Here is a 66948-nt window from a genome sequence, read left to right on the forward strand (position 1 = left end):
GGAACTATTGCTTCCTCATGTTCTGAACGGACACCCTGTGCTGGTTGCTACCGGCCTAAAATCCAGCACCTAAGTTTTTTCCATCCCATTTTATTGGTCCTTCGAATTCATAAATAACCCATAGTTTGTGAATCAACACAAGCAAGCACACACACATGCAACAATTTCAGCGATTTTACTGAGTTACTGTTCATATAAGGAAATCAGTCAATTGAAAGAAATATATTTGGCCCTAATCTATGGATTTCACATGACTGTGTAGTGGCACAACCATGGGTGGGCCTGGCTCCCAAGTGGGTGGGCCTATGGGCCTGGGAGGTCCATTCAGAATGGGGTTTTCCCCACAAAAGGGCTTTATTACCAACATATATACTCCTCAGTTTCATCAGCTGTCCTGGTGGCTGGTCTCAGATGATCCCAGAGAAGAAGAAGCCAGATGTGGAGCTACCGGGCTCGTGTGGTTACACGTGGACTGGGGATGTGATGCCGGTTGGACGTACTGCTAAATTCTCTAAAATGACGTTTGAGGCGGCTTATGGTAGAGAAATTACATTCATTCCTCATGCCCATTGCACGGTCCCTCAAAACTTGAGACATCTGTGGCATTGTGTTGTGTAACAAAACTGCACATTTTCGAGTGGCCTTTTATTGGCTCCAGCACAAGGTGCACATGTGTAAGGATCATGCTGTCGTGTTGTCAACTTTTTGATATTCCACACCTGTCAGGTGAATTAATTATCTTGGCAAAGTAAAAATGCACACTATCGGGGATGGAAACAAATTTGTGCACTAATTTGAGAGAAATCTGCTTTTTTTGTGAGTTTGGAAAATTTCGGGGTACTTTTATTTCAGTTCATGAAATATGGGACAGGTTGCGTTGATGATTTTGTTCAGTATAAAATCAAATGTATGTGCCTTTATCTGTATAAAACTAGTTTTATTATTTTGACTGAAGTTTACTGTAAAGGGCTCTATTCGATCTGTTTTGCTGAAGCGCTATGTGCTTGCCGTTCATGGGCTGGACCCAGTGTGACAGTAGGGGTGGACCACTTTGCAGTTCTAATTTTGGGCCTATTTCTGGGTCCGGGAAGGGCCTGGGGATTGGAATGTTTGGAATGAAAACTGAGGACTGGTATGGATGAAGTTGTGGCAAAAATACACCAAAGACAAGGGATACAGAAAGAGTGAAAAAATTAAAGGCAAGAGCTCGGTCATTGCTCATTCATGGATTTATATGTACATATTCTTATTCCATCCCTTTAGAATCAAATCAAAATCTAATTTGATTAGTCACATGCGTCGAATACAACAAGTGTAGACCTTGCAGAAAAATGCGTACTTACGAGCCCCTAACCAACAATGCAGTTAAAAAAAATATGGATAAGAATAAGAAATAAAAGTAACAAGTAATTAAAGAGCAGCAGTAAAATAACAATAGCGAGATTATTGTTTAACTTGGGTCAAACGTTTCGGGTAGCCTTCCACAAGCTTCCCACAATAGGTTGGGTGAATTTTGGCTCATTCCTCCAGACAGAGCTGGTGTAATTGAGTTAAGTTTGTAGGCCTCCTTGCTCGCACATGCTTTTTCCCACAAATGTTCTATAGGATTGCGGTCAGGGCTTTGTGATGTCCACTCCAATACCTTAACTTTGTTATCCTTATGCCATTTTGCCACATGTTTGGAAGTATGCTTGGGGTCATTGTTCATTTGGAAGACCCATTTATGACCAAGCTTTAACTTCCTGACTGATGTCTTGAGATGTTGCTTCAATATATCCAAATAATTTTCCTACCTCATGATGCACTCTATTTTGTGAAGTGCACCAATCCCTCCTGCAGCAACGCACCCCCACAACATGATGCTGCCACCCGTGCTTCACGGTTAGGATGGTGTTCTTCGGCTTGCAAGTGTAGCAGTGTGATGTTGTTCCCCTAGATTATGTACCAAGTTGCACACAATGACCAGTTCAAATAGGCCATGTCAAGAGGGGATGTTAATAATTTGATAATAATAATAGTGTTTTTTTGTGTGTTTTTTTTACAACTGCATAGGTAATGTTATTTTTTTGAGTACAAACACTTTTTCAGTTTGTATATTTTGGTTTGGTCAATTGTGGGTTTTTATTTCTGTACCCCCCTATTGTTCTCTCATGCCTGGCCTTCAGCTAGCGAGTTATGTTGTCCTTGGCTCCGCAATTCTTCAATATAAAACTGTGATGTTGCTACATACATTTGCAACCATAAGTTTTGTTACAATGTGGACAATATAAATATTTATGTTAACAAGTTTTACCGAGCTCACTAACTAGGGTACCTATTGTAACTTGTGGGTACTTGGGACAGTGTTTGAGTGTGTTTCCATATACTCGCACAGGTGCCTGAGAGCTGTGACTGCACCAAGGGCTAACGTATTGTGAAGTGTATCTTTGTGCGCAGTATTTTTTTTTATTTTGGCTGAATTATGTTGTATATCATTTTACTTGTATTGTGTGCTGTTGTGCACTGAATGTGTGCACGCAGCACCTGTCATTTTTGGTTCTTTCTTGCCTGACCTTCAGCTAGCGACGTTCCTGAGAGCTGTGACTGCACCAAGGGCTAACATATTGTGTATTGTCTCTTCATATGCAGGGCAAATAAAAATCCAATAAGCAGACCTCCAGTTGTGGCAGTGTCCTCATTAAATTACACAATGCGGAACGAAACAAGCTACACAAGCCTCCCCCTTTTTCCTCCAAACATAACAATGGTCATTATGGCCAAACAGTTCTATTTTTGTTTCATCAGACCAGAGGACATTTCTCCAAAAAGTACGATCTTTGTCCCCATGTGCAGTTGCAAACCGTAGTCTGGCTTTTTTTATGGTGGTTTTGGAGCAGTGGCTTCTTCCTTCCTGAACAGCCTTTCAGGTTATGTCGATATAGGACTCGTTTTTACTGTGGATATGGATACCTTTGTACCTGTTTCCTGTAGCATCTTCACAAGGTCTTTTGCTGTACATTCATCTCTAGGAGACAGAATGCATCTCCTTCCTGAGCGGTATAACAGCTGCATGGTCCCATGGTGTTTATACTTGCATACTATTGTTTCTACAGATGAACGTGGTACCTTCAGGCGTTTGGAAATTGCTCCCAAGGATGAACCAGACTTGGCTGATTTCTTGGCTGATTTCATTTGATTTTCCCATGATGTCAAGCATAGAGGCACTGAGTTTTAAGGTAGGCCTTGAAATACATCCACAGGTACACCTCCAATTGACTCAAATGATGTCAATTAGCCTATCAGAAGCTTCTAAAGCCATGACATCATTTTCTAGAATTGTCCAAGCTGTTTGAAGGCACAGTTCACTTAGTGTATGTAAACTTCCGACTCATTGGAATTGTGATACAGTGAATTATAAGTGAAATATAAGTGAAACAAAGGAATTTGTGGAGTGGTTGAAAAACGAGTTTTAATGAATCCAACCTAAGTGTATGTAAACTTCAACTGTATATACAGGGGGTACTGGTACAGAGTCAATGTGCACTGGTTAGTTGAGGTAATATGTACATGTAGGTAGAGTTATTAAAATGACTATGCATTGATGATAACAACAGAGAGTAGCAGCGGTGGAAAAGAGAGGGAGCGGGGGCAATGCAAATAGTCTGGGTAGCCATTTGATTAGGTGTTCAAGAGTCTTATGACTTGGGAGTAGAAGCTGTTTAGAAGCCTCTTGGACCTAGACTTGGCTCTCCGGTACCGCTTGCTGTGCGGTAACTAAGAGAACAGTCTATGACTAGGGTGGCTGGAATCTTTGACAATTAATAGGGCCTTCTTCTGACACCGCCTGGTATAGAAGTCCTGGAAGGCAGGAAGCTTGGCCCCAGTGATGTACTGGTCCGTTCGCACTACCCTCTGTTGTGCCTTACTGTCGGAGGCTGAGCAGTTGCCATACCAGGCAGTGATGCAACCAGTCAGGATGCTCTCGATGGTGCAGCTCTAGAACCTTTTGAGGATCTGAGGACCCATGCCAAATATTTTCAGTCTCCTGAGGAGGAATAGGTTTTGTCATGCCCTATTCATGACTGGTGTGCTTGGACCATGTTAGTTTGTTGGTGATGTGGACACCAATGAACTTGAAGCTCTCAACCTGCTCCACTGCAGCCCCGTCTTGCCTTTGCTTAGATTTGTGTGTATTAGGTAGTTGTTGTGGAATTGTTAGATTACTTGTTGATATTGCTGCACTGTCGGAAAAAGAAGCACAAGCATTTCAATACACTCGCAACAACATCTGCTAACCATGTGTATGTGACCAATAACATTTGATTTGATTAGAGTATTACATTTACTGTTGTTTTTTCCCCATTCACTGCCCTTACTGATCAATCCCCTTTCTCGCTCTATTGATATCTCTTGAGTAGCCAGGCAGCAGAGTAGAAATGCCAGGGGCGATGCATCTTATCCAAAATCAGAATGTGAATGAATAAATGCATAAACCATGTGCATATTGTTCGTGGTTGTCCCTCATGTTAATACAAGGCAGATTAAGCTGCTTAAATGCCTTATTGACATCCTGGCCAATCAATGTGAGTGTAATTAAACAGTGAGTCTGAGCCAGTGACAGGGCCAGTGATGCCCTCTCTATGGATCTGCCGCTGGGGAAACAGAATGGCTATGCATTTATTTAAAGCCCCCTTTAAAGCCCCGCTTTTCTGGCACAGGGGTTTGACCCCTTCTGACAATCGATTTTGCCAGTGAGGATGGGCCAGAGAAGATAGTTCCCGGTGTGATGTCATAATGCAAACAGGTGTGTGAAGAAAAGCATGTTTGTTTCACAATCACGGTGTACAGTCTCAGAATTGGTTTTACGGCAGTCATTCCCTTAGGGGCCGATTCCGACCACAGCAAGCATAATTGGAACGCAATTCCCTTTTCATGCACTTTCCTCTCTGTGAATTCTGACCTGAAATAGAATGACAATGAAGTATCCTATTCACCCGCTATTCGTTCAGGGTGGAGATCAAATAAATGAAGGTGTGGTGGTGTGTCGACACATACACCGTATTCTGACGCTGACTTAATTCCATTGCCTTCACGCATAAGGAAACCATGAATAAGGCCTAGCAAACCTACCAGTTCCAAGTGGAAAAAAGATGTACTTCCAATAGAAATAACACCATTCTCCATGCACTATAATTTACAACTTGATAAGACCTAGTAATCCGTTTGGATAAGGGAATTGTAAATATAAATATACTTGCTTTAGATCTATTTTACCTTATAATAATTGGAGACAAATTTAAAACCAGGCATATGGCAGCAAACTGAAGCATATATCATGTACAGTGCCTTTGGAAAGTATTCAGACCCCTTGACTTTTTCTGCATTTTGTTACGTTAAAGCCTTATTCAAATGGATTTAAAAAAAAAAATCCTCAGCAACCTACCCCCAATACCCCATAATGACAAAGTGAAAACAGATTTTTAGAATTTTGTTAAAATGTATTATAAATAAAAAACAGAAATACCTTATTTACATAATTATTCAGAGCATTTGCTATGAGACTCGAAATTGAGCTCAGGTGCATCATGTTTCCATTGATCATCCTTGAAATGTTTCGACAACTTGATTTGGAGTCCACCGGTGGAAAATTCAATTGATTGGACATGATTTGGAAAGGCACACACCTGTCTAGATAAGGTCCCACAGTTGACAGTGCATGTCAGAGCAAAAACCAAGCCATGAGGTCAAAGGAATTGTCCGTAGAGACCCCAAGACAGGATTGTGTTGAGGTACAGATCTGGGGAAGTGTACCAAAAAATGTCTGCAGCATTGAAGGTCCCAAAAGAACACAGTGACCTCCATCATTCTTAAATGGAAGAAGTTTGGAACCACGAAGACTCTTCTGAGAGCTGGCCACCTGGCCAAACTGAGCAATTGGGAGAGAAGAGCCTTTGTCAGGGACGTGACCAAGAACCTGATGGTCACACTGTCAGGGCTCTAGAGTTCCTCTGTGGAGATGGGAGAAGGTTCCAGAAGGACAACCATCTCCGCAGCACTACACCATTCAGGCCTTTATGGTAAGCGGCCAGATGGAAGCCACTGCTCAGTAAAAGGCATATGACAGCCGGCTTGGACATGCCAAAAGGCACCTTAAGACTCTCAGACCATGAGAAACAATGCCAAGTGTCATGCCTGAATGCCAAGCGTCATGTCTGGAGGATTCCTGGCACCATCAATACGGTGAAGCATGGTGGTGGCAGCATGTTTTTCAGCGGCAGGGACTGGGAGACTTGTCAGAATCAAGGGAAAGATGAACGGAGCAAAGTACAGAGAGATCCTTGATGAAAGCTAGCTCCAGATTGCTCATGACCTCAGATTGGGGCCAAGGTTCACCTTCCACCAGGACAATGACCCTAAGCACAAGACAACACAGGAGTGGCTTCGGGACAAGTCTCTGTATGTCCTTGAGTGGCCCAGCCAGAGCCCGGACTTGAACCCAATCGATCATCTCTGGAGAGACCTGAAAATAGTTGTGCAGCGATGCTCCCCATTCAACCTGATAGAGCTTGAGAGAATCTGTCGAGAATAATGGGAGAAACTCCCCAAATACAGGTGTGCAAAGCTTGTAGCATCATACCCAAGAAGATTCAAGGCTGTAATCACTGCCAAAGGTGCTTCAACAAAGTACTGAATAAAGGGTCTGAATACTTATGTAGATGTGATATTTCAGTTTTTTTATTAACCTGTTTTTGCTTTGTCATCATTGGGTATTGTGTTTAGATTGATGAGGTGGAAAAAACGATTGAAAACATTTTAGAACAAGGCTGTAACGTAACAATGTGGAAAACGTCAAATGGTCTGAATACTTTCCAAATGCTCTGTAAATAGATTCACCCATTTTATTTTTTATCATGCAGATATGTCAGGACATTGTAACTTATTAAACTCATTCTAAAATACAGACATTATTTTCTGTCCCAGGGGATTGCACTGTGGATAAGTCTTCAATTTAGACCACAGTTAATTGAAATGAGGTGTTAGTGTAGGGCTCGAACAAAAACTTGTAAACTCCTGTCCTGTGTATAAAAAAAGCTGTGGTGGTCATGACAAAATGTGCCCTCATGTACTGAACAAGCTTATGAATGTTGGAGGTTAATCTCCTTGATGTCCCTCACTTGGGAATTACTTATTTTGTGTTTTAAGGACTCAAGCACATATTTGTATTTATTATGCATCCCCAATGATGAGAAGGCAGTTACAGTGGGGCAAACAAGTATTTAGTCAGCCACCAATTGTGCAAGTTCTCTCACTTAAAAAGATGAAAGAGACCTGTAATTTTCATCATAGGTACACTTCAACTATGACAGACAAAATGAGAAAAAAAATCCCGAAAATCACATTGTAGGATTTTTAATGAATTTATTAGCAAAATTATGGTGGAAAAAAAGTATTTGGTCACCTACAAACAAGCAAGATTTCTGGCTCTCACAGACCTGTAACTTCTTCTTTAAGAGGCTCCTCTGTCCTTAATGGCACCTGTTTGAACATGTTATCAGTATAAAAGACACCTGTCCACAACCTCAAACAGTCACACTCCAAACTTCACTATGGCCAAGACCAAAGAGCTGTCAAAGGACACCAGAAACAAAATTGTAGACCTGCACCAGGCTGGGAAGACTGAATCTGCAATAGGTAAGCAGCTTGGTTTGAAGAAATCAATTGTGGGGAGCAATTATTAGGAAATGGAAGACATACAAGACCACTGATAATCTCCCTCGATCTGGGGCTCCATGCAAGATCTCACCCCGTGGGGTCAAAATGATCACAAGAACGGTGAGCAAAAATACCAGAACCCACACGGGGGGACCTAGTGAATGACCTGCAGAGAGCTGGGACCAAAGTAACAAACGCCTACCATCAGTAACATACTACGCCGCCAGGGACTCAAATCCTGCAGTGCCAGACGTGTCCCCCTGCTTAAGCCAGTACATGTCCAGGCCCGTCTGAAGTTTGCTAGAGAGCATTTGGATGATCCAGAAGAAGATTGGGAGAATGTCATATGGTCAGATGAAACGAAAATATAACTTTTTGGTAAAAACTCAACTCGTCGTGTTTGGAGGACAAAGAATGCTGAGTTGCATCCAAAGAACACCATACCTACTGTGAAGCATGGGGGTGGAAACATCATGCTTTGGGGCTGTTTTTCTGCAAAGGGACCAGGACGACTGATCCGTGTAAAGGAAAGAATGAATGGGGCCATGTATCGTGAGATTTTGAGTGAAAACCTCCTTCCATCAGCAAGGGCATTGAAGATGAAACGTGGCTGGGTCTTTCAGCATGACAATGATCTCAAACACACCGCCCGGGCAACAAAGGAGTGGCTTCGTAAGAAGCATTTCAAGGTCCTGGAGTGGCATAGCCAGTCTCCAGATCTCAACCCCCTAGAAAATCTTTGGAGGAGTTGAAAGTCCGTGTTGCCCAGCAACAGCCCCAAAACATCACTGCATGGAGGAATGGGCCAAAATACCAGCAACAGTGTGTGAAAACCTTGTGAAGACTTACAGAAAACGTTTGACCTCTGTCATTGCCAACAAAGGGTATATAACAAAGTATTGAGATAAACTTTTGTTATTCACCAAATACTTATTTTCCACCATAATTTGCAAATAAATTCATATAAAATGTGATTTTCTGGATTTTTTTTCGCATTTTGTCTGTCATAGTTGAAGTGTACGTATGATGAAAATTACAGGCCTCTCTCATCTTTTTAAGTGGGAGAACTTGCACAATTGGTGGCTGACTAAATACTTTTTTGCCCCACTGTATATACCAAACTCTTGGTTAACAATGCGCCTCCATTTAAAAGTAATTTCTCGGATTAAGTCCGGCTTTCAATCGGATCGCCCCTTTTCAGCTATGCACCTTTAAAGGCAATGTTCTCGCATTGGGTCAGTCCTTGTATCTATAGCTCCAACTTTGAAGTTGATAATGCTTACATTTCTCCAGCCATCCCTCAGCTGTTTACCAAAACAGATGCATCGTTGCCTATGTGCGAGGCACATTCACAATATGCATTCACAATATCAAAATATATTGTGTTCAGAATGAGAAGATCAGAAGAAATAAGTATTATACAATCTTTATTAAGAGCTATCAGTTTATTGTGAATAACTGCAGTTTTATCAGTGTCATGCCCTGACCTTAGTTATCTTTGTTTTCTTTATTATTTGGTTAGGTCAGAGTGTGACAAGGGTGGTTTGTGTAGTTTTGTATTGTCTAGGGGGTTTTGTATGTTTATGGGGTTTAACTAGTCTAGGTGTTTATATGTCCATGGTTGCCAAGATTGGTTCTCAGTCAGAGGCAGCTGTTTATCGTTGTCTCTGATTGGGGACCATATTTAGGTAGCCATATTCCTTGGATAGTTTGTGGGTTGTTATTCTATGTTTAGTTGCCTGTTCTGCACTAGCCATATTGCGTCCCGGTTCATTTTGTTGTATTGTTTAGTTCTGTTCAGTGTTCTCTCTTTAATTAAAGAGTTATGTTTGCCTACCACGCTGCGCCTTGGTCTTCTCACTATGACGACCGTGACAATAAAGGTGTAATATATTTTTTTTTAAAGTTATATTGTGTATGGCTCAATTTGTTGAAATGCTGTGATCACTCATCGTCTTTAATGTTGTGATTCACATGCACACAATGACCATGATATGAATACTGCAACTGACAGAACAACCCACCAAGAAAGGACCAAGCAGCGTGCTAAAAAGGACTGGACATCTTGGACATGGGAGAAAGAGGAGTGGAGGACATCCTGGACCTGGGAGGAGGTAATGGCAGGGGACAAGACCCTGCTTGATAGCACAGGAGGAACGGCGTCGATATGAGGGTACACGGCTGGCACGGAAGTCTGAGAGGCAGCCCCAACATTATTTTGGGGGAGGGTACACGAGGAGATTGCATGAGTCAGGTCGGAGACCTGAGCCAACTCCTCGTGCTTACTGTGGGGAGCATGTTACTGGTCAGGCACCGTGTTATGCGGTGGAGCGCACAGTGTCTCCGGTGTGCTATGGGCATCCAGCCAGGAAGGAGGGTGCCGGCTCAGCGCTCCTGGTTTCCAGTGTACCTCCTTGGACCAGGATAACCTGCGCCATCCGATGAGTCTACACAGACCAGTACGTCCTGTGCCAGCGCCGGGTGAAAATAAACATCCAGCCAGGACGGGTTGTGTCAGCTCTACACTCCAGACATCCAGTACGCCTCCACAGTCCAGTACATCCTGTTCCTCCTCCCAGCACTCGCCCTGAGGTGTGTGTCACCAGCCCAGTACCGACAACACGCAACAGGCTTCCAGTGCGCCTCCAGGGTCCAGTACGCCCTGTTCTTCCAACCCGCACTCGCCCTGAGGTGCGTGTCCCCAGCCCGGTACCATCAGTTCCAGCACCACGCACCAGGCCTCCAGCGTCCAGTACAACCTGTTCCTGCTCCCCGCACTCGCCCTGAGGTGCGTGTCCTCAGCCCGTTACCACCAGTTCCCGAACCACGCACCAGGCCTACAGTGCGCCTCGGCAGTACAGAGTATCCGGCGACAGTACCCAGTCCAGAGCGTCCGGCGACAGTACCCAGTCCAGAGCTTCCGGCGACAGTTCACAGACCGGAACCTCCAACGACGGGCCGCAGTCCGGAGCCTCAAACGACGGGCCACAGTCCGGAACCTCAAACAACGGGCCACAGTCCGGAACTTCAAACGACGGGCCACAGTCCGGAACCTCAAACGACGGGCCACAGTCCAGAACCTCCAGCAACGGGCCACAGTCCGGGTTTCCAGCGACAGGCCACAGTCCGGGGTCTCCAGCGACGGTCCCCAGTCCAGGGTCTTCAGCGACGGTCCCCAGTCAGGAGTCTCCAGCGACGGTCCCCATTCCGGAGTTTCCAGCGGCGGTCCTCAGTCCGGGGTCTCCAGCGACGGTCCCCAGTCCAGAACATCCGGCGATGATCCACGCAGCGAGGGTCCCCAGCCCGGGGCCTACGGCGAGGTCAGCGATACAAAAGCGGACTCAGAGTAAAGAAGGGGGGACGGCGTCCAGAACCAAAGCCGCCACCAAGGTTAGATGCCCACCCTGACCCTCCCATATAGGTTTAGGTTTCGCAACCTTTGGGGGGGGGGGGGGGGGGGGTACTGTCACGCCCTGACCTTATGACCTTAGTTATCTTAGTTTTTTTATGATTTAGTTAGGTCAGGGTGTGACAAGGGTGGTTTGTGTAGTTTTTGAATTGTCTAGGGGGTTTTGTACGTTGGTGTTTATATGTCTAGGTGTTTATATGTCTATGGTTGCCTAGATTGGTTCTCAATCAGAGGCAGCTGTTTATCGTTGTCTCTGATTGGGGACCATATTTAGGTAGCCATAATCCTTGGATAGTTTGTGGGTTGTTATTTTATGTTTAGTTGCCTGTTCTGCACTAGCCATATTGCTTCATGGTTAGTTTTGTTGTTTTGTTTTGTTCTGTTCAGCGTTCTCCCTTTAATTAAAGAGTTATGTTCGCTTACCATGCTGCGTCTTGGTCTCCTCACTATGACGACTGTGACAATCAGAATATTTTTCTGTTTTGTCCTCGTATGAGAGTGATCCATCAAGCACTTTCTAATTATATAGAAATAATTACTCTCAAATTGAAAAATCATTACACTACAGTACCAGTCAAAACACCTACTCATTCAAGGGTTTTTCTTTAATTTCACTATTTTCTACATTGTAGAATAATAGTGAAGACATCAAAACTATTAAATAACACATATGGACTCATGTAGTAGTGTTAAACAAATAAAACATATTTGAGATTTTTCAAAGTAGCCACCCTTTGCCTTGATGACATCTTTGCACACTCTTGGCATTCTCTCAACCAGCTTCACCTGGAATTCTTCTGGCTGCTTTTCCTTCACTTCACTTTAGGTACAATGCCAGTAGCCGCTTGTGGATTTGACAGCTCTAACGCAGTTCCATCTCCGACACCATCAAAACATCAGCTATGCGGATGTCGGCTAATGCAGATGGGCTTGAATTGGGCCCTAAGAGTATACAGTGTTTGTTTACATATACTTTGTTTACAAACATGGGAGTGAAACAAGCTTATATGTCAGGTTCTGATGGGGTAAGACTTATGAGGTATTTATAAGTTATATTCTTCAAGAATCAATGGGTACATATTATTCATTTACAAGTCCAAAAAGGGATCTACCGTAGCAACTGATAATTGGCCCTTTAATGCAAATGAACAGAATGATGAACTTAAATATAATCCACCTCAAATTCCAATTGGGCTTGATAAGATATTCAATATAAAATTGATTTAAATGTATTCCTATCAGGAGTAAAATGTAGGGAGAGAGTTCACAATGTGCTAAATTCATCAATATTGCTAGTAGGCCGGCTATATACATTTTGTGAGCGAAGGTGGATGTTCTTCAAGGTCTGTTTATCTTCTAAACTCATAAGATTAAGAATGAAGGATTTCCTTGTCAAAAGTGCAGGCCTACTGGCAGTGACGTGCATAGTATGGCCCACGTGTCTTCACTCACTGACATCCCAGAGAACGGTAAAACAAACAGGCAGGCAGTCAGGGCAAGAGAGCAGGGTAGACTGCTGCGGTTAGAATGTTAAAGCTAGAATGACACTGAAAGCATAGAGAATACAAGCGCTGTTCAGAAACATCAAAGAGTCAAGCCTTCTAGACTGCACCCTTGATGAGATCCGACATTATGAGTTTGGTGAAAGCAAATGGGTGGAAATTGGGCTTTCATCCATCCAGGCTTGTGAGACTGGTGATTGCTTCAAGGAAGTAAGGATGCATGCTGAACTAGTTATAGTACAATATGCAATATTTACAGGTGATCATTTTCAAATAATAATAGGCCTCATACCATTGATTCTTGAATAATATCATTTATAGATGCTTCATGAGTTTAGTACAGCCACAACGTAGCCCATTGTCGCACCCGGATAAATTTCAATGCTGCCACCTCAATGGTGCCACCTGCCAATGATTCTAGAAGGTGGGATAATTATGATTATCCGTCTACACTTGTAAAATATCCTGAATTACTCTTGCAGCCCATACACTTGGTTTACCATGAAGACAGTACTAAACTTATTAATGGAGTGTTTTTCTTGGGTAGATAAAACTACCTAAGAGACCTGTGGTATAGGTAGAAAAAAGATTATTACCTGTGCACGTGTTCATAAATGACTAATCCACAGATTAAAGGGGTAATCTGGGATTGCAATCTGGGATTGTTAACAAAATTGAACACTGGAATGTGAGATGTAATCTACACCTCGATTAGGCTGATAGAAGTCCTTATAATTGTGTTTAATGATTTCAATTTAAGGGTCATTATTTCTATATAGCCTACACTTTCTCGTTCTGAACTTCTAACGTGAGTGGGACGGGTGTGCCTTCATGGCAATGATGAAGAGCAGCTGCTCACCGATTTGACAGCTTCAACACAGTTACACCTCAGAGACACAGCCAAAACATCAGCTATGCATGCAGGTGTCAGCCATCGCCGGTTAACGTTTGACCTGATTGAGAGCTCTATACAATCCGCTTTAGTGGAGACTGCATTCACAGTAAGTGCTGCATATTTCAATCTGAAATGACCTTCACATTTTCTATTAAGAAATCTGTAACGCTTCAGATTTACAGATTGAATAGAGCCCCTAATCTAGGCCTAACTGTTTTACCCCAACAGAACCCAAAATAGAAGCTTGTTTCACACCATTGTTTGAAACTGTACAGATTTACATCCATTACTCCATCTATACATTTGAGAGGTTATGTTTCTCCAGCCTTATCTCTCAGCCAAAAAGAGTGGAGGGGTGCTGCTTTGCTGTTGTTGAATCCCAGATTGCCCCATTTAAGAAGACATGAGGATTTCAGTGATCCATATTCTCTGCAATTTGGAGAATGTAGTATTAATATCAGTAACATAAATTGTAATTATTTGCCTACCTCCTCATGCCTTTTGCACACATTGTATATAGACCCCCCTTCGTTTTCTACTGTGTTATTGACTTGTTAATTGTTTACTCCATGTGTAACTCTTTGTTGTATGCTCACACTGCTATGCTTTATCTTGGCCAGGTCGCAGTTGCAAATGAGAACTTGTTCTCAACTAGCCTACCTGGTTAAATAAAGGTGAAATAAATAAAAAATAAATAAAAACATCACCACAGATGTTTTCCTTGCTTTTGAATACAAACAACTCCTTAAACTGATTTTTTAACAGTGACATTGAGGATAAAAAAACATCTGCAGCATTTCTGCTTCCCCGATTTTCAAAACAAGTCACTTCTTTGCTGCTGACTGAAGCTTGAAGCGTTACAGATTCTGGTACGGTCATTTCCGATAGAGCTGATATGCAGGGTTTACCGTGAATGCAGTCTCTACTAAAGGGGAAACATTGCCTTTCAATTATGAAGCACGCTGTAAAGCTTAACTTCAGTGATGCGGATTGAAGAGAGCCCCTAATTTCCTCACCTTTGATCATGTATTTATTTACATGCCTTGGCACAGTCACGCTCAAATGAGATATTTAGAATTTTTAAGCGTGAAAGTTGGAGAGATAGCTGTGGAGAGGAAGGACAGAGAAAGAGATACAAACTTGTCCACTGTCTATAGCGCCACCATGTGGCCAGCAGTACATGCAGCAGGTGAACGCTGGTAGCTAGAGTTCCATTACTGAAATCTGCATGCCAGCTTCATTGATAGTTTCACTTGAAATACAAATTATAATTCATGGCTGTTCTTGTCTGTGGAATTTAAACAACAGATGTTGGCAGTTATAAAAGTGAATTTGAGCAATTAAACATAATGATTTTTGGATACTGGTGAATGTCATGTCTCCCAAAAAAGCCACACAACACTTCAAGTTGAAAACAATAACATTTATAGATTTATAGGTTATACATTTCATGATATAATAGCGATATATTATTATTATTGGCAAAGATACTGTACTCCAACTGCATTTCTATACATAAATACAAAATGTGAGGTAGGGCCTCAATGATTGATGATTTTCAAAATAAATAATTAATTTCACATATATTTGTATATGCTAAATATATATTTTTTTTATATCTGTCACAGAATTTAAAAACATATATTTATATCTATTCTCTATTTTCAAACCAAAGGATGGCATGGGCTGTTGGAGGCACATATCTATATCCATAGGCAGCAGTACCTCACATAGAACACACAGAAATAAATTACATTACCCAAGTAATTAGACATTTAACCTATGCATTCATAGGTCCACAATAAAGTGCCAAAAAGACACAACATACATAACAATAGGGATATACCGGTACCATATGAGACAGACAATAGGTCTTGAGTTACATACAATATTTTACTATTAGAGGTCAATGGTTACCTGAAGATGTTTTGTAACATATTGGCAAACATTAAGGATCACTAGGTGGGATATGAATGGCAGTATCTCAATCTCCTAAACACAAATAGCAAATTTTTTTATTTTTTTTTGTGTGTATTTTTTCAGAACCCTATGTTCTGATAAAAAAAAGTTGTTCTCCCTCTTTGGTTACCTACTGCCCAAAGTTGACCCACAGCAGAATAGCAATGGAAAGTTTATTATTTTATATTGTTCTTTGTGAAGGAAAATACCGGGGTAAACTATAACCCTGGTTTGTCAGTGCTTTGAGGAACATAAAAGCACGTAAGGAGACATGCGAGGGGGAGAAGGGAGGAGAGGAGGAAGCAGAAGGAAGAGAGCATACATAGACACGGAAGCACAGGAACACAAACAGCACAAGCTAGCTTTCTAACGTTTATTTTCCTGTTCAATCCTGTTGAAAACAGAAAGCTAATCCCCATGTCCTCAACGAAAGCATCAAATTGGCTACACAAGGACAGAGCTATTCCAAGCAGCGCTTAGATTTACATTTGACATTTTAGCCACTTAGTAGACGCTTTTATCCAGAGCGAATTACAGGAGCAATTCGGGTTAAGTGCCTTGCTTAAGGGCACAGCAACAGATTTTTACCTAGCCCGGGGATTCGAAGCAGCGACCTTTCGGTTACTGGCCCAACACTCTTAACCTCTAACTGCCGCCCCTACATGAATTGTTAGATGTTGGCCCAGCGCAAACGTTACAATCTATCACAGCGCAAAAATTTTCTCTTTATCTCTCTCTGTCATTGGAAGATAATGGATAATGTGTATACAGGAGTGTACATAGTCGTGATGCACACAAGGGTTCACTCTGAGACATAAATAATTTAAAAAACCTGACCTTCTTGTTTATTCATCCTTGCCTTCAAGTGAGTGGCTGTCAAACAAACACATTATTGGACCTGTTCTTTTTTTCACCCGCAACAGAACCATCCCTAGTCTTTAGGGGGGCCTTAAGCTGAATTTTTGTTGGGGGACCCCCACCTCAAGGGCAAAACATTTTAGTGGCCCCGATGTTGATGATGGGGATAACTTAATTTGATTTATAGTACATTTCCTGCAATTCTACAAATTCTGCAAAGGGGCGTAGAGAAAATGTTGCAGTTTTAGAGTAAGTTTGCTGCAATTCTACAGATTTTGACCCAATTTAAAAATAAAGAAAAACCCTTCAGTAAGTAGGTGTGTCCAAACTTTTGATGGGTACTATATATATATATATATATATATATGTCAGTACACACTGCATAATTTCTAGGCAGTTAGTTTAATTTACATGTATTGCCTATTTTATAAAAGCCCAAAAATTATATATATCATAATGTGCCATAGGTCAGAGTCTGATGAATACCAATGTTTCTCAGTCTGTCAATTGTATTTTTTGTGCCTTTTTGTTTGTGGAGAAGTTTTCATTATCACTATACACAAAGATAGAAGAATAAAACAATCACACACACACACACGCACATGCACACACACACACCTCCATAAGGAGTAGTCCAGATGTAGTGGAGATTTCGAGAGCTTCAAGTTCCTCTGTGTACACATCACTAAGGAATTAACATGGTCCACAAACACCCACACAGTTGTGAAGAGGGCACGACAATGCCTCTTCCCCATCAGGAGGCTGAGAAGATTTGGCATGGGCTCTCAGATCCTCAAAAAGTTCCACAGCTGCACCTCGACTGGCTGCTTCACTGCTTGGTACGGCATCTGCAAGGCGCCCGACCCCAAGGCGCTACAGAGGGTGGTGAGTACTGCCCAGTACTTCACTGGGGCCGAGCTCTCTGCCATCCAGGACCATTGCACCAGGCGGTGTCAGTGGAAGGATAACAAAATTGTCAAAGACTTTACACAAGCCATAGACTGTTCTCTCTGCTTCCACACGGAAAGCAGTAACAGTGCACTGTTACCGTCTGGAATCAACAAGACTCTGAACAGCTTCTACCCCCGAGCCATAAGACTGATGAACAAGACTGCTAAATGGCTACCCGGACTATCTGCATTGACCCTTTTTTGCACTAACTCTCTTGCAGTGACTCTTGCACTGGCTATGCACACACACTGGACTCTACCCACACTCACACATACTTACACTGGCACCCCAACACACAAACACACACACACTACATATGCACACACACACACATAACACACGCACACATGCATACTGATGCCACAGTCACTTTACCCCTACCTATATATACAAATCTACCTCAATTACCTCGTACCCATCGACTTGGTACAGTTCCTCCATAGCCATTTTACTTTATCTCGTTACTGTTATACGTTAATCCCTGTGTATTTATTCCTTGTCACTATTTCTATAACATTTTTTTATCTTTAATTCTGCATTGTTGGAAAAGGACCCGTAAGCATTTCACTGTTAGTCTACACCTGTTGTCTATGAAGCATGTGACACATACAATTTGATTATATTTTTTTTGCCATGTGCAGTCGAATATTGCCATTGCAACATTGTGACACAGTACACATTTTTCTTTTGGAATAGAGATCCCCTCAGAAAGAAAGGGTTCTGGAGTAATGGCTGTGCATGGGCAGGAGGCAGAGGACAGACCATTCTCAGGTCAGGGGTTAGGGAGAGAAAGGGCAGGGTATGGTATGGGTGCCTGCCAGAGAAAGCAATGTTGGAGAGGAGGGCAGCCCCACTTTGCTATAGAGTGGAGGAGAAAGAAGAAGGGAGCAGGAGAGGTGGACAGCAGAACCGGGAAATAAAGTGGAGGATGTGTTGGCTTGCTTTTCTCGCACCCACATTGAATGGAAAGAGGAAGGAAAGGAGAGATGAAGTGAAGTGGAGAATAGGCAAAAGAGAAGGAATAGGTGGAGGAGAGGGCAGTGGTAGGCTGCTGCTCTCTCTCTCCCCCGGTGCCCCTGCTAATGTGGTGGTGGTGGTAGTAGTGGAGGCTGCTACTGGTAGGTGCCCAGCTGGAAATCTTTCGGGGGCAGTTTGAGGCCCAGGGAGTTGGATCCATGGGGATCCATCATGTTCTTGTAGCGCTCCCCTCTGTGCTTTGCCAGGAAGGGACCCCAGTCGGGCTGAGGGGAGCACACCAGCTTCAGACGCTGTGGAGGGGAGCGGGGGTGGGGGGGGTGGAGTCACACACTTGTTTCAAAATATAACATAATAGAATCAATGAAGTTGCGGAAGGTCAAGGGTAGAGTTGGGTGGAAGAAATTACACTAGGACCGTGCTGAGAGATATGAAAATGTTGGGAATGGCAGTTGTTCGTAACACTGAAATGTCTAAACGCATCAAACCTTTATAGAAAATAATGATTGAACATACAGGAGATTTTGCTCAGACTTACTGTATGTGAGTACAGTTGCGTACACATGCACGCACACACAGCTCAAACACTTTGATTAATGTGTGATGTAGGGAACTTCAACAAGCACAGCATGGGACTGCTAAGTGTCTGTGTGTCCTGTGCCGATCCGCCACCAGTTATCAGTGGACCAGGGCTGATATTTCACTTTACTGCACATTAGAAAATGTATCGCTGACATCAAACACTTCTGTGTGCATGCCAAATGCCACCCTATTCCCTATTTAGTGCACTACTTTTGACAAGGGCCCATAGGGAGACAGGGAGGTCATATTGCAGAGGGATAGTGTGGACCGTTTGTTTATGTAACCTGTGTGAAATGTGCAAAGAAATATTATTATACTACAGTAGAACCCCAAAGATACAAACCTCAGAGTTGTCAACAGAACAGGCAATATCAAACTGAGACGTGTATTAAATACCACAAAAAAACTTCTGTAAGCTACAGACAAAATGTAAATGTTGCTTACATCTGCTAAAAACACGTAAGTATTTACAGTTCAAAAAACCATTTCTTTACCCCAGGACATTTAAATGGGTGACTATCCAGGAAAATAAAGAAAAAGTAGCAGATCCGCATAGGTCTGAAGTGTATTTATGGGACATTCAAACAGGCTTACAGTACATGTGTGCATGTGTGTGGTATTGTGTCCCATACATACCTCCATGAAGCTGCCTGGGGCCAAGTACATTTTGATGACAAACATGATTGGGATCCAGATGACAGAACACACCACCATCAGCCAGCCCATCACCATGGACCAGGGGGGGTAGGTGTAGTCCTCATAGGTCATCACCTTCCACTGGTACAGACTCAGCCCCAGGATACCCTGCAAGGAGAGAGAGGAGAAAAAGGAGAGGAGAGGAGGGTTAGGAAAGAGAGTAGAATCAAGAAGGAGTGGAGGGGAGATTGAGAAGTGAATGAGGCGGAGGAGGACTGAAGAGAGTGAATTAGTGAGCTGAGGAAGTGAAGGAGGAGGTGGAAGAAAGAGGGTGATCAAAAACAAGAATGGTCCAGCACCCAAAGGACATCCAGCAAACTTGACACAACTGTGGGAAGCCTTGGAGTCAACATGGGCCATCATCCCTCCTCTGGTTACATTTACTTTAATACAAAACCTAGGAGGCTCCTCAGCCCCATCCATAGACCTAAAGAAAGGGTAATTATGGCGACTTCCAGAGGATGTCCTGCAACCAATCAAAGCTTTTGCAGTATGAACTAACTTGTTGTCCATCCAATCAAAGGATCAGAGAATGAACTTAGTACTACTTATGTGTGATTTAGAAGCTTGGTGAGTTGGTGACATCGTTGGATAGATTGAGATTGAGGTTGTAATAGTTGAGCATTTTTCTGATATTATTAGGGATGTAGCAATTCCAACTACCTCTCATAGTCTCACGTCAGAATTAAACGTTCATCCATGTTTCTCAAACTTAAAATGTTGAAGTTGTTACAAACGTCAAAGTTAAAAGTGTTTAAGGTTAAGTTTAGTCATTCACTCCAAAATCTTAACTCTGTGGGATAGGCTTAAAACAAAAATCGCAAAAACAACTTCCCATCACTGAATTCGAACTTGCAACCTTCGGAATCCGAGGCAGAGGCTTCTGCTCATCCCCCATCCATCGACAACGCCCTAGCAAAAGGTAGCAGCGCTCACTGTTGCCCCTAGTGGCCGGTTTTCACGTTATCTCCTGATGTCCTCAGCCATGGATGGACGTCGAATACTTACTTGTATCAGGGGATACCTGGTTGAGCGATTCACTAATATGCAACGGCCCCAGTTCAAATGTTTAAGATATGAGTGCATTGGTCCGCAGGAACCCAAACCGATCCGGCCTATTCTGCGTATTTCTGATCTTGCACATTCAAATGCTTGTGAAATGGCTTGTGCAATATAAGGCTTTATTAGTCGAGTGACAACAAATTTGGTAGGCGCTGTTGAAAAATGTGTTTTACCGGAATAAAAGTAGCCTAACTCATCTGGCTATAGCCTACCTGCTGATCAGGGCTAACATTGGATTTTATTTTTATTTTTACAAAATAAATAAATAGTTGTAGTAGTTGTGCTTTAAACAACCAGTATTTAGATATATACCGGGTCAAGTTGATCATTTCATAACTAAGACAGGAATCACTACATGGTCGAAGTGGGAGGAGAAGCACTCTGTAAAATGGTCTAAATTATGAAATTTTGAGACAGGGGTGAAATCTAAAATGGTGCTATTTATTCATTGGCTATGTCATTGCTAATTTTTTAAGATGAATATTGATACATTACTAGCTCAAACTCTTTTAATCTGGTAAAATGAGATGGTGATTTCAGATCAAAAGTGGTCTGATAGTGGGGTGGTAGATGCACCATCTTTACACACAAGTAAGCTCAGACAGATCCTGCTCAGAGAGGCCCAGATCATGAGCTCCATCAGCAGAAGATTTTAATTTAGAAAACAGAAAATGAATGTGTCAATGCAAACGATGCCCCAAACGATCGAAAAAATGTTTTACTTTACCCCAGTCCTCAGCAGTCCAATCCCTGTACCTTTTGCAGAATATCAGTTTGTCCCTGATGTTTTTCCTGGAGAGAAGTGGCTTCTTTGCTGCCCTTCTTGACACCAGGCCATCCTCCAAAAGTCTTCACCTCACTGTGCGTGCAAATGCACTCACACCTGCCTGCTGCCATTCCTGAGAAAGCTCTGTACTGGTGGTGCCCCGATCCCGCAGCTGAATCAACTTTAGGAGACGGTCCTGGCGCTTGCTGGACTTTCTTGGGCGCCCTGAAGCCTTTTTCACAATATTTGATCCGCTCTCCTTGAAGTTCTTGATGATCCGATAAATGGTTGATTTAGGTGCAATCTTACTGGCAGCAATATCCTTGCCTGTGAAGCCCTTTTTGTGCAAAGCAATGATGACAACACGTGTTTCCTTGCAGGTAACCATGGTTGACAGAGGAAGAACAATGATTCCAAGCACCACCCTCCTTTTGAAGCTTCCAGTCTGTTATTCGAACTCAATCAGCATGACAGGGTGACCTCCAGCCTTGTCCTCGTCAACACTCACACCTGTGTTAATGAGAGAATCACTGACATGATGTCAGCTGGTCCTTTTGTGGCGGGGCTGAAATGCAGTGGAAATGTTTTTGGGGGATTCAGTTCATTTGCATGGCAAATAGGAACTTTGAAATTAATTGCAATTCATCTGATAACTCTTCATAACATTCTGGAGTATATGCAAATTGCCATCATACAAACTGAGGCAGCAGACTTTGTGAACATTAATATTTGTGTCATTCTCAAAACTTATGGCCACGACTGTAATGTATTTACATTTGCATTGCTAATTTCAATAGCAAATAGTTAGCTACCAGAGTGCAGTTTTCTCCACCAGAATGACTAACGCTAACAACAATATAGTGGATTTCCACTAAAGTTCCACTAAAAAGGGCAACTACAAGGAGCTTGCAGAGATAATTGCATGTTACATTGCTTTATTTGCTGAGCATATGGGAATTTCTTCTGTCTGAATAAACTTCCATCGCATCATCCTCCGGTATTTAATTAGCAAACGTGATAACACATAACTCCCGACAGACACAAGCAAAAACTCTTTATATAAATGTTGCTGCAGCCTAGGAAAAACAAGATGATTTTTCAGTAGGCTCATTTTTAAAAAGCAAGTGCATACAGCCTGTGAACCTTGTCTATCTGTTCAGGGCAAACAAATTGGTAACGTTATGTATACTATGTTATAGTCAATGTTTTGGTGTCAAGAGAAAATCTGAATGTGATCAATTTTGATATTCCAAGTTGGGCTGGCTAGGTTAAGTTACCAGATAAGTAAAAACTCTGTGCACCAGGGATTGTTTTGGCCCCATATCCTAATTTTATAACTGCTGTGATCCCTTCCCAACACTGTGTAAGTAGCCCTCATGTTTGGATAAATACCATTGTAGAATGATTTTACTCCCTGCTTGGACTAACTCATTCTTAGCTCTTTTGTCTAAATGTGTTATGCTTTTGTTTTTTTGTTTTCCCAGTCAAATCCTGTCCTGCCCTCAGTGGATGAGTTGAGCTCTTCTCCAACATGCATCCATGATGAGCCTGTCCTGCACTGAAGCCTCTGAACACCTCAACTCATGCCTCATACCCTGATTCAATCACTGCTGTGATCCCTTCCAAACACTGTTCAAGTAGCCCTCTCATTCCCATTCCCCATAATATTTTACTACAAATGTCTTTATTAAAAGTTTTAGGTTAAAATAATTCGTCTTTGACGATAGTTTAAACACGCTTTGTCGTCTCTATGAAGTACGTGCCTACACCATGGGTCTCCCAACCTCCTCAACTTTTCAAGCCACCAACCTTCACTGCATCTGTTTTGTCACAGTTATGACAACATTATGTAGGCTATAGGAGTGGAGCATTTCGATTAGCACAAACAACCTTTGTTATAATGGTGAAAAGTGAGGAAAACAATTTCCGTTTCAGTTGGGGAAAACTATTTTCGCTTGGTTCCCTTTCTTGGAAAACACTCGCTTCTGTAAATTGATGTTGGCCGCTAAATTTGAAAAGGCTGCAGTGAAAAGGGAAACACTTTAGTATGTGTGTTGTGTTTGTATGTGTGTATGTACACATCTGTGTGTCTGTACCTGTGAGTGAGTGAGTGAGTGAGTGAGTGAGTGAGTGAGTGAGTGAGTGAGTGAGTGAGTGAGTGAGTGAGTGAGTGAGTGAGTGAGTGAGTGAGTGAGTGAGTGAGTGAGTGAGTGAGTGAGCGAGCTAGTGCGCCTGTGAATATCTAAAACCTATTCCGTATAGATCGGACACAAACACATACAGTCAGAATGGTTGGAGTCACAAAGGCCCAGCAGATTCTCCAGAAGCGGTTTGGTTGGAAGCCAATCATCATTTCAATGTCCTCACAGAACCTCTGCAGGCCTAGGAAAAGGGGAATAGAGGGGAAAGAGGGAGAGTCAGTTAAATTGAATGCTCGATTGAGGGGTTGAGGGGAGTAGAGTCAATCTGACACACAGAACCTCCATCCAAAATGGCACCCTATTCCCTATCTGTATAAGCATCTGGTCAAAAGTAGTGCACTATATAGGGAATAGGGTGCCATTTGGGACGTGCCCAGAGAGTGAACCAGTTTCACCCAGAGCTCCAGACAAGAGAGCTCCACACAGGCCCCCTACAAGGCACATCCCTTCCCAGGGAGAACCTGGGACATGTATTATCCTCCAAAACAATGTGGCTTGACAATTGTCAAAATTGTTGTCAGTGTATTGACCGACAAACTTGGCGAGACGCGAGTCACAAGCAACACAATAATTTCACTGGAACCACCTCTGCTGATGCTGTGACTGATTGGAGAACAGTATGTACAGGTCTGCTTCAGACCTGATCATGGTCCACTAGAATGGTAACAAAGACATCTAGTGGTCAGAATGAGAAGTGCTCAAGCCCCCTGTCAGAGAGGGATAAAGTTGGCCCTAGACACTGATCTAAGGTCTGTTTGGTGTTTTTACTCATAACAGATTTAAAGGAATAAAGGATTTAAAGCTTAAGTTGAACCTAGATCTGTGCTTAAGGGCAACCTAGGCACCGGGTCTGGAGCCTCTTATTGCCAATTTACACTGAGACAAAACCTGTATTTTTTTCTCTCTCTTTTTTGACAGTCTTATTTTATATGTGAAATGGATAGTGGGTAAAAACACTGTACATTTTCACCATAGAAAACCCAGCTCGAGACCTACTCATGAATCCTGTTTTTTCATAGACCATATAACTAAAAATCAGGTATCAGGTCTGTGATAATGGAGACGTGTTTATTTGCAGATAAATACACTACAACATCCATTGTTTATTAACACCTCCCTCATTTGAATTGCAAACAGCCACCATGGTTTAACAACCTAAGCACCACACACTATAAGTCCTGTTTCATTCTTGTACATGTGCTTTCTGTGTTTATGTTGTTTAGCCAAGACAAAATGGCAATCAATATTGATGAATGGCTTTGAGGCTTATCTGATTCTGATGTTGATAAAGTGAGGTAAGAGTGGAATGAATTTGCAGAGACAACGATCTGAAGTTTTGCAATATTTTTCCCAATGTTTATAAAAATAATAATTTATGCCATTTAGCAGACACTTTTATCTAAAGCGACAGTAGTCATGAGTGCATCCATTTTTCGTATGGGTGGCCCCAGCAGGAATCAAACCCACATCACTTGGCGTTGCAAGTGCCATGCTATACCAACTGAGCCACACAGGACCACAGTTAGGATTTAGGGAGGGTAAGCTGATCGTAGATCTGCACCGAAGAGCAACTTCAACTGGAGCTACCAGAGAGCAAGTTTATTATGGTCAGGTAAACAAAAGGTCAAAAGTAATGTACTTATAATTATTCCACTACTCACCATAGAAGTAGGAGATTCCGATTAGCTCACAGATGGCAATGATGACCAGAGAGTAAGAGGCAGCATACGTGTCCACCAACTGGAGCATGTACATCCCATTCTGTTAAACACACACGCACGAATCGTACACACACACATACACACACAACGTAAGCCAGTGATGCAGATCCAGTGATGGGTGGGGGGGGGGATCTCTCAGGTGCATCCGAAATAGCACCCTATCCGTTAAATAGTGCAATACTGCATTATATAGGGAATCGGGTGATATTTGGGACGCATCATCAAGAATGAGGCGGCAGGTAGCCTAGAGGTTAGAGCATTGGACTTGTAACCAAAAGGTTGCAAGATCGAGTCCCCAAGCTGACAAGGTAAAAATCTGTCGTTCTGCCCTGAACAAGGCAGTTAACCCACTGCTTGTAGGCCGTCATTGAAAATAAGAATTTGTTCTTAACTGACTTACCTAGTTTAAAATACAATGTGTGTGTGTGTGGCCACACATACAGTGCCTCGTCAAAGTTTACACACCCCTTGCAGTTTTCACCTTCTTCTGCCCTAAAATTAAATTATAATTTTTATCCAACTTACCTAGCTACGCAACCTGCTCCATATATTCTAGCATTCTCCAAATGATAAAACATCTTCTCAGCTAATAATGCATTTTTAAAAACATGTCTTGATTGCGTATGTCTTCACACCCCCTTGGTGGATGCGGCTTTGGCAGCAATAACAACAGTGAATCATTTTGAATAAGATTGAACCAACTCTTAGGGCAACATACAGTGCATTCGGAAAGTATTCAGACCCCTTGACTTTTTCCATATTTTGTTAAGTTACCAGCCTTATTCTAAAATGGATTAAAAAAAATGTTTTATCAACAATCTACACACAATATCACACAATGAAAAAGCAAAAACACATTGAGCTCAGGTGCATCCTGTTTCCATTGATCATCATCGAGATGCTTCTACAACTTGATTGGAGTCCACCTGTGGTAAATGCAATTGATTGGACATGATTTGAAATGGCACACACCTGTCTATATAAGGTACCACAGTTGACAGTGCATGTCAGAGCAAAAACCAAGCATGAGGTCGAAGTAATTGTCTGTAGAGCTCAGAGACAGGATTGTGTCGAGGCACAGATCTGGGGAAGGATAGCAAAAAATGTCTCTGCAGCATTGAAGGTCCCCAAGAACACAGTAGCCTCCATCATTCTTAAATGGAAGAGGTTTGGAACTGGCCGAGACTGGCCGCCAGGCCAAACTGAGCAATCGGGGAAGAAAGGCCTTAGTCAAGGAGGTGACCAAGAACCCGATGGTCACTCTGACAGAATTCCTCTGTGGAGATGGGAGAACCTTCCAGAAAGACAACCATCGTTGTAGCACTCCACCAATTAGGCCTTTATGGTAGAGTTTCCAGACGGAAGCCACTCCTCAGTAAAATGCACATGACAGCCAGTGGAGGCTCCTCAGAGGAGGAAGGGGAGGACCATCCTCCTCAGTGAATTTCATTTAAAAAATGTAACGTTTAGATAAAACTATACTAAATATAATCACTTCACCAAATAATTGATAAAAAAACTATATTTTGCAAAGAAGGTCTACAGTAGCCTCAACTGCACTCTGTAAGGTAGCACCATGGTGTAGCTGGAAGACAGCTAGCTTCCATCCTCCTCTGAATACATTGACTTCAATACAAAACCTAGGAGGCTCATGGTTCTCACCCCCTTCCATAGACTTACACAGTAATTATGACTATAACTTCCGGAGGACATCCTCCAACCTATCAGAGCTCTTGTAGCATGAACTGAATGGACATGTTGTCCATCTAATCAAAGGATGGGAGAATGAATCTAGTACTGAAAGCATAAGCTACAGCTAGCTAGCACTGCAGTGCATAAAATGTGATGAGTAGTTGACTCAGAGAGAGAAAGACAATAGTTGAACAATTCTCAGCAAATTAATTTCTTCCTAAATGAAGGAGAAGTAAGAGAGAAATAGAGAGATTTAGATATGTTTTTGCACTTTCAGTTTCACTTACTTAGCTAACAAAAGCAGCTAACTTGAGCTATTTTAGCCTACTGAAACACCCTGCTCAAACAGAGGAATGCTATGTTAGCTAGCTGGCTATGACTATCCAACACAACACTGGACCTCTTCCAAGTCAAGGTAAGCTTTTGGTTTTACTAATTTATTGCCATCGGGGTTCCGCCGGTGTAACTGCTTACTGAAATGTTACTGCATGATTGTAGCGGGTTTACTAAAAGATTAGTTATATTAGGTATGCTGACTATGATGTTACTTTAGCTAATATGATGACAACGATGTAGGCTGTGTGTAGCAGTTTGGCTTGGAAAGTTTTTTTCGCCTGGTCATACAGCTGATGTGTTGTGCATTGAAGTCCACAACCAAAGGGAAAGGTGAAAGGTGGAGAGCACACAACGTAGATGCGAGAAGGAAAACAATGTGGCTGCTATGAAACTGAACTGTATTTACCCATGATTATTCATTCAGCCGATTCTGTTGAAAAATGTTTCTTAAACAGAAGCAAACAGAACAAAACGGGGATAAACATACCTGAATCTGTCCAAAAGAAACTCTCGTTTGCAACTGTTGGACTAATGATCACACCCACCATCAGCTCGATGCAGGCAAGAGTGTGCAAGGCGGTATTGAATGCCACTGTCTGTTCATGTGTCACTCTCTGTCACATCAAATTATTTTCTCGACTACGTTGTACATTTTCGTTCATAGGCTAGGTTGTAGCAACCTCATGATGGGTATAGGGACAATTTGAGTATCATGTAGTAGCCTAAACCTATCACTGTTACATTTAACTGGGTGAATGGAATATGAATCACAGTCATCCAACATGCTGCAATAGAAATAAGGCCATGCTCATGAAAAATAAATCGCCTTCCCTCATCTTAAATGGCCCTGACTGCCACTGATGACAGGCTGCTTGGAGTTTGCCAAAAGCCACTTAAAGGACTCTCAGACCATAAGAAACCAGATTCTCTAGTCTGATGAAACCATTTGGTCTGAATGCCAAGCATCACGTTTGGAGGAAACCTGACACCATCCCTACGGTGAAGCATGGTGGTGGCAGCATCATGCTGTGTGGATGTTTTTCAGGGGCAGGGACTGGGAGACAAGTCAGGATCGAGGGAAAAATGAACGGAGCAAAGAAAAGAGAGATCATTGATAAAACCTGCTCCAGAGCGCTCAGGACCTTAGAATGGGCCAACGGTTCACCTTCTAACAGGACAACGACCCTTAGCACACAGCCAAAGCAAAGCAGGACTGGCTTCGGGACAAGTCTCTGAATGTCTTTCAGAGGCCCAGCCAGAGCCCGGACTTGAACCCGATCGAACATATCTGGAGAGACCTGAAAATAGCTGTGCAGCAACGCTCCGCATCAAACCTGACAGAGCTCGATAGGATCAGGTGTGCCAAGCTTGTAGCGTCATACCCAAGAAGACTCGAGGCTGTAATTGCTGCCAAAGGTGCTTCAACAAAATACTGAGTAAACGCTTTGAATACTTCTTTTTAAAAAAAAGTTTGCTTTGTCATATTGTGTGTAGATTGATGAGGGAAAAAAACAATTTCATCAATTTTAGAATAAGGCTGAAACGTTTTTTAATACTTTCCGAATGCACTGTATATCCATTATCTTTCTAAGAATTGCTCAAAGTCAATACATTCGGTTAGGAATCATTGAAGGACAGCAATATAACAACCTTTGTTGCCAAAGGTGCCTCCACCAAGTATTAACTCTGTGGTGTGAAGACATAAGCCATCAAGAAATCTTTGTTAAAATAAAATAATAATTAAGAAACAAATCATACTGTATGTTTCTTTCACTTTAAACATGTCGAGCAGGTTGTGTAGTTAAGTAGGGAAAGAAATAAAATATGATCCCTTTTTTAAATGCAATTTTAAGGCAGCACATGTGAAAACTGTGCAATGGGTGTGTAGACTTTCACAAGGCACTATGGGTGCATGTATGGATGCGTGTGCCCGCCTGTGTGTGTGGTAGCATGTATGTCCGTGTGCATGTGTGTGTGTTTGTGTAGGTGTGTTTGTGTGCGTGGTGCTCTGTACCTCTGTGACCATAGGGAATCCCAGGAAGAAGAAACAGGCACAGCAGATGAGCGTGAACAGAGGCTTGTTCTTTCTCAGATACTGGGGGAACTCATCTGACACAGACGTCACTATGGTCTCAATGGTGGCAAACTGGGACATAAGAGAAAGGAGGGGAGACAGCATAGAGAGGGAGGAGAGGTGAGATGGAAGAGAGGAGAGACCAGGCAAACGGGGGAGACAGTAGGGAGACAGCAGGGGAGGGAGGCGAGATGGAGGGAAGAAAAAAAGGAGGAAGAGGGCAGAGGAGCGATAGGGGAAAGAGAAATGAAAGAGAGGGACAATAAGTGAGGAAAGTCAAGGAAGAGAGGCGAGACAACAGTAAAAGTCAATGACAGTGAGGGAGAGAGTCATTACAATCACACAACAGATATCTATGGACAAAGGGACCAGAGAGAGGAAAAATATAGCAGAGATAGAGAATGAACACCTGCATAAAAGAGACACAGACGAGAGAGGAGGGGAGCAGAAGGAAATGACAAGAGCGGCCGAGGGGCCAGAGGACAAACGCAGAGGAAAAAAGAAGGATGAATACACAGATCGAGCAAAGAAAGAGATAAAGAGTGGAGCCCAATGGAACTGAGCTTTCTGCCACTTGACTGCTTCTCTACATCCACCCGAGCTCCCCCAAAACATTCTCATCAATACAGTATCCCCAGCCTATTACCGCCAAGCACTAACACGCACACACACACACAAACAATACAACAAAGCCTCTTCCCTGCTTCAACAGACCCACAGCTGCGAAGGCAAACCAACATCATAATTGACTGTTTACTGTCGTCTTAATAGATAACTTTTAATACACTGACCGAAGGTCGTTTTAGGGTGTAAACATGACAGATTGACTGAATTTGTTTGACTTAGAAATGTACCTCCAGTGTTTTCCATGGTCTTAAATGGTCTTGAGACTTTAATGCTTTAAAGAAAAGGTCTCAGCGATCTTAAAATGTTAGCTCTGTAAAGACAGAGAGAGAGAGAGAGAGACAGCACAAGAGCTGATTTTTCTCTGCTGCTTTACAATAGACACTGCAGATGCTAGCGACGGTTACCACAACTCATACTAAAATACTGTGTCTAACAGACAGCAAAGAAGGCATCCTACTGAAATAGGGCCCAATGCACATTAAGTAATTCAATAGTGTGTCATTCAAATTGTGTGGTTTCATTTGTGGTTGATTGGATGAGTGCAGTAAATACAGAGGGCTACTCTTCTGCAGTTCCACGGAGGGCAAACAGCTCATTTCCATGAAGCCCTATGAGTTGTTCAGTGGCAGCGGAGTGCTGTGTAAAAAGAAACCACCACAATCGCACACAAAGTGAAACCACATGTGCCATTGATCCCACCAATTAGAGCGTTCACACCCCGCAGAGGCAGTTGTTGATGAGGGCAGAAGTGGTTCCCCTTCTCCTTTCTCTTCTACAATCATTATTTCTCTCTCTATTCACCTCCCTACTCCCTAGGCGGGGCAGTCCCCCAACTAGCTCTGTTGTCCCTCCACCCAAAAAAGTATTCTATTGGTTTCAATTGACCATGTTGGTGCCAGAGTGCCTGGATGTTGCTTTGTGGACCTTTGTGGCCCACATGGAAATCAAACTTGGGAGAAGACTGAAAAACACAACTACACACACAAGGTGCTGTAAAATCCGCGATGCAGAGAATGAAGACTGGATCATGGAATCCAGACATCAAAACTGAATTCAACAATAATTTAAAACATCTTCATCTTAGGAGGAAATCAACTAAAGGTATTGAACTTGTTTGAAAATAAATACATTTTCCCAAGATTATCATGAACATGAACAAAATGCATCAGTGATTCGTATTTTCCTTCAACTTTCTGAAGAGGCAACGCTGGAATGCTCATGTTTGTGTGTGCGTGTTTATCTAACACTTTGTTAAGCCATTAGCGATGATGCTAATAATGATAATCGTCTTCTGGGTAGATGCAAAGGCTTTCCCAAAAACCTGCTCAATTAAATGTTAACTACAAAGGCAGAATGATATCATAATTATTTGCATCAATCCAGTGGTGATTTGTTTAGCTAACGCGTGCTACAGAAACACTGCTAACCAAACAAGCCTCTTGCTTTGCACACTTGTATCTACACCCAAAAATATCAATTTCTTAGATATATTCCAGACCTCAAAAGTGGTCGCCTGATGTGGTTTATAAGCATTCTTTTGTATAAAAAAATGCAAATGTTGTTGTTTTTCTATGACAATTTTTTTTGCTTAGAGTGACAACCTGGAAAAAAATGCGGGAAAAAACTGAAACCTTCAAAAACAACACAGAGAAAATGACATTTTGGGGGGGGGGATGAACAGAAGGCAACAAAATTAGGCAACAAAATACAACAGACTTGAAAGGGCCCTACACACACAAAAACACACACACAGTGAAGGTTGGTTACCATGGTATCCAAGCCGAGGGTCAGCAGCATGAGGAAGAATATGATGGCCCAGAACGGAGAGAGTGGAAGTCTGGTCAGAGCCTCCGGGTACACCACAAATGCTATGCCTGGACCTGAGAGTGTTAAATCAGATTGATAATCAGAGGCAAAAATCGAAGAGTACTATTAACTGGTCAATCCACTCTCTATCTCTGTAGATATCTTTCTATCTGTCTATCTGTCTATGGTCATACACTATCTGATCCTACCATACCAGGGCTTCAAATCAAATCTAATTGTATTTGTAATGTTCGCCGAATACAACAGGTTTAGACCTTACAGGGAAATGCTTACTTACAAGCCCTGAACCAACAATGCAGTTTTAAGAAAAACAAGTGATAGATAAAAAATAATTAACGATTAATTAAAGAGCAGCAGTAAAATAACAGTAGCAAGGCTACATACAGGGAGTACCGGTTCAGAGTCAATGTGCGGGGGCACAGGTTCGTCGAGGTAATTAAGGTAATATGTACATGTAGGTAGAGTTAAAGTGGCTATGCATAGATAATTAACAGAGAGTTAACAGAGAGCAGGAGCATAAAAGAGGGGGCAATGCAAATAGTCTGGATAGCCATTTGATTAGCTGTTCAGGAGCCTTATGTCTTGGGGGTAGAAGCTGTTAAGAAGTCTTTTGGACCTAGACTTGGCACTCCGGTATCGCTTGCCATGCAATAGCAGAGAGAACAGTCTATGACTAGGGTGGCTGGAGTCTTTGACCATTTTTAGGGCCTTCCTCTGACTCTGCCTGGTACAGAGGTCCTGGATGGCAGGATGCTTGGCCCCTGTGATGTACTGGGCCATTCGCACTACCCTCTGTAGTGTCTTGCGGCAGGAGGCCGAGCAGTTGCAATATCACGCAGTGATGCTCTCGATGGTGCAGCTGTAGAATGTTTGAGGGTCTGAGGACTCATGCCAAATCTTTTCAGTCTCCTGATGTGTAATACGTGTTGTCCTGCCCTCTTCACAACTATCTTGGTGTGTTTGGACCATGTTAATTTGTTGGTGATGTGGACACCAAGGAACTTGAAGCTCTCAACCTGCTCCACTACAGCCCAGTCGATGAGAATGGGGGCGTACTCGGTCATCCTTTTCCTGTAGTCCACAATCATCTCCTTTGTCTTGATCACATTGAAGGAGAGGTTGTTGTCCTTGCACCACACGGCCAGGTCTCTGACCCCCCTATAGGCTGCCTCGTTGTTGTCGGTCATCAGGCCTACCACTGTTGTGTCATCTGCAAATTTAATGATGGTGTTGGAGTCGTGCCTGGCCGTGCAGTCATGAGTGAACAGGGAGTACAGGAGATGGTTGAGAACACACCCCTGAGGGGCCCCCATGTTCAGGATCAGCGTGGTGGATGTGTTGTTACCTACCCTTACCACCTGGGTGCAGCCCGTCAGGAAGTCCAGGATCCAGTTGCAGAGTGTTTAGTCCTAGGGTCCTTAGCTTAGTGTTGAATGATGAGCTATAGTTAATGAATAGCATTCTCACGTAGGTGTTCATTTTGTCCAAGTGGGAAAGGGCTGTGTGGAGTGCAATAGAGATTGCATCATCTGTGGATCTGTTGAGGCGGTATGCAAATTGGAGTGGGTCTAGGGTTTCTGAGATAATGGTGTTGATGTGAGCCAAGACCAGCCTTTCAAAGCACTTCGAAGCACTTCATGGCTACAAATGTGAGTGCTATGGGTCAGTAGTCATTTAGGCAGGTTACCTTAGTGTTCTTGGGCACAGGGACTATAGTGGCCTACCAACATGTTGGTATTACAGACTCAGTTAGGGACAGGTTGAAAATGTCAGTGAAGTTGGTCAGGGCATGCTCAGAGTACACGTCCTGGTAATCCGTCTGGCCCTGCGGCCTTGTGAATGTTGACCTTTTTAAAGGTCTTACTCACATCGGCTATGTAGAGCGTGATCACACAGTCGTCCGGAACAGCTGATGCTCTCATGCATGCTTCAGCGTTGCTTGCCTCAAAGCATGCATAGAAGTAATTTAGCTTATTTTAGCCTAATGCTGTATTGACGCTTTGCATGTTTGATGGTTCGTCGGAGAGCATAGTGGGATTTCTTATAAGCATCCAGGTTAGAGTCCCACTCTTTGAAAGTGGCAGCTCTACCATTTAGTTGAGTGCAGATGTTGCCTGTAATACATGGCTTCTGGTTGGGGTATGTACGTACGGGCACTGTGGGGAAGATGTCATCGATTCACTTATTGACGAAGCCAGTGACTGATGTGGTGTACTCCTCAATGCCACCGGAAGAATCCCGGAACATATTCCAGTCTGTGCTAGCAAAACAGTCCTGTAGCTTAGCATCTGCGTCATCTGGGGGTGGAGCTAGGAGAGAGTGGTGGATGTGGCAGCTCATTGAGTGCAATCTTACTGCCAGCATCGGTTTGTGGTGGTAAATAGACAGCTACGATAAATATAGATGAAAACTATCTTGGTAAAGAGTGTGGTCTACAGCTTATCATGAGATACTCTACCTCAGGTGAGAAAAACCTTGAGACTTCCTTAATATTAGATTTTGTGCATCAGCTGTTGTTTACAAACATACACAGTCAACCACCCCTTGTCATAGCAGAGGCGGCTGTTCTATCTTGCCGATGCAGCGTTAACTCCGACCAGTTGTATGTTGTCTATGTCGTCATTCAGCCACGACTTGGTGAAACATAAGATATTACAGTTTTTAATGTCCCATTGGTAGGATATTCGTGATCATAGCTCGTATATTTTTCTTATCCAATAATTGTACGTTGGCTAATAGGACTGATGGTAGGAGGCAGATAACCCACTCGCTGTCGGATCCTTACAAGGCACCCCGACCTGTGTCCCTGATATCTCTGTCTCTTTCTCATGCGAATCACATGATTTGGACCTTGTCAGGTATCTGAAGTAAATCCTTTGCGTCCAACTCGTTAAAGAAAAAATCTTCATCCAGTACGAGGTGAGTAATCGCTGTCCTGATATCTAGAAGCTCTTTTTGGTCATAAGAGAAGGTGGCAGAAATATTATGTACAAAATAAGTTACAAATAACGCGAAAAAAACACACACAATAACACAATAGGTTATGAGATGGTAAAACGGCAGCCATCTCCTCCGGCGCCAAATACTTCATCTGTATTTTGATTTTTCAAGGATTTTACCTATATAAATGTTTAATTTACCTTCATCTGCCACCTTCTCAATGGGCACCTTCAGTTCATGGGCCATGAATCCAATGACGGAGAAGATGACGAACCCAGCGAATATACTGGTGGCACTGTTAACTATGCACACGATGATGGTGTCCCTAAACAAGAGTAGAGGGACAAGAAAGGGACGTAAATGTTACAGGGCTGTGACACATACAGTATTGGAGAACTTGGAATGTTTTTGGAGTATTATCACACACAAGTGAGTGGCTATGTGTTGGTAATTGTTATTATGTGTAAAAATGTCAAAATATTTGAAAAACAGAACCTAAGGATGTTCCAAGTGTTTTACAGGAGTTGATAGCTGGTTTTGTTCAAATAATGCCTTCTTTTACATATCTATTTAATTTCACCTTTATTTAACCAGGCAAGTCAGTTAAAAACAAATTCTTATTTTCAATGACGGCCTAGGAACAGTGGGTTAACTGCCTGTTCAGGGGCAGAACGACAGAGTTGTACCATGTCGGCTTATAGCAGTTTTACTTCTTGTTTATATGTTGTGTTATTGTCACGGTACTCAGTATCACAACACTCAAGTTATCATGGCAAGAAACAAAACATGAAGCAGACAGATTTTCATGATGACAATCATATATTGGAAATAAACACGTAGCAAAGTGCATGCCCCGCCCACCTCAGGATTCCCCCTTTTCCAGCCATCATTTCCCTGTTTTTGTGAGGTGTAAATTCACTTGTCACAGAATTGTTGCTGGATAGATTTATTTCAAAAGAAATCAATGTACATTTCAACTCTTGCTTGTACAATCATTGATTTTACAATCGTGCAAACGTCTGTTCTGACCGCTGAAACTAGTTTCAAGTAAGGTGTCATATGTAAGGGATAGGCATGGTATAGACCTTCCAATGAAATGCTTATTTGCAGGTTCCTTCTCGACAATGCAACAACAATAAGAAATAATAAAAGATACGGATACAAACATAAAGTAAATGGCTCAGTAAAATAAACATTTTAGCATTAGTATAATACAAGAAGGGACAATTAATAATCAAATATTTAAAAGTATTCGGGGAAAGGGGATTGGGGGCAAGGAATTCAATTGCGCAATATTTAGCAATCATAATCAGAGTCTGGTGGTAGCAGTCGTGATGTTTGTGTAGTCCCCACAAGAAAAGTAAAATAACAACAATGGGGGGGTTAGGATTAAGGTTAGAATGAGTGTGTGTGTGTGTGTGTGTGTGTGTGTGTGTGTGTGTGTGTGTGTGTGTGTGTGTGTGTGTGTGTGTGTGTGTGTGTGTGTGTGTGTGTGTGTGTGTGTGTGTGTGTGTGGACTTCCTGACGGGCTGCACCCAGGTGGTAAGGGTAGGTAACAACACATCCACCAGGTGTGGAGAGTCAGTGCAGGTGGTCGGTCCAATTCAAGTGTTCAAGAGTCTTGTTCAACAGGCCTGTAAATATATATATATTTAAAAAAATATATTCTTCAAATTTTCAAATAGTCCATTTATATTTTCCAACGGGGCTATACATTTGGGTGAGAGTTTTTTGTCACCTGAGTATGCTTGTTTCACTGCCAAAAATAAAATGAAACCATCAAGTGTTCAGCTAAATAACAACACAATGTCGAATACAGGTAGCCTAGACAAATAATTAACATCCAATCACATTAACCGTTACTCTCTCACGGGAATTCCACTAATGGTCCGTATGTAGCCAAACGTAGCTGCTGCTCATGTTGGTATCTGTACAGATGGCGCAAAAGCCAAGACAGGGAGACATAGTGGAGTGGTAACGCGCTTGCAAGCAGTTGCTCCAGACAGCCAATTGGGTACACTGCAGCATCTACCGAGAGGCTCATGTTGCCTGACGGCTTGAAATTGTTAACTTTGTTAAAGCAAGGCCCCTGAACTCTCGTGTATTTTCTGCACTAGGCAATGATATTGGGAGCGACCATGTAACGCTTTTACAACACACAGAAGTGCGCTGGCTATCAAGGGGCAAAGTATTGACACGGTTTTTTTTAATTGAAAGAAGAGCTTAAAGTTTTCTTTACTGGCCATCATTTTTACTTGTCTGATCGCTTGCATGATGACAAGTTTCTCACTGTCACGACTTCCGCCGAGGTTGGCTCTCCTGCCCGTTCAGGCGGTGCTCGGCGGTCGTCGTCACCGTCCTACTAGCCACTACCGATCCCTTTTCGTGTATCTGTTGGTTTTGTCTGATTGGTTTCACCTGTGTGTTGTTTAGTTAATTAGTGTCTGTATATAATGTAGGTTGTCCCACCCTTGTTTTGTGCGGGATTGTTTATTTTGTCATTCGTTTTCGTCTGTCGTGGTTATCGTGTTTTCTTATTCTCCGGTTAGTCTGTTATCCTGTGTTGGATAATTTCACCCTGTGTGTGTTTGGGTTGACCGTGTTTGTTTGTTCACCGGAGAATAAACTTTATTATCGCATTCTGCTCTCTGCGCCTGATTCCACCTACCTTGATTAGACGTGACAGAATCCCGCACCACCATGGAATCAGCAGGAGCAGCAGCGTCTCCTCTCCCATCGATGGAGGAGAGGGTCCTCCATCATACCAGCGTGATTCACCGGATTGGTTCTGCTATGGACCAAATGATGGAGAGAATGGATCGATGGGAGAGGAGTGGCCTCCCCACCTCATCTTTAGCAACCCCTTCTCCAGCACCTCCTGTTTCTGCGACCACATCTGGCTCTGGGGCTCTTCGGCTGACACTCCCATGGGAGTTTGACGGATCGGCGGCTGGGTGCCAGGGTTTCCTCCTTCAGCTGGAACTATACCTGGCAACCGTGCGTCCTGCTCCCTCTGGAGAGGAGAGCGTGTGCGCCCTCGTCTCCTGATTGACTGGGCGAGCCCTCGAGTGGGCCAACGCAGTGTGGAATGGTCCGGACTCTGCTAAGGATAATTACCCAGAGTTCACCCGCCGATTCCGAGCTGTTTTTGAACGGCTGTTTCACCTGCGTCAGGAGACGAGGAGCATACAGGATTTTGCCCTAGAGTTTAGGACTTTGGCAGCAGGAGCAGGATGGAACGACAGGGCCTTGATTGATCATTTTAGATGGAGTCTCAGTGAGGACGTCCGCAGGGAGCTGGCATGTCGGGACACCACATTCACACTGGATGGACTTATCGATCTGGCTATCCGTCTCGACAACCTGCTGGCTGCTCGCGGGCGTTCGGATCAGGTCCTGTCGTTTCCAATCCCCAGCCCCCCTGTTCCTATCCCTATGGAATTAGGAGGTACGGCTTCAAGGGGGACCGGATGAGGAGTGTCCTCCTGCACCAGTTGTGGTCGACGAGGGCACACGTCTGACCGGTGCTGGAGGAACTCGTCTAGGAGTCGGGAGGACAGGCGGAACACTGCTCGATCACCCCAGGTGAGTAAGCACCAAACTCATTCAGAGCTTCCTGTCGGTCATGTGTTTGTATTGATTTCTTTCCCTGGTTTTTCCCCCTCTCTACAGCATAAGGCGCTAGTCGATTCAGGCGTAGCTGGGAATTTTATGGATCGTGGGCTTGAGTTAAGGCTAGGGATTCCCCTGGTGTCGTTAGATCGACCTTTCCCCGTGCACTCCTTAGATAGCCGACCATTAGGGTCAGGAGTAATTAGGGAGGCTACGGTGCCGCTGGACATGGTAACGCAGGGTGATCATAAGGAGCAGATTAGCCTGTTCCTTATAGATTCACCTGCGTTTCCAGTGGTGTTGGGGGTTCCCTGGTTAGCTCAACACAACCCGGTGATTTTCTGGCGACAGGGGGCTCTTGAGGGGTGGTCAGAGGAGTGTTCAGGTAGGTGTATAGGAGTTGCCGTTGGTGCGACTACGGTGGGGAGTCCAGACCAAGTTTCCACCGTGCGCATTCCCTCTGAATATGCCGATTTGGCTATCGCCTTCAGTAAAGGGAAGGCGATCCAATTACCACCTCATCGTCGAGAGGACTGCGCGATAAACCTTCTGGAAAACGCTGCACTTCCTAGGAGTCATGTGTATCCATTGTCCCAGGAGGAGACAGTTGCGATGGAAACATATGTTTCCGAATCGCTGGGACAGGGGTACATTCAGCCCTCCATATCACCCGTCTCCTCAAGCTTCTTTTTTGTGAAGAAGAAGGATGGAGGTCTGCATCCGTGTATTGATTATAGAGGTCTAAATTCCATCACAGTGGGGTTTAGTTACCCACTACCTCTCATCGCTACGGCAATGGAATCATTTCACGGGGCGCGATTCTTCACAAAACTGGACCTGAGGAGCGCGTATAATCTGGTACGTATCCGGGGAGGAGATGAGTGGAAGACCGCATTTAGTACTACTTCTGGTCATTATGAGTACTGCGTCATGCCATACGGGTTGAAGAATGCTCCAGACGTTTTCCAATCCTTCGTAGATGAGATTCTCAGAGACCTGCTCGGGCAGGGAGTGGTAGTGTACATTGATGACATCTTGATCTATTCTGCCACACGCGCGGAGCATGTGTCTCTGGTGCGTAAGGTACTTGGGCGACTACTGGAGCATGACCTGTATTGCAAGGCGGAGAAATGTGAGTTTTTCAAACAGTCAGTTTCCTTCCTGGGGTATCGTATTTCCACCTACGGGGTGGTGATGGAGGATGATCGCGTTACAGCCGTGCGTAATTGGCCGACCACGGTGAAAGAAGTTCAGCGGTTTTTAGGGTTTGCCAATTACTACCGGAGGTTTATCCGGGGTTTTGGTCAGGTGGCTGCTCCCATCACCTCACTGCTGAAGGGAGGACCGGTGCGCTTGCGCTGGTCAGCAGAGGCGGGCAGAACTTTCAGTCGTCTGAAAGAGCTGTTCACCAATGCGCCCGTGTTGGCGCATCCGGACCCCTCTTTAGCGTTCATAGTGGAGGTGGATGCGTCCGAGGCTGGGGTTGGAGCCGTGCTGTCCCAACGCTCGGGCGTGCCATCCAAACTCTGCCCGTGTGCTTTCTTTTCGAGCAAGCTCAGCCCAGCGGAGCGAAACTATGATGTGGGGGACCGGGAGTTGTTAGCTGTAGTCAAGGCTCTGAAGGTGTGGAGACATTGGCTTGAGGGGGCTAAACACGCTTTTCTCATCTGGACTGACCATCGTAATCTCGAGTACATCCGCGCAGCTAAGAGACTAAATCCACGTCAGGCTAGATGGGCCATGTTTTTTACTAGGTTCCAGTTTACCCTCACATATCGGCCAGGCTCCCAAAACACTAAAGCTGACGCACTGTCTCGCCTCTATGATACCGAGGAACGGTCAGTAGAGCCAACTCCCATCATTCCACCGTCATGTCTCGTGGCACCGGTGGTATGGGAGGTGGATACTGAGATAGAGAGAGCCTCACGGTCAGAGCCGGCTCCTCCTAACTCCTAACTGTCCAGTAGGGACCAAGTACGTGCCGAGGGTGGTCCGGGACAAGCTGATTAGGTGGGCTCATACTCTTCCCTCCTCGGGTCATCCTGGTATCAAGAGGACAGTGCAGAGTCTGAGAGGGAGATACTGGTGGCCCACACTGGCTAAAGACGTGAGATTTTATGTCTCCTCCTGCTCAGTGTGTGCTCAGAGCAAGGCACCTCGGCACCTACCTAGAGGGAAATTACAACCCCTCCCCGTTCCACAACGGCCGTGGACACATTTATCGGTGGATTTTCTCACCGACCTTCCCCCGTCCCTGGTCGTTGTGGATCGGTTTTCTAAGTGCTGTCATCTCATTCCGTTGCCCGGTCTTCCTACGGCCCTGCAGACTGCTGAAGCTTTGTTTACCCATGTCTTCCGGCACTATGGGGTGCCTGAGGACATCGTCTCTGATCTGGGTCCCCAATTCACGTCCAGAGTGTGGAGGGCGTTTATGGAGAGACTGGGGGTCTCGGTTAGCTTAACCTCAGGTTTTCACCCCGAGAGTAATGGGCAGGTGGAACGCCTTAACCAGGATGTGGGCAGGTTTCTGCGGTCCTATTGTCGGGACCGGCCTGGTGAGTGGGCTAGGTATGTTCCATGGGCCGAACTAGCCCAGAACTCCTTACGCAACTCCTCTACTAACTTGTCTCCTTTTGAGTGTGTGTTAGGCTACCAGCCGGTCCTGGCTCCATGGCATCAGAGTCAGACCGAGGCTCCTGTGGTGGAGGAATGGGTACAGCGCTCCAAGGACACCTGGAAAGCCGTTCAGGACTCATTACGGTTAGCGGGAGAACGGCAGAAGAGGAGCGCTGACCAACACCGCAGTGAGACCCCCGTGTTTGCACCGGGGGACAGGGTCTGGCTCCTGACCCGAAACCTGTCTCTCCGCCTGCCCTGTCGGAAGCTGGGGCCGCAGTGTGTGGGGCCGTTCAAAGTCCTGAGGAGAATAAACGAGGTGTGTTATGGGTTACAACTTCCTAGGTATTACCGTATTAACCCCTCGTTTCATGTGTCTCTCCTCAGGCCGGTGGTGGCTGGTCCCCTGCAAGAAGGTGAGGTGTCTGAGGTCCCTCCGCCCCCTCTGGACATCGAGGGGCCCCCGGCGTATACAGTTCGAGGCATTCTGGATTCGAGACGCAGGGTGGGGGGCCTACAGTACCTCGTGGACTGGGAGGGGTACGGCCCGGAGGAGAGATGCTGGGTTCCGGTGAGGGACATTTTGGACCCTTCTCTCCTGATAGAATTTCACCGCCTCCACCCGGATCGCCCAGCACCTCGTCCTCCGGGTCGTCCTCGAGGACGGTGGCGGCGCGCTGCGGGAGCCGCGCGTCAGGGGGGGTACTGTCACGACTTCCGCCGAGGTTGGCTCTCCTGCCCGTTCAGGCGGTGATCGGCGTTCGTCGTCACCGTCCTACTAGCCACTACCGATCCCTTTTCGTGTATCTGTTGGTTTTGTCTGATTGGTTTCACCTGTGTGTTGTTTAGTTAATTAGTGTCTGTATATAATGTAGGTTGTCCCACCCTTGTTTTGTGCGGGATTGTTTATTTTGTCATTCGTTTTCGTCTGTCGTGGTTATCGTGTTTTCTTATTCTCCGGTTAGTCTGTTATCCTGTGTTGGATAATTTCACCCTGTGTGTGTTTGGGTTGACCGTGTTTGTTTGTTCACCGGAGAATAAACTTTATTATCGCATTCTGCTCTCTGCGCCTGATTCCACCTACCTTGATTAGACGTGACACTCACACGACTGGTTTATCTGGGTGATGTTTTTTCTTGCCTGAATGATCTGAATCTCGGATTACAGGGACTCTCCGCAACTATATTCAATATGCGGGACAAAATTGAGGCTATGATTAAGAAGTTGGAGCTCTTCTCTGTCTGCATTAACAAGGACAACACACAAGTCTTTCTATCATTGTACGATATTTTTGTGTGCAAATTAACTCAAGCTTATGGACAATGTCAAATGTGATATAGCGAAGCACCTGAGTGAGTTGGGTGCACAATTACACAGGTACTTTCCCAAAACGGATGACACAAACAACTGGATTCATTATCCCTTTCATGCCCTGCCTCCAGTCCACTTACCGATATCTGAACAAGAGAGCCTCATCGAAATTGCAACATGCGGTTTTGTGCAAATTTAATTGAATCAGAAGCCACTGCCAGATTTCTGGATTGGGCTGTGCTCAGAGTATCCTGCCTTGGCAAATCGAGCTGTTAAGACACTGATGCCCTTTGTAACCACGTACCTATGTGAGAGTGGATTCTGAGAAAATTATTTAAGACGGAGACTCTCTCCCAATACAACCCAACATTGCAGAGTTATGTATATCCTTTCAAGCACACCCTTCTCATTAATCTGTAGTGAGTTATTCACCATATTCTATGAACAAATAAGGGTTTATATGTAAGATGGTTAAATAAAGAGCAAAATGATTGATTATTATTATATGTACCCTGGTCCTATAAGAGCTCTTTGTCACTTCCCACTAGCAGGGTTGTGACAAAAACTCACACTCATTCTTATGTTCAATAAATGCATTGTATAGTGTGTGCGTGGCAGGCTTACAATGATGGCAAAAAACTATATTTGAGAGTGCACCGACCCTGGTGCTAGAGGGGGTATGCAGCTGGAGTTTGAATGTTTGAAGGGGTATGGGCCCATGAAAAGTTTGGGAACCACTGCATTAGATATACCAAATTGAAAAACTCTGACCGTCAGATTTTTAAATCTAGTTTGTTCATGATCTACAGTATATTATTCAGAGCTTTTTTCTACTAGTTGTATTCCAGATTCTGTTGTGGCACTTACATTTTTCACATCTATTTGTAGCTCTCTGGCTGATAAACATGCCCCTTTCAAGCAACTCAGAGTCAAAAAGTGAACTAACCCATGGTACTCTCCTGTACCATCAGACCTTCTCTTGATAAGAAATCAAGCCTGGGCCAATGCTAGACAAACTGTCTCGCTAGCTGATTGCCAGCTACTTAGGCAATTGAGAAATAGGTGCACTGCCTCTGTTATTTGACGTGTGTACTAGTGTTATTGTCAAATAGTGTTATTTGACGTGTATCTTTTTGGACACACAAAGACCCAAACGGCATTCCATAGTATGTTGTGAAGCTAATACCAGTGACACTATTACTGTGTAACTCCGGTAGGGCAACATCTGATCAATAGCACACTTTTTAACATTAGTGTGTACTAGTGCTAGACCAGTCGCGAAAGCCAAAATCACACAAGACAGAGAACGGTTGAATGAATTCCGTTACCTTGGCGTTGATGGATTTCGCTTTTAAGTTGTCTCGCTGAAATTGTCTTACTCTTTCAAATGACTGTTCGACTTGTTGACTGCTCGATCCACACAGCAGACATTGTGGGCTAGGTTAGGAATGCTGTGTTGCAGGTGTACCGCAAATCTTACGTGCCGTCATTACGTCATGTACCTACTGTGCGTTATATAGATATGCACGTCAGCTTTGACATCGTTTTTTCACATCGGCGTTAAACTAGACATCTGTCCGATTCCGATGTTGCCATTTTTAGCTAATATAGTCTGATTCCGATATGTTCACCGATGTATCGTGCATCTCTAGAAGAAAGATATTTGTTTCTGCCCATTTTGAGCCTATAATCGAACCCACAAATGCTGATGCTCCAGATACTCAACTAGTCTAAAGAAGGCCAGGTTTATTGCTTCTTTAATTAGGACAACAGTTTTCAGCTTTGCTAATATAATTTAAAAAAGGGTTTTCTAATGATCAAATAGCCTTTTAAAACAATAAACTTGGATTAGATAACACAATGTGCCATTGGAACACAGGAGTGATGGTTGCTGATAATGGGCCTCTGTACGCCTATGTAGATATTCCATAAAGAATCTGCCATTTCCAGCTACAATAGTCATTTACAACAATAACAATGTCTACACTGTATTTCTGATCAATTTGATGTTATTTTAATGGACAAAAATGTGCTTTCCTTTCAAAAACAAGGACATTTCTAAGTGACCCCAAACTTTCGCAGGAATTTTAAGTGAAATTATGTACAGTTAAATTTGTCCATAGGAACAATAATCAAAGAAAGAGGTATTTTCAACGTCTGTAAAATTTATTTTCAACATCATGTATTTTCACTTAGACCCGAAAGACGTCTTTCAACGTCCGTAAAATATGCATTTTCAACATCCTTAAAATACGTACATTCAAAGTATTTTTGTCGATGTTCAATTTGAGTCCTGGTTGCTGCCAACATTTCTCAAGATATTTTTTCCCTTTAAGTCTTATCATCAGTAACAAAAAAATCTATTCTTTGAACAGACTATGGCCAAGTTATCTATTTCACAATCATTTTGGAAAGTATTTTCACGTTACTATTGCAGTCATTTACAGGTAACTGCCAGAGGAAATACTTGCGTAAATAAGGGATGCAAACAGGGCTCTGAAGTGCATATGCTCCTACATATTCTGCTAAGCGATCTGACAATTTATTTTGGAAGCACCAGTGAGACCAGGAAAAAAAAATCGCCCAAATAATAATTATTGTAATGATAGGCTGCACTGTGCAGTTGTTTCCGAGTGCCCTAGAGAAAAAGCGTGTGCAGATTCGTTCAATCCAAAGCCTACATGTAAAGAATATTAAAGAATGCATCAGAGATTTGTATTTCTTGCAACTTTCTGAAGACGTAACGGCATGGGAATGCCTGTGTCTACCATTTTGTGTAGCCAGTTAGCGATGCTGAAACAGTCTTTTCCCATAAAACCTTCCAAAATTAAATATTAATAACTGCACAAAATAGGCAACTCATGATGATTTGTATCACTCAGGGGGTCTTTTATTTAGCAAACTCTGCTATTGCGCCTGCAGTAAAGAAACACCTCCAGACTCTTGAGGTGTACAATCAGGGACGTCATGCACCCCAAAAATCTAAGGGGGCATAGAGAATCTCGTATTTTCAAACACCCAAAACAGCTTTTTCCTGCAATCAAGAGCCATAATCAGTACGCTTGATTCTATGTGAAAAATATGTATATTTTTCTGCATATCTAAGCATACCTCTTGAGCTGTCTGTATCCTCCTGACAGGTGGTTATTTTTTTTTTATAAATGTAATATGCTTCTCTGCATCTCTGCTAAAAATCTGGGGAAAAGATTGAAAGGAATGAGTCTTATTCAGTACATTTAGTTATTCCTTGCTTTTCTAAAGTCTACCAACCTTGCCAGCAGGATAAGACACAGGTAACTGCCAAAATAATGGAAACACTTGAGTAAATTAGGGATACAAAGTATATTCAAAGCAGGTGCTTCCACACATGGTTCCTGAGTTAATTACGCAAATAACATCCCATCATGCTTAGGGTCATGTATAAAAATGCTTGGCAGACCATTATTTTGGCTACCATAGCTATGCCCCCATAGAATGACAAATTGCTCCATTCATTTTTTTTTTTTACCTTTATTTCACTAGGCAAGTCAGTAAAGAACAAATTCTTATTTTCAATGACGGCCTAGGAACAGTGGGTTAACTGCCTGTTCAGGGGCAGAACAACAGATTTGTACCTTGTCAGCTCTGGGATTCAAACTTGCAACCTTTCGGTTACTAGTCCAACACTCTAACCACTAGTCTACCCTGCCACCCCTCCATAGGGCACGAGTGGTCAGTGAATGGCTTGATGAACATGAAAACATGCCATGGTGGTCTGTCACCATTATCTGAACCAAATTGAACACTTATGGGTGATTCTGGAGCAGTGCCTGAGACAGCGTTTTCCAGCACCATCAACAAAACCCCAAATTATGGAAATGTCTCATGAAAAATCCCTCCAATAGAGTTCCAGACACTTGTAGAATCTATGCCAAGGAGCATTGAGATCATTTATGTCTAGTAAATAGTAAAAATAAAGAAAAACCCTTGAATGTGTAGGTGTATCGAAACCTTTGACTGGTACTGTATATATAGTAGTTTCCTACATTGTAGGATATTAGTGAAGACATCAACACTATGAAATAGCACATATGGAAACATGTAGTAATCAAAGAAGTGTTAAACAAATACAAATATATGTTATATTTGATATTCTTCAAAGTAGCCACCCCTTGCCTTGATGACAGCTTTGCACACTCTTTGCATTCTCTCAAACAGCTTCATGAGGTAGTCACCTGGAATGCATTTCAATTGACAGGTGTGCCTTGTTAAAAGTTAATTTGTGGAATTTCTTTCCTTCTTAATGCGTTTGAGCCAATCACTGATTAGGGATATGTGTTATGACAAGGTAGGGTTGGTAAACAGAAGATAGCCATATTTGGTAAAAGTCCAAGTACGTGTAATTTAATATGTTTATTGTTTGTCTATCTTTTTATGTATTTGTCTACAACAAGTTTATATATGTTTACAACAAGCAAGGGGAAGATATCAGAATAGGGGCATTGGGGAATAATAACATATTGTACGGAATACATTTGTACTGTAGTGAAGCCGTCTCTAGAGTAATGCAAGGTCTCTTTCATGATCATGTGAAACGTCAATTGCTATGGAAATGCTGGGATGTGTTTTTCAATGATGTTAAAGGTAATTATGATGCAATGATGACGGTGATACGATATGGATTACAATTATCATCATGAAAATTAAGGCTATACGCACTACATGTTACACACATAGACACTCAACCATGCAAATTGGCAGAGTTATTATTTACACATTATAGTCTTACTCTTATACAGGCATCGTACACACTCTCACTAAATCACATCCAATTTCATACATATCAACCTACTCAGATTTACTACACACATAATATCTTATAGTATCTGTGGCATTGGCTCACAGGCAAACAGGCAAGGGAATAAAACAAATATTGCTAGAACCTATTTCTTGAATTCAAAATATCAGACATTTGAAATCTCTAATTTTGACCGTCATATAACTCTGATGGTAGTAACTTTCCAAGCACTAATTATGGTCAGACTGAGAATAGTATCTAGTTATGGTAAGGGGTGAAATAAGTATAGCCAGTTATAATTGTAACGGTTTAGCAGATTATAAAAAAGAAGATCAGTCTTTACATGGCTAAAAGAAAAGGAATGTAACATATACTGTTTACAGGAAACTCACTCTATATCCTTAGATGAAGATGAGTGGAAAAAGGAATGGGGTGGTGAAATAATTTTCTGTCATGGACAAAGGAACTCAAAAGGTGTGATGATATTAATTAACAAAAATGTAAATCTGAATCTGCAAATAGTTAGAAATGATTCGCAAGGAAGGTGGATCTTTTTGAATACGAAAGTGGGCGAAAAAGAGATTTGGCTCGCAATCTGTGGATTCTATTCGATTAGATAAAAATGGTATGTTAAACATCACAGCAGAGTTGAAAGATATGTGTTGCGTAGAAACCCGACGAGGGTGGCAAGCAGAGATAGATGGGATGGGCTGAGGGAAGCTGAGGGTTGGTATGTGGAACTGGAGACAAGTGGGAGTGGAGTTTCTGTGTGGGAGATAGAATGATGGACAAAGATTAAAGTTGTTTTTTTTAAGTCCAAATAAAACATAATAAAAAGTATGTTTGAATGACACTTGAGGGGCAGTGTTTTTACAACTAATGCCGGTTTGCCTGAGGCTGATGCCGTGCAAGTGTTTGTACACATGCATATACACACACTCTCATGCAAATAAATGCATACAAGAACACACACATACATGTAATAGTGGCAGACATGCACACAAACATATACAGTTGGCATTGCTGTTATGATTTCAGATGTCCTTGATGTCCTTTGTTTTTGTTTTTATTTTTTTGTTTTGTTGTTTGCTGTTTTCTTCTGTATTTTTCTTGTATCTCTTTAGTTAATTCTCTTGGTTGTTGGTGCATTGGGGGGGTTCTTGGGGGTGGGGAATTGAATTAATTAAAAATGTAAAAAAAATATTGTTGGGGGGGGGGGGTGTGGGAGGGGTCTCAGATGGTTGAGGGGCAGCTATTGGGGAACTGTGTGGGGATCTTGGAGGGTTTGGGTTCACATTTTTTGTCCTGATGGGAGATCTGTCAACGTGCCCTTGAGCAAAGCATTGACCCTGTACGCTTCTGTGGGTCACTCTGAATGGGAGTCTGTTGGATGACTGGTATGATGATGTAGTTGTTGAGCGGCTTAACTGTAGGTATATTGTAAGTTGAGTATATTCAATAAAATAAATAATAAAAATAACAAATAAAAATAAAACATCTCAAGACATCAGTCAGGAAGTTAAAGCTTGGTCGCAAATGTGTCTTCCAAATGGACAATGACCCCAAGCATACTTCCAAAGTTGTGGCAAAATGGCTTAAGGACAACAAAGTCAAGGTATTGAAGTGGCCATCACAAAGCCCTGACCTCAATCCTATAGAAAATGTGTTGGCAGAACTGAAAAAGCGCTTGTGAGCAAGGAGGCCTACAAACTTGACTCAGTTACACCAACTCTGTCAGGAGGAATGGGCCAAAATGCACCGAACTTATTATGGGAAGCTTGTGGAAGGCTACCCGAAACGTTTGACCCGAGTAAAACAATTTAAAGGCAATGCTACCAAATACTAATTGAGTGTATGTAAACTTCTGATCCACTGGGAATGTGATGAAAGAAATAAAAGCTTAAATAAATCACTCTCTCCACTATTATTCTGACACTTCACATTCTTAAAATAAAGTCGTGATCCTAACTGACTTCAGGCAGGGAATTTTTACAAGGATTAAATGTCAGGAATTGTGAGAAACTGAGTTTAAATGTATTTGGTTAAGGTGTATGTAAACTTCCAACTTCAACTGCATATATATTCAAAGGTTTGGGGTCACTTAGAAATGTCCTTGTTTTTGAAAGAAAAGCATTTTCTTTGTCCATTAAAATAACATCAAATTGACCAGAAATACAGTGTAGACATTGTTAATGTTGTAAATGACTATTGTAGCTGGAAACTGCCATTTCTGGGAGGAATGGCCCTAGCCCTCCCCCTCTGATCCAACAGGTCCCAGACGTGTTCAATGGGATTGAGATCCGGGCTCTTCACTCTCCATGGCAGAACACTGACATTCCTGTCTTGCAGGAAATCACTCACAGAACGAGCAGTATGGCTGGTGGCATTGTCATGCTGGAGGGTCATGTCAGGATGAGCCTGCAGGAAGGGTACCACATGAGGGAGAAGGATGTCTTCCCTGTAACGCACAGCGTTGAGATTGCCTGAAATGACAACAAGCTCAGTCCGATGATGCTGTGACACACCGCCTCAGACCATGACGGACCCTCCACCTCCAAATCGATCCGGCTCCAGAGTACAGGCCTTGGTGTAACGCTCATTCCTTCGACAATAAACGCGAATCCAACCATCACCCCTGGTGAGACAAAACTGTGGCTCGTCAGTGAAGAGCACTTTTTTGCCAGTCCTGGCTGGTCCAGCGACGGTGGGTTTGTGCCCATAGGCAACGTTGTTGCCGGTGATGTCTGGTGAGGACCTGCCTTACAACAGGCCTACAAGCCCTCAGTCCAGCCTCTCTCAGCCTGTTGGGGACAGTCTGAGCACTGATGGAGGGATTGTGCGTTCCTGGTGTAATTCAGGCAGTTGTTGTTGCCATCCTGTACCTGTCCCGCAGGTGTGATGTGCATGTTCAGGTGCATGTTCATTAATTGTTTATTGTTCATTGAACAAGCATGGGAAACAGTGTTTAAACGCTTTACAATGAAGATCTGTGAAGTTATTAGAATTTTTATGGATTATCTTTGAAAGACAGGGTCCTGAAAAAGGGACGTTTCTTTAAAAAAAAAAAACTTTTACCCCCTTTTCTCCCCAATTTCGTGGTATCCAATTGTTAGTAATTACTATCTTGTCTCATCGCCACAACTCCCATACGGGCTCGGGTGAGACGAAGGTCAAAAGCCATGCGTCCTCCGATACACAACCCAACCAAGCCGCACTGCTTCTTAACACAGCGCGCCTCCAACCCAGAAGCCAGCCGCACCCCTGTGTCGGAGGAAACACCGTGCACCTGGCCACCTTGGTTAGCGCGCACTGTGCCCGGCCCGCCACAGGGGTCACTGGTGCGCGATGAGACAAGGATATCCCTACCGGCCAAACCTTCCCTAACCCGGACAACGTTACGCCAATTGTGCGTCTACCCACGGACCTCCCAGTCGCGGCCGGCTGCGACAGAGCCTGGGCGCGAACCCATAAACTCTGGTGGCACAGCTATTACTGCGCCACCAGGGAGGCCTGGACGTTTCTTTTTTTGCTGAGTTTATATCGTCAGGATCTCCAAGATTTGATGTTGTTCTCCTAAATTATTTAAGTTGGGAGCACCAGTGCTATCAATGATTATAATTTACAAAGTATATTGAAATCAGGTGCTTCCACACAGGTGTGGTTCCTGAGATAATTAAGCAATTAACATCCCACGATGCTTAGGGTTATGTATAAAAATGTCCAGTTGCCCATTATTTTGGCTACCATGTCTAGAAGAGATCTCAGTGGCTTTGAAAGAGGGATCTCAAAGTTTAAAGTGTGTGTGTGCGTGTGCGTGTCTGTGTGTGTGTGTTTTCGTTTGTTTTAACACCACCGGTGCATGTAATCTCCCATTAGTAATGTTTTACGAAATCCAATTCCAACACAGAGCTTCGTGTTAAATTCTGCCTGTTGATTGCAATTGGCCTGTATGGTAAAAAAAATATATATACATTTTTAAAATATTTGAAATTACTTGAATTCCTGAATTCCCACCAAAATTCCTGGATATTATTGATTTCATGTCTCTCATTCAAAGTGCTCTGTAGTTTAGTTGGTAGAGCAAGGCACTTGCAATGCCAGGATAGTGGGTTTGATTCCTGGAACTACCCATACGTGAAATGTATGCACACATGACTGTAAGTCACTTTGGATAACAGCGTCTGCTAAATGGTATATATTTATACATTATATATATACACTGCTCAAAATAATAAAGGGAACACTTAAACAACACAATGTAACTCCAAGTCAATCACACTTCTGTGAAATCAAACTGTCCACTTAGGAAGCAACACTGATTGACAATAAATTTCACATGCTGTTGTGCAAATGGAATAGACAACAGGTGGAAATTATAGGAAATTAGCAAGACACTCCCAATAAAGGAGTGGTTCTGCAGGTGGTGACCACAGACCACTTCTCAGTTCCTATGCTTCCTGGCTGATGTTTTGGTCACTTTTGAATGCTGGCGGTGCTTTCACTCTAGTGGTAGCATGAGACGGAGTCTACAACCCAAACAGGTGGCTCAGGTAGTGCAGCTCAACCATGATGGCACATCAATGCGAGCTGTGACAGGAAGGTTTGCTGTGTGTCAGCGTAGTGTCCAGAGCATGGAGGCACTACTAGGAGACAGGCCAGTACATCAGTAGACGTAGAGGAGGCCGTAGGAGGGCAACAACCCAGGAGCAGGACCGCTACCCTCCGCATTTGTGCAAGGAGGAGCAGGAGGAGCACTGCCAGAGCCCTGCAAAATTACCTCCAGCAGGCCACAAATGTGCATGTGTCTGCTCAAACGGTCAGAAACAGACTCCATGAGGGTGGTATGAGGGCCCGATGTCCACAGGTGGGGGTTGTGCTTTACAGCCCAACACTGTGCAGGACGTTTGGCATTTGCCAGAGAACACCAAGATTGGCAAATTCGCCACTGGCGCCCTGAGCTCTTCACAGATGAAAGCAGGTTCACACTGAGCACATGTGACAGACGTGACAGAGTCTGGAGACGCCGTGGAGAACGTTCTGCTGCCTGCAACATTCTCCAGCATGACCGGTTTGGCGGTGGGTCAGTCATGGTGTGGGGTGGCATTTCTTTGGGGGGCCGCACAGCCCTCCATGTGCTTGCCAGAGGTAGCCTGACTGCCATTAGGTACCGAGATGAGATCCTCAGACCCCTTGTGAGACCATATGCTGGTGCGGTTGGCCCTGGGTTCCTCCTAATGCAAGACAATGCTAGACCTCATGTGGCTGGAGTGTGTCAGCAGTTCCTGCAAGAGGAAGGCATTGATGCTATGGACTGGCCCGCCCGTTCCCCAGACCTGAATCCAATTGAGCACATCTGGGACATCATGTCTCGCTCCATCCACCAACGTCACGTTGCACCACAGACTGTCCAGGAGTTGGCGGATGCTTTAGTCCAGGTCTGGGAGGAGATCCCTCAGGAGACCATCCGCCACCTCATCAGGAGCATGCCCAGGCGTTGTAGGGAGGTCATACAGGCACGTGGAGGCCACACACTACTGAGACTCATTTTGACTTGTTTTAAGGACATTACATCAAAGTTGGATCAGCCTGTAGTGTGGTTTTCCAGTTTAATTTTGAGTGTGACTCCAAATCCAGACCTCCATGGGCTGGTAAATTTGATTTCCATTGATCATTTTTGTGTGATTTTGTTGTCAGCACATTCAACTATGTAAAGAAATAAGTATTTAATTAGAATATTTCATTAATTCAGATCTAGGATGTGTTATTTTAGTGTTCCCTTTATTTTTTGAGCAGTGTATTATCATTCTGATGTAATTATATCATGGTTTATGTGCAGTCAACATTTGATACATTTTCCAAATCCAAAAAGTGTTGAATATCTTGCTCCATTATACAGCTGTTACATTTATCAGAACTGTATTTTTGACCTTTTATACATTTTGACGACCCTTTCTAAAACAACCGTATGTTGTCATAGAATCACATGTTTACCTTCAAAGCTACATAACATAGTATATTACATAAAGAAGGTTGCTGTGACGACAGCAATTTGAGTCTGCGTCATGTTGATTGGTAACCTCACTCCTCAGATTGAAATGGCTAAGACGTTATCAAGAGGGCGGTCACATGTGATTGCGAGACAGAGGATTCGAGATCACTCCCAGTGGCGGGAGAAGTGAGAAGTGCTTACCTGTAGCAGTTGTTGTGGAACTTGTTGTAAGAAGACAGTGTGATGAGGCCTCCCCAGGCTGCTGACAGAGAGAAGAAGATCTGGGTGGCAGCATCCTTCCACACCTAGAGTTACACACACTCACTGTTAGACACAGAAGGATGGGCGGAGAAATGTGTGTGTGTGAACGCATTTGTCTGTGAGTCTATTTGTGTGCCTGTGCGCACTTACGTGTGTGTATGTATACCTTAGCATCATTGAGTTTCTCCCACTTGGGTGTGATGAAGTAGAGGATGCCGTCACCAGCCCCTGGGAGGGTCACTCCTCTGAACAACAGAATTACCAGAACCACATAGGGGAACGTAGCTGTGAAATACACCACCTAGGAGATGGGAGAGGAAGAACAAAACGAAGGGAGAGTTAGCAGGTTGTGTGATAATGCACTGATTCAACACTTTCAGTTTAAAAACAAACCCACTAGAGAGCAACATTACATATTAATTCACAGAACTAAACACTTTCTTTTATGGTTCTGGGATTTCACAGAGGGAAATTATTCAAATCCAAAGGAGGTTAAAGGAGGTACCACATGAGCAGAGAGAGAGAGATATGTATCTTACTTTCCCTGATGACTTGATTCCTTTGGCCAGGGAGAGGTAGACTATCAACCAGGCCAGCAACAAGCAGCCTGCGAGGGGCCAGCGGATGTCTCCAGGGTACTCTATCCCTTTGGAGATGTGCAAGACATTATACCTAGAGAGAGAGAGAGAGAGAGAGAGAGAGGTGGGGGGAGAGAGAGAGAGAGAGAGAGAGAGAGAGAGAGAGAGAGAGAGAGAGGGCGAGAGAGAGAGAGAGAGAGAGGGGCGAGAGAGAGAGAGAGAGGGCGAGAGAGAGAGAGAGAGAGGGTGAGAGAGAGAGAGAGAGAGGGTGAGAGAGAGAGAGAGAGAGGGGCGAGAGAGAGAGAGAGAGAGGGTGAGAGAGAGAGAGAGAGAGGGCGAGAGAGAGAGAGAGAGAGGAGAGAGAGAGAGAGAGGGTGAGAGAGAGAGAGAGAGAGAGAGAGAGAGAGAGGGCGAGAGAGAGAGAGAGAGGGCGAGAGAGAGAGAGAGAGAGGGCGAGAGAGAGAGAGAGAGGTGGAGAGAGAGAGAGGGCGAGAGAGAGAGAGAGAGAGGGCGAGAGGGCGAGAGAGAGAGAGGGCGAGAGAGAGAGAGAGGGCGAGAGAGAGAGAGGGAGAGAGAGAGAGGGCGAGAGAGAGAGAGGGAGAGAGAGAGAGAGAGAGAGAGAGAGAGAGAGAGAGAGAGAGAGAGAGAGGGCGAGAGAGAGAGAGAGGGTGAGAGAGAGAGAGGGCGAGAGAGAGAGAGGGCGAGAGGGCGAGAGAGAGAGAGAGGGCGAGAGAGAGAGAGAGGGCGAGAGAGGGAGAGGGCGAGAGAGAGAGAGGGCGAGAGGGCGAGAGAGAGAGAGAGAGGGCGAGAGAGAGAGAGAGGGGCGAGAGAGGGAGGAGAGAGAGAGAGAGAGAGAGGGCGAGAGAGAGAGAGAGAGGGGGGGAGAGAGAGAGAGAGAGAGAGAGAGAGAGGGCGAGAGAGAGAGAGAGGGGGGGGGAGAGAGAGAGAGAGAGAGAGAGAGAGAGAGAGAGAGAGAGAGAGAGAGAGAGAGAGAGAGAGAGAGAGAGAGAGAGAGAGAGAGAGGAGGTAATTTCCCAATCACATAAAACAGTTATTTCAGATCTGACATTTATTATTCCTACATGTCAATCATGTAGGAATATAGTGTCTATACAGCCCAATAACTGTGGCCTAATTATGTTAGAAAGGAAACCAACATTTACAGTATAGTATGAGAAATCACAAGTATCATCAGCCAGCAGGCCTACTTCAAATATAGAACCTCTATGTAAATATGATGCAAGTTATTATTATTATTATTTTTTTTTAATTACTATTAATTTTTTAGCTGTTGTATTGTTTGCAAGGAGAGCTTGCAAGTATGCATTTCATTATACTGTGTACACTACACTGTATCCTTTGCATATGAAAAATAAACTTTGATTTGACTTACTTGAAGTACTCCTCGCTGGGGCTGACGTAAGTTTTGTTATCCGGATAGGTCATGTTAACCAGTTTGGTCAGGTTTCCAATGGCTTGAGCCGACAGGCAGAACGAGCTGTTCTTTACAGAGGTAATGTTTTTATCATGGAGGATGCACGTGTCTGTCACAACCAGGACAGACAGACAGACAGGTTTACATTCACTGTATCGAATCAGAGAAAATAAACATCTCAACAGTGACAGACAGACAGACAGCTTAATAATCTGGTTTAAAAAACTGTATCAACTCTCACAATTTTATCAGGTGGTGGGTATAATGTAGAATAGATTCTTGCCCAGCACGTTTTATATGTGTAATGGTTATTTTTCTTGTAACAGAACTGTAAATACCAGTTGTGCTTATTATGAAATAACCTTTTTTTCCCAAATGTAGCGTACACTTAGAATAAACGTAGAAACGTTAATCATGTTTGACAGAGTAGATCTAATTTCCCTTTGTATAATCATCATAAGTTTTTTATATTACCAATGAAACCTATGGGTTGACACAGCCTCAATGCCAGTGCAGACTCCTCAGAGGAGGAAGGGGAGGACCATCCTCCTCAGTGAATTTCATAAAAAAATGTAAACATTTAAAAATGTATCCTTTTTAGATAAAACTATACTAAATATAATCACATCACCAAATAATTGATTGCTTTGGGGGATTGGACTGGGGGTGTCCTCGGATGGGGCCACAGTGTCTCCTGACCCCTCCTGTCTCAGCCTCCAGTATTTATGCTGCAGTAGTTTATGTGTCGGGGGGCTGGGGTCAGTTTGTTATATCTGGAGTACTTCTCCTGTCCTATTCGGTGTCCTGTGTGAATCTAAGTGTGCGTTCTCTAATTCTCTCCTTCTCTCTTTCTTTCTCTCTCTCGGAGGACCTGAGCCCTAGGACCATGCCCCAGGACTACCTGACATGATGACTCCTTGCTGTCCCCAGTCCACCTGGCCATGCTGCTGCTCCAGTTTCAACTTCCACCTGACTGTGCTGCTGCTCCAGTTTCAACTGTTCTGCCTTATTATTATTCGACCATGCTGGTCATTTATGAACATTTGAACATCTTGGCCATGTTCTGTTATAATCTCCACCCGGCACAGCCAGAAGAGGACTGGCCACCCCACATAGCCTGGTTCCTCTCTAGGTTTCTTCCTAGGTATTGGCCTTTCTAGGGAGTTTTTCCTAGCCACCGTGCTTCTACACCTGCATTGCTTGCTGTTTGGGGTTTTAGGCTGGGTTTCTGTACAGCACTTTGAGATATCAGCTGATGTACGAAGGGCTATATAAATAAATTTGATTTGATTTGATTTGATTGCAAAAAAAGGTCTACAGTAGCCTCAACAGCACTCTGTAGGGTAGCATGGTGTAGCTGGAGGACATCTAGCTTCCATCCTCCTATGAGTACATTGACTACATTACAAAACCTAGGAGGCTCATGGTTCTCACCCCCTTCCATAGACTTACACAGTAATTATGAGAACTTCCAGAGGACATCCTCCAACCTATCAGAGCTCTTGTAGCATGAACTGACATGTTGTCAGCACAATCAAAGGATCAGAGAATTAATCTAATACTGAAAGCATAAGCTACAGCTAGCTAGCACTGCAGTGCAAAAAAATGTGATGAACTAATTAATTTCTTCCTAAATGAAGGAGAAGCAAGAGAGAAATAGAGAGAGAGATTTAGATTTAGTTATATTAGCTATGCTGCCTATGATGTTACTTTAGCTAATATGGTGACAATGATGTATGCTGTGTGTAGCGGTTTGGCTTGGAACATTTTTTTTGCCTGGTCATACAGCTGATGTCTTGTGCATTGAAGTCCACATGTGAAGGGAAGAGGTGAAAGGTGGAGAGCACACAACGTAGATGGGAGAAGGAATACAATGTGGCTGCTATGAAACTGAGAACTGTATTTACCCATGATCAGGGGTGTAGCAGTCATTTTGGCCTGTTTATGAGTTGTGTATATGTTGTCTGACAAGGGTTGTTCTGACTTGTTTTGTACACTAGAGAGCACTATATGTTGGGGTCATGGGTTACTGGTCATGTGTGCATATAGGTAGCACAGGTGACCAGGAAGGTTTAGCACAGGTAAGAAGAGAGCACATACAGTTCTTACCGTATAACATAGACGGCTTATAGAATGCATCTCTCTGCACCTTTTGTGTAGGAATATGGGTTTTGGAGCTATTTATATACGCAATAAATGGGAACGCCACCCCAAAAGAGTAATGTTTGGAAAGCTGATTTTTATGGACGCGTTATGGACAGCTCTCTCCTGTGCCAGAGGCAGTTCATAGGGGATCGCCACTATAAGGAGTGTATTAATTCAGCCGATTCTGTTGAAAACATATTTCTTAAACAGAAGCAAGCGGAAGCAAAACGGGGATAAACATAACTGAATTTGTCCAAAAGAAACTCTTGTTTGCAACTGTTGGATTAATGATCACACCCACTGTCAGCTAGATGCAGGCAAGAGTGTGCAAGGCGGTATTGAATGCCACTGTCTGTACATGTGTCACATCAAATTGTTCTCTCGACCTGTGTGCACCTACGTTGTAAACTTTCATTCATAGACTAGGTTGTAGCAAACCTCATGATGGGTATAGGGACAATTTGAGTATCATGTAGTAGCCTTAACCTATCGCTGTTACATTTAACTGGGTGAATGGAATATGAATGACAGTCATCCAATATGCTGTAATAGAAATAAGACAATGCTCATTAAAAAAAATCATCTGAAACGGCACTGACCGCCACTGATCAATGCTATTCAAGGATACAGAGGAGAAAGACCAGGGAGAGTACAGTTACTGTAATTGACCAGGAGAGGGCAGTCTGGCGCACACTGCGGCACTGCAGCAACTATACTACAGTAAATGTGTCAAGCAAGCAACTTTTGTGCTGAATTCACTAAAATGCAACAGTCAAAACAGGCATTTTCTTAATCAAATTTCGATTTTATTTTTTTTCCCCCATGCAATTGGGAGAAAATTATCCGGTCATACTGGGAGCCTTTCTTTTATCAATTTATCATCTTTTTTAACAATAAATTGTAGCCCAATGTAACCTAAAAACAATTACTCATAATTGCACCAGTGAAAAACGAATTTGTCTACTTAGCCTACAACTTAATATGGAAAATACACATTTTGTATTACTGCTTTGTGCTCATGACGTGGTTAGGGTAGAATAAAGATATAACCAGGAGAAAAAATATCACACATGTAACCTACACACAGTTGAAAAAAGAACTTGAGACCCACAGAAGAAATATAAAAATCTATATAATAAACCTAGTAAGCAAAAGTAGCACTTTTGGATGTAAATTAAACTCGAAAACAATGCTTAAAATAACTGGACACTCGACACTATAGGTCAGGTTACAGAAAGAGACCTTAGCTGAGGGGTGCGTTGCGCATTGCGCAATGGTGATGGGATGCCTATGTGTATGTGTGTACGCGCATGCATGATAGTGTGTGTGCGTTCTGGCGCATTGTGGTCTTACCTAAGAGAAGCATGTCTTTGTCCTTACAGTCCAACGTGTTCCACTCGTTCATACAGTTAGCCCATGGCAGTGAGCCCTTCAACGAAGCGAACAGGTAGTACAGTGTCCAGCACATAATAATGTTATAGTATATGGCTATCAAGACAGATATTATCAACATGGCAATCCCGCAACCTAAAATAAATAAATGAGACGAAATATATAAATTACTCTTAAGCAGGCAAAAGAGCTTGATCAAAAGTTATTATATCATAAAAAATAGTTTTTATTTTTTTCTGAAGTTAGAGTATGTTACATGTTTTAAATACGTTACTTTATGAGTTTGGATCGCAGCCTGTATATGCGTAGTTTACCTTGCAGAGCCGGGATGGCTTTCCACACGGACACGGGGCCCTGGCTGGCAAACTGACCCAGGGAAACCTCCAATAAAAAGATAGGGATCCCGGCGAGGCACAACATTATCAGGTAGGGGATCAAAAAAGCACCTATATACACCGGGAAACGGGAAACATTTCAAAGTAACGCACAGGTACAACTGAAAAGAGATTACTCCAACTTGGCACACATGATTTAAACAGAAGGCTATAATAGACTTAATTCGACTTCCTTTCTCATTAAATAAAGAGATTATGTATAGCGGGTAATAATGAAATAAATGTGACATATTACTAGGGCCATCTTCATTTCAATTTAGTTTGGTCTACACTCTATGCATTATTGTATTGTAGTTACCTTATACAACTAATTAGGCTACATACAAGGGAAGAAAATAAGTATAACACCTGCGTTGTAAACTTTCATTCATAGGTTAGGTTGTAGCAACCTCGTGATGGGTATAGGGAAGATTTGAGTATCAGTATCATGCCTTAACCTATCGCTGTTACAATTTAACTGGGTGAGTGGAATATGAATGACACTTATCCAATATGCTGTAATAGAAAAAAGCTCATTAAAAAAAATCACGTGTTATATTTATTTGCTTCCTTTGCATGTAGCCTAATTAGTTGTGTAAGGTAATTAATGAGTGTAGACCAAACTAAATTGAAATGAAGATGGGCCTAGTAATAATAATAATCACAATAATATACATAATATTTTATTTACAGATCTGATTATCAATCATAAAGCCTAAATAAATGAACTAAAATCCACGAGAAAGAGTAGTCTCCTAGAAGCTGAAAAATAATGTTAGCTAGACGCGTTCTATAACTGTTTAGAGCATTTGTCATAATAAAAAGTCGCCTATTTTCTTTGAGAAGAAAAAGCAAACAAACAGGAAAGTCAAGAATATGTTTTCCGACACTCATTTCAACTCCAATGATATTAGCCTAGCAAGTGAATGAATTAAAGTAATGTATTTTCGTTTGACAATGTTAAAATACGTTAAGCATACTGTTGTTTAAACAATGGCAAAACAACCATACAAATCATCCAGGATAGGAACACAATTAAATCGACTTATTCCCATTTTGTTCCTCGAATTTAATTAAATCGTCAATTTCGTTCATATCAATTATGGGTGATGCCAAACATCTAAATCTATCATTGTGGAGCAATGGAATATCTAAGTCAAATAACACTGATACATTTTGTGATACGTTTTATTCATTTTCCGCATTTAGGTGCTTGTGCATTTACAACTTTAGTGACATTTGCAGTGCAGGTACATTCTCAACTCAACACTCCCCTTACCTCCACCATTTTGGAAGGCAAGGTATGGAAACCTCCACACGTTTCCCAGTCCCACGGCATAACCAACCATGGACAGGATGAAATCCAATTTATTAGTCCAGTTTCCCCTGGCCTTATTCTCATCTCCACTCTCGTCCTCCTGGGAAAAACAGTGGATTTTAGTGGTTTCATGTACATTAAGTAACCACATTGGACTTCAATTTAGTATAGCCTATCATTAAAACGTCTCAGATCCCAAACCCCTTGCCTTTCTGGGCGAACGATTCGTTTCGTTATTCGATCTATTAAAATGGCCACAAGTATAGGCTATTTGCAACAGTCAGAAAATACAAATGCACTCCGTTTCAACGCACACAACAATCACGGGAATACCACTATTTGATTGATGCGAGCATTTTAAAACATGACAGGACAAATTCATCTGAATATTCATAAATACGGATCATTCAAATTTCCTCATTTCTGATTCCGTGCCAAGAGGGGTAGGAGAGAGGGGTAGGGAGGGACCAAGCTTATCAATGGAGCACTGTCAGAAAGGCGCACGGGCGGGAGACTAGAGTGAGAGGAGGGGAGAGAGGAGGAGAGTGGGGAGGAATGCCCTCGCGGGGATTGGAACAATGGGCAGAATGCGCAGCCTTATGTAACCCATTGCCAAGCGCTGTCATGGGTTTACTGAGACCAATCCCGAGAGAGCATGATGCGGGGTTTCTATCCCTCTTTCTATCTATACCTGACACACGGAGCAGCGCAGTGCGGGGGGATATACCATTACCGTACGCTGATACACAAACAACCATTTTACAGTAGGCATATTCCTTTATCTCACTGCAGTGGGAAGATTCTTTCCATTCAGCACTTTCAGGATGACGTTTTACACCAACTTTTGGTGACAGAATTGTATCAAATAGATAGTCTATTCTAGCCAAAGGCAGAGGGTCAGAACATCGAAATCGATAGCCTACCTTTTTCGTTCTATATTTTGATAATTTCCAACAATAACTGGGAATTATTCTAAACTATTATATTGGTGAATCCTATTCGATTTATAGACAATTGCAACCTATGGTTACTGCATCTGGCCATCGCAAATGGAAACTCACTTGAAAAGGCTATATAGATCATATTCTCTCAAATCACCCCTCAGCGTCAGGCTCCAGAGCTGGACTATCTCAGGAGTCCCATGGGACCGTAATTACAACTTCTCAGCCGCAGCATGTCACCCCCACCTCGGCCTCCTTATCCGTGAAAGACCCGATAACACCACAGCCAATTCTCTATCTTAATAGGCAATACAGGTTGCATGTCAGATAGATCACCATTCACTCCAAACCGCGGTTCGTCTTGTAATCCAGAAACCCCCCTCTAAGCTCTCCTGACCCCGGTTGGGCTATCCTCCCGTATCGAAACAATTCGTTTGAGCCCACTTACCCCCGTCACGGCGCCGGGCTGAACAGACGTGTTGCCATCTGCGCCCAGAATGATGGTGGTCTGACTCATGGTGGTCCAGTTGCCCGACGCATTGTTTTGATCCCCGGTAGCTCTAAGCGGGTCCCCGCACTGGACAGGGACAACCCGGGCAGCAGAACCACCAACTGAGCTGGTGGAATCCTTACGTAAGGCCGAGTTCGCAGCCACGGATCCAGGCACCGCCGGAGCGGCATTTTTAAATGTTCCATAGACTTTACTGACTTCTCCCGGTTTATTTTCCGTGGGACAGAAAGTTTTGCTCTCGTTGGACGGTGCTGGCTGAGGGGCCGGGTAAGCGGCGGACGTTTGGTTAAGGGCATTGTACGGTTTGTTTGCTGAAACTCCCACCGCTCCCTCCGGCTGGTGCAACGGTTTAAAACCGGTAGGAGCATTGGCCGGCTGTTTGGTCATCTCTCTCTGGTCGGAGAAATCCTGCAAAATGTCATTTACAGATGAGGCTTAGCACACAAGACAAGGGATAAAACAAATATATAAAAAGGTTTTACAAACAGAAACACTTTAAGATGGATTTACCAGGTCGGTGTTAGCACTACTAGGCTATGAATTGAGAATGGCATTATTTTAGCGCTACTATGTTCAGATCAAACCTATAGGCTAATCACCTACAATAAAAACGAATGCAGCAGTGGTGGTTGTTTCTGCAGTATTTTAAAAGCCCTTTGTCGCATGTTTTGGCTCCGCTGCTCTGGGCTTCAGATCACGGTCTGCGGGAGTTTGCTTCTCCTGTTCGCAAGATTCTTTAATTTTACGCCCCATTCCCCCCATGTCATTCAGCTCCACACAGCTACTGATTTTTATGGGCAATAGACAAGCTGCCGGGCTCTTGACAGCTCCCCTTTCCCTGGCAGGCATGTATGATCACTGGCACCAGGCTACAGCTCTGAGAGGACCCGGGCGTGCAGAAATACAAATGACTATCTCCGCATATATTGCCTAACCAAGAGGAAACAAAGCAATATAAGAGAGCGCGGGATTTCTAAACACAAACGTGCGACATTTAAATTGAAGTTTAAAAAAAATGTAAAAAGAGATACCGTTTCTGCGTGTTTTATCTAGCACCTTGCATATGGGCTATTAAAAGGACACGCTCTGGTTTCGTTTCTCTTAAATTGAAAACAAATACATTCAAGACAAATAGCCCTACTTGAAGTCCTTGATTGGAAAATATCGAACGAAATACAAGTGTTTTCGATTGAACTTAATGCATCTTTTGCTCAGAGATTGCAAAGTGAATGCAAGTTGTGAAAAGTTTTTGCACAATGGACAACGCACAACGCGGCTACTAAATATAACCCATTATCCAGCACGCAGTTTGAATAAATGAAAATATTTAAACAAAAACGAACGTAGGCTGCTTCAACCATTTAGATAAATAAGATAACTTGAATGACAAATGTAATGTAGAATGTTTTTTTTAAAGAAACAAAGTATTTAGCCTACTCACCATTTGTGAAGATGCTTAAGACGTGCTGACGTTGAAAAACAGGTGTAAAGAGAACTGGAAGAAGTAGGAGTGGATTTGGCCGTGCTTAGTGTAAAGCTTTCTATACCTCAGTGGGAAAGATTGGGTTTGCGTCAGTGCCGAGCAAGGTGCCCTTCGCTTGACATTTTCTTGATAATAAGAGTTTGATAAATCATTGGCCTTGGATTCTGATTTTTAAAGCGACACCGGGCGAAGACGCGCAGGATCGTGCCCATGTTGTCCACGCACATGCCGCTCAGTGTGTGCGTGTTTGGACTGACTCATTCACCAGCTGATTAATAATACACTTTTCTCGAGGGCATGTGTACGTACACACGCGCTTGGGAGGATTTGCATGTAGGTCTACATACATTTTGGGGATGGAGAATGCACGCAAGCACTGCAATTCGTGAGCGAAAATGTACCATTCGTGGGAGATACGACGACACTGATGGGGAAACTATTTCGTTAAATGGTTTCTATTTTTGCTGAACTATGGGGTTTATTGTGTTGTAAATATGCCTACTTTGCATTTATGCTATTGAACATTTCTTAAGGAAGTAATATGTTGAAAACACTGAACATGTAGCTTAACATCTAGTATCATATATTACTTCTTTAGCCTATATTTTAATATTAGGAACACATAATTATATAGGCTACGACATATGATTATCAATATTAAAATGTGATTTTTCGTTTCCATAAAGCCTGTGTTAGTAAATATTTTTTACAGGCTATTCAGTTTGGGCTATACTGTATATTTATCAAAAGTTAGAAATATCCACCATAACAATTATTTACACCATTATCCTTGTGCAAATATTTCTGAAGTGTGTGATGACAAACACTGCAGACTGCCGCAACGTATTTTTTTTAAGCCTCCGGGCTATATATAGGCTTTACTATGCTTCAAGGAATTTAAGCACACATGCGAAATAGGGTTATACGTTTCTGTGTGCGTCACCGAGACAAGCACTGATCAAGTGTAGAAAAAAAGTGGGCGAGGTCTTCATGAAACGACTGAAGCTACTCATTTGTTAATCTCTTACGCAAGAAGGACACTTTTTTTTTTTTTTTTACACGTGGTCATTGGGGTATCGCGCTACACTGGAGGCTTTGGAACTTTCCCAGCACCACAAATAGCCTGCCCTAAAATACTGCATTGCGCACGGCATTGTTCAGCTTTTTCTTCTTTGTTAACGAAATGTAGCCCTCATTCAAAATTGGTTCATTCTCGTGCGAAAAATACCCGATGAGCATCCTATTGTGTTGTTATTCAGACAACTGTTATGCAACCAACCCAAACCCCTGAGAAAGAGAAATAATCCGAATAACACCCAACCCGGCTGAAACGGTCCACCGACCTCGCAGTGTCTACGAGCGCGTCACTGTAGTCCGCGTGCCTTATTAAATGTGCGATAATCACCTGCACGCAAAGCTGCACCCGTGTGGCGAGCGCACCTCGTAAATCTGGGCCATAACAGATAAGGGCCTCGCGCTGCAAAATTAGCTGGCTGCTCCAAGGTTTAATTACTTTGTCAACAGGGAATAATTGTAATAGATTTTTGCCCCTCTTTCCTTGTACTTCTCACACCTTCCCCAAGACACAGAATGGGAGACGGCAGGAGACGTACTTTGAGTTCCCACTGTGGGGGAACCTTTTTGAAATGTAGGGTTCCTCGAGGAACCTTATTGAAAATAAAAATAAAAAAGGATTAAAAACCTTACGTTTTTGAACATTATATTATTGACGACATTTAGCAATAATAATAATACAAATAGCCTAATAATAAATATAATCTAATGACACAAAACATCCATGGGTAATTTAAGATTTGTCAAATGTATAGACCAATGTTGACATTTTAATTAGGTCTATTAAACAACAATAATAAAAATGAAAACAATAAATCCAAAACAAAACAACAAGCCCATACTTTGGAGCAAACACTTAAAAAAAATTTTTTTTATATTGTCCATATATTCCATAGATATTATATTTGGAAAGTTTAAGATCTTGAAGTGGGTATGGCGTTACTTTAATGCAACACTTCGCACATGGAAAGATTTGATTTGTGCTAATCAAATATTCACCGGTGTTACAGCAAAGTATGCTATAGTCCAAATTCTGATTTAAACCAATTACATAACCAGTGGTTACCAACCACCACAGACAGATGAAGGCATGGACTTGCATAGTCTGGGTGATGCCCTGGAGAACACCCTATTGCCAAAACGGTGGAGGCTGGATTTGGAGATGATGAGATCAGAGGAGGCTGGTGGGAGGAGGTATAGGAGGACAGGCTCCTTTCTGGCCCCCACTGAAGGCCAGGCACTCTTTCTTGCCTTAAATTTTGGCTCAGGCAGAAAACATTGTTTGATGTAGTGATATTTCAGATAATCTGTAAGCAAGACATGTCATGGAAATCAAGTGGCGTTGGCATGTATTTGCACTATTGTTAAAGTTTTGTTGGTGACCTGGTATGCAGAAATCACTGAGCAGAGCTATAATTCTATAATGCAACATACAGTGCCTTCAGAAAGTATTCACACCCCTTTAAGTTTTCCACAATTTGTTGTGTTACAGCTTGCGTTTAAAATGGATTAAGTTGAGCTGTTGTGTCATTGATCTACACACAATACCCCATAATGTCGAAGTGGAATTTTGTTTCTAGGACATTTTAGAAATTAATAAAAATGTAATGCTGAAATGTCTTGAGTCAATAAGTATTCAACCCGCTTGTGCTTAATAAATTGCATAAAAAGTTGCATGGACTCGTTCCGTGTTCAATAATAGTGGTTACATAATTTTTTAATGACTATCCCATCTCTGTAGCCTACACATACAGATAATTTTACGTTCCCTCAATCAAGTAGTGAATTTCAAGCACAGATTCAACCACAAAGGCCAGGGGTTTTTTTCAATGCCTCACAAAGAGGGGCACCGATTGGTAGATATGTAAAAAAAAAAAAAAATTAAAAGGCTGACGCTGAATAATATCCCTTTGAACATGGTAAAGTTATTAGACTTTGGATGGTGTATCAATACACCCAATCACTACAAAGATATAGGTGTCCTTCCTTACTCAGTTGCCAGAAAGGAAGGAAACTGCTGAGGCCAATGGTGATTTTAAAACAGTTATAGAGTTTAATCGTGATATGAGAAAACTGAGGACGGCTCAACAACACTGTAGTTACTCCACAATGCTAACTTAAATGACAGAATCAAAATAATCAAGCATCTTGTTTGCAACAAGGCACTTAAGTAACACTGCAAAAAAATGTATGAAAGAAATGAACTTTTTGTCCATCACATCATATTTTCAAGCATGGTGGTGGCTGCATCATGTTATCAGTATGCTTTTCATCGTCTAGGACTAGGGAGTATTTAGGATAAAAAGAAACAGAATACATCTATAAGCACAGGCAAAATCCTAAAGGAGAACCTGGTTCAGTCTGCT

General features: G+C 43.0%; 2 protein-coding genes across 2 annotated transcripts; both read right to left on the reverse strand.

Moving 5' to 3' along the window:
* Positions 1–14906: 14906 nt before the first annotated feature.
* On the reverse strand, positions 14907–60659 carry LOC109895302 (sodium- and chloride-dependent glycine transporter 2-like). Its single transcript, XM_031830547.1, has 14 exons — positions 60535–60659; positions 59196–59327; positions 58843–59016; positions 55303–55453; positions 53871–54003; positions 53498–53632; positions 53272–53375; positions 34966–35090; positions 31766–31878; positions 29312–29443; positions 25210–25309; positions 23629–23729; positions 19460–19627; positions 14907–18534 (listed from the first exon to the last, which is right to left on the reverse strand). The coding sequence occupies exons 1-14, from the start codon at positions 60602–60604 to the stop codon at positions 18379–18381; spliced, it is 1794 nt and encodes a 597-aa protein (XP_031686407.1). The 5' UTR covers positions 60605–60659; the 3' UTR covers positions 14907–18378.
* Positions 60660–61896: 1237 nt separating this feature from the next.
* On the reverse strand, positions 61897–63617 carry LOC116374750 (sodium- and chloride-dependent glycine transporter 2-like). Its single transcript, XM_031829443.1, has 2 exons — positions 63467–63617; positions 61897–62433 (listed from the first exon to the last, which is right to left on the reverse strand). The coding sequence occupies exons 1-2, from the start codon at positions 63467–63469 to the stop codon at positions 61897–61899; spliced, it is 540 nt and encodes a 179-aa protein (XP_031685303.1). The 5' UTR covers positions 63470–63617.
* Positions 63618–66948: the final 3331 nt, after the last annotated feature.

The sequence above is a fragment of the Oncorhynchus kisutch genome, linkage group LG8 (assembly GCF_002021735.2).
Source record: "Oncorhynchus kisutch isolate 150728-3 linkage group LG8, Okis_V2, whole genome shotgun sequence".
In the NCBI taxonomy this organism is placed as follows: domain Eukaryota; kingdom Metazoa; phylum Chordata; class Actinopteri; order Salmoniformes; family Salmonidae; genus Oncorhynchus; species Oncorhynchus kisutch.

What these genes read in the sequence shown, in the direction of transcription:
- LOC109895302 (XM_031830547.1), bottom strand. Translation starts at nt 60,604, where the DNA reads ATGGTTGGTTATGCCGTGGGACTGGGAAACGTGTGGAGGTTTCCATAC. An exon ending in TGCCTTCCAAAATGGTGGAG is followed by an intron (nt 59,328 to 60,534) that starts GTAAGGGGAGTG and finishes CGGTGTATATAG; the next exon opens with GTGCTTTTTTGATCCCCTAC. An exon ending in CAAAGACATGCTTCTCTTAG is followed by an intron (nt 55,454 to 58,842) that starts GTAAGACCACAA and finishes TGGTTGTGACAG; the next exon opens with ACACGTGCATCCTCCATGAT.